Source organism: Zosterops lateralis (assembly GCF_965231275.1).
Source record: "Zosterops lateralis genome assembly, chromosome: Z".
Classification (NCBI taxonomy): Eukaryota; Metazoa; Chordata; class Aves; order Passeriformes; family Zosteropidae; genus Zosterops; species Zosterops lateralis.
This window is the reverse complement of record NC_139800.1, coordinates 43,030,607-43,102,695: the sequence shown is the minus strand read 5'-3', so window position 1 is coordinate 43,102,695 and position 72,089 is coordinate 43,030,607. Positions and strand designations below refer to the sequence as shown.

Sequence of the window (72,089 nt, the reverse complement as noted above, 5' to 3'; positions counted from 1 at the left end):
GGGTAATATTAAAACAAAAATTAATTAAATAAATATTTGAGTGGCTGAACTTGAGAGTATGTAATTCTGTTCAGATCTGATAATTCTAGTTAAATTTTCTATCAGTACCAGATCAATCTCCTTTAATATAACTTAAAATACAATTGAGGTACAATGGAAAATCATAAGAAAAAATATAACAAATTCTAAAAAACCCAAAGAAGCTAAGGTACTACTGGCATAAATGGTGAATGAGTTTAGCAGATTTGAATTTTGAAAGCTTGTAAAACAGGAATGTCAACTGCCAATGCACATGCAGGTTATTACTTGCCAGTAACATTTCTTCCTCTTCAGACTAGGAAGTAACCATAGAAACAGGAGATAACAATGTCATTAGATCATTTAAATAATTTCCTATTTACATCTTTCCTTGCAGACATTTCCAAGAGAGACTTCAAGAAAGACTGTGAATGCAAGTGAATTTAGAGCCTGCTCATTTCACTGTGAAGACTTTTGCACCTTCTTATTAGCTCCTGACCTCATGACTCTGTTTAGATTAGACTGGCTATCACAACCCTTTCCAGCTTGTCAGCTACTTCATTCTTCACTTTAGTAATTCCCACATAGATGTGCGCTTACTTATGAACACTGGTAGATTAAACTGCAGCAGAATAACTAAATTTTGCCACAACTTCCACAGGTCAATACTTGGCTGAAATAGATACATGGGTGAGAAATGAACTACTGGTTTCCAGTCCAGGCAGTAAAGGCTACCCAACAATGGCCATTTTAATACACAGAAATTCAGCAGCTAGGTGTGCATTTTTTACTGGAACAAAAAAAAAAAAAAAAAAAGGGTGATGACCAGCTCTGCCATAGTCTCCAAGATACCTGATATTTGAGAGCATATTGGCAGAATAAAATTGAGCATATTGGTAGAATAAAATTGAGTTTTATAAACAGTTAAGAGGATTTAAATGTCCTAAGAAATATCTGGAGTTTTCCTTATATCAATGAAGTTGTATGATGTTTGGTGGGTTTCTCAGATGTTCAGTAAAAGGAAAATAAAAAAGAGTGGGGGAAAAAAAGTAAGTAAAAAAATGAGGCTTCATAACAATCAGAGACTTCACAGAGCATGCTGACTTTCTTAATTGCCAGCCCTTACATTTGGGAAGATAAGGAAGACCAACAGTTTTTGGAAGTTCTCTTTTTAATCACTGAAGCAAAAGCAAAAAGTACCATCTGAAGTCCTGATTCTTGTTTTTCAAAAGAGAAACTAATTTCTCATTTATATATGTAATGTAAACAGATTTCTAACCTGTACACCTGTCTACCAAGAATAGCTATAAATAGCTGGTCCTTTAGCACTTTCCCCCTGATATATTTCATCAGTTCTTCAGTACAGCATTTTCAATATTTCATTATGGCACAAAAGTTCTTTGCTGCATACTCCTTATAATTTGATTAGAGAAGACCCCCCAAATAAAGCCAGCTGATCCCTGCCCCAAACAGATAGCAATTTAAGGTACCAATATGTCAACTGCTGAACATAATTACCAGGGTGAGTGGGACAGACAGACTGGTCTCTATAACCAAAGCCATCACAAAGCAGCAGTCTCCTAACTAACAAAAACATGCTATGCTGCCATGGTGTAGAAGATGCTCTCCCTGGAGACTTAGGGAGGGGCAATAAAATTGTTCCGTGTTTGCATAAATCTCCTTGTATTTTGCAGTACTTGCAGATTTCTGCTATGACAAATCTGCTGTACAAAGCTAATCAAAGGCCTGGGTGAAGTAGACACAGGCATTTCGGTTTGTGTAAAGATAAAACAGTAGCTGCGGCAAACTTGTTCCTGGGGAAGCAAGCTGTTCAACTGTGTAAGAACAGGACTTTTTGCTGTTCTGTTCCAGATATATCTTAGGTGGCCACTGCCCAAGCATCTGGTGCTATTTCCCACAATATTATATTACAGCATGAAAAAAACCCAAAACAGCAGCACTAAATTTAAATCTGTCCTGGCTTAAAGTCATACCATAATGTCAAAGGATATCAGTTAAATACAGAAATATTTACATCAGGATGGATTTTAAATTCAAATAGACAAAATTTTAATACAATTTGAGACTTGAAATTTTAAGAAAAATCTGGAGGTTATTTCCTATGGAATCACTGCTACAAAACAGTTCAGAAAAGTTACCTGAATTTTTCCACTGGACTACCCAGGACAGTTAAGTGATAAAGAAACACATGTATCTGCAGTTCCCTGGCTGATCTGTGTACATACACATGATAAGTGTACAAGTGTACAAACTTCATGCTCTGCTCTCATAAGGTGACAATGTAGCTCAAATCTGAGTTATACACATCACCTTTTGTAATTAACCAAGGATTTCCACTTCTACTCACACTCTCTGACAGTGGGATATTACCATTTTGTAATTTTCCTTTTTGTTTAAATGTACTTGCATAGCAATAAAAGATTTGCGTTAAGCATAAAAGACTGTTCTTTGCTAACCTGTCCAAAGTCACTGCTTTGCATATGTAGTATCCCATAACTGTAAGATAATGCTTTTAGGAAGCATTGGGTCAGACACACTTGCAGCATTTCTAAAAAACTTGGAAAAATAGAGTCACACCAGTGTTGCTCACAGCATAACTCAGTGCAGAAATTTCTCAAAACATTCTGAACAATTTCAGAACATTTTGCTGGAGGTCAAAGAGAAATAAGGTGGAAGACATACACATGTGCAAACTAAGATTTTCATGTGGGAGTCAAGCTGTAGTAAGACATTTGTATTAAACCTGAGAGAGTAAGTGGTGATCACAAAAAGTAGAAACATTGAATATTGAGCAGTGGAGAAGCGAGGGAAGACCTCATGGTTAAGACAACATTCTCCACAGCAGGATAGTCAGGAATGAATGACTAGCCACAGGAAGGATCTAGGACTGTGTATCAGATACAGGAAGGATATTTTTTCCAGTGTACTAGTGTAAGCATTTGAACCTCTCTGGCTTGATCTTTTTTCCATAAATTAGTTGGTTTTTATTTTTAAACTCTGATAGAAAAATTGCTGAACAGCATAATAAAATTGGAAGTTTGAGCAATAACAAGAGATAATCCTTTGGGGGATTTTCATTGCTTTAGGACTTTCATGTTTACTGACTTATAAGAAAATATAAAGCACAGTTCATAAGAATGGAAAATTGTCTTGACTGTCTAACTCTCCAAAACAGGGCCCAGAATTATAACCTGGTTTTTCTTCTGGTCTCCACTCAATGTTAAAAATGAAATTTGGGAACTGCAATCTTTTCCTCACCAACTTAAATATTTACTAATCCCTTGACTTGAACATAGATCAATAGTTCTAAAAGCAAAAACATCCAACCTCTCCTGCTACTGCAAAAACCACAAACTCCTCCCTCAAAAAGCCCAGCAATGAAACCAAGAAAAACCTTTCATTAATAGTAAATTTAGGTGCATTAAATAGCTAATAAATATTTGAGGGCCAACTGTCGTAACCTGAATAATAAAAAACAGGTAATGGATTATTCACCACATGTTAAGCTTCCCCTTCAACAGTCTATTTTCCTACAATCCCAGCAAAAATGTTTTCTGCAACATCAGTGTGTCTTTCCATTTCAGCACCTTGCAACACCCCTTAGAAATTACCTAAAGACCACTCTTCCACTGCTTACGCATTCTCACTCAGCACCTATTCCCATGCTGTCTGAGCTTCTGCTAGGGCTTAAAAGAGCATGGCTAACATCAACCATATGTTGTTTGTACTTTCATCCTTCCCCCAGGGAGGAAATGTACCGTAAAGAGTTCTGTTTTCAAAGCTGTTTGCTTTTACTGTTGAGGTGGGGTTTTTGTGGCCCAGGTGGAAAATTATCTTATCAAAGATTTGGTCCAAAAAGATAAATTTTTCAGGCTCATCCTGACAAACTGAGTCAGCAGTGTTCCCTCGGTGGGTGGCAGAGCACAACTCAAGAGTCTTCTAGGTGTAACTGAAGTATTACCTTGTGGGTGGGAGATGGTCTTATCCCATCCACAGGAGTGTCAGAATCAGAGATAATGCTCCAATAGCCAGAGTTTCAGGTGGAAACACACCAGTCAAGAGACACTATTACCTATGGACTTGGTCCAAGTCACCAAGCAGAGAAATGTTCAATTTCTGACCACTATTAAGGCTAAGATCTATGTATAGTGTGCATGGTAGCCTACATTTATGGTGTATCCATATTTTTTCTGACATTAATACACTAAATCATAGATGCAGTCTAGAAAATAGGTCATGCATGCTGTTCTGAGTCTCCTCCTATAACCTTTTGTGTTTTATGTTTTTTATTTGATTGGTTGGTTTGTTGGTTGGTTTTTGTTTTGTTGGATTTCTTTAAACAGAGCCGGCCCATATAGTTCAGAGCTCTGGTACGTTTTTCACTTTTTTTTTTTGATCCCTGTGACTATTATGATTTGCCTTCTCTGAAATTGCTTTAACTAGCTGAGCTTGAGCAGTTCCCGACTGCCACAATATTTTCATCAACAAAGCATGGGATGGTGTTTATAACTGTAATAGTGAACATACTAATGATGTGTTGCACTCAGAAGTAAAAAGATATTTGAAAAATCCTTATGAAAGATACGAGCAACACAATTATATTTAACATTTCAGTTTTGTCTTTACAGTACATTGTTTGTTTCTTGACTTTTAGGTTAAATGCTCCAAATTAATAGGGATACTCTTACTGATAAGAAAGGCATTTCCTTAGCCTCCTAAAGGATAAACACCATAAAAATAGAGAAATGTATATTTGAAAGAAGCTTCAGCAACTGTCTAACTAATGATAGACAGTGTGGTACAGATTTTCCAAATGGAAAACCAGCATAACAGTGTTTTATGAAAATTGCCCAACTAAAATTGGACATTATGTCAAGAATAAATAGTCCGCTTTTGTCCAGTGAAATATTACTATGCCCCAATCTAAAATTCCCCGGACAATCACTCTGACTCATTTTCCATATTGAGCATATTTTTAAGAAGTATGTTAGTATTACTCTTGCCTTTTATCCATGATGTATTTTCTAGGTACTGGATCAATTCTGCTAATCAATTCCACACAAGTTCCATTTAATCTAAAAATAATTTAGTTGCGATGGTTGATGACATCTGTAACTTTTGCTTTCCTTCAATCTTGTTGCATGAACTCAATGTTCAAATGCCTTCAGTGCACTGCCTCTTGCTGGTCTCCTTGTGACCAACACTTCGTATTTGTTAAGAAGGCTAGTTGTGAAATGGCATGAACAGTTTTCATCTGCTGAGCAGCATAATATTACTTCACTCATTTCCACAAAGGCCGGGGAATAGGCAAAATAGGTTGCTTCTATGTTTGTGTAAATGTAAAATTGAAGGATCAAGAGAAAAATATCAAAATTCTGTGAATCTCAATTCCGTTTTTACTTTATGCTTTCAAACAAATAAACAAACAAAGATAAAAGGAGGAGGATTATTCTAAGGTTACTTTTCCAATTTGTGACAAAAAAAATGAATCAATCTTCTCTGAGATTCCTTGATTGGTGTTGAAATATATTTCATCTCTAACACAGAACCTGAATTTTTGTAGTTGGTCGCCTAAATATCTGTTCTCACATTCTGGTTTTGGCAGATTAGGGATTCAAAACAGAAAGCAAGTACAATAATTGGAAAAGTTTAGATTTTATGTCTTTTACTTGACCCTGCATTTTTGACAGTAACTAAATTTCCACCTGTGAACTACTTAAGTAAGCATAAGTTTGCTACTATGGATACCAGGACACTGCAGCTCTTCTAACATAGTGGGAGCAAGAGTAATCCTCCTAAGGCAGTGATGGCAAGCAACCAATGTTAGCTGCTACAGCTACTTCAGTGAGCTTATAGAAGTCTACAGCACTCAATAATTGCTTTGTTGGTGAGATCTCAGGATCTACCCAACAATGATGCTTTTTCAAATCCTGCTATGTACTTTCGCAGTCTTAGGGACAAAAATCTGTTACAGAAATTTTGCAGAATTTCTCTATGAGTAAACATACATGTGGCTAAAGGCAGAGAAGGGGTGAAGTGACAAGCCTCATTTCTGTAGCTAGCCACATAAGTCTGATTTTGGTTAAAATATTTAACAGAAAAATCACTTGGGAAATGTACTGTAATTTTGCAAATGATTTTAAAGCATTTTTTTTCTCCATATGGAATAAAGAAATATGTCTGGGAATGCTGGTGCCACAATTCCACATTCTTATTGTCTCGCTCACTTCCTGATGAGATCCATATATGAAAAGCCTTGAAATAGGAAATGACTGTAAAAACTCCTATTGCAAAACCCACCCATTTCATGATAAGACTATTGACAATTAAACAATGTGCTACTCTCCTTTCATCAGCTGTGCTCAGAGCAGAAAGAAACACAGGTAATGTTACACCATCACAAAACTGAACACAGAATTTTCAGGCACTACTTAAATACCACAGAATTTAACAAGTGGCTTTCTTTTCTTTCTGCATAACTACAAACACATTCCAATGAATCATACCAAGACTTTTTACCTCCTAGGTACAGAGGAAACTAAGATTTGCTTAGAAGTACCTCTAAATGTTATAATTTTTTTTGTTTTCTGGTTTTGACGAAATGTAAATGTTTTAGAACTGGAAAAATGTGGCAAGCCTAGGAGGACAGAAAGTGAATGGATTACTTTACTTCCTGGTTTTGATAGCAACCAATAGAGCTGGTATTGTTGATCAGCTTCTTTGCATGGAAATTTAGCAAAAAGTATCTTTTCCAAGGGTGAATAATTTACCAGACTTTTCTCCAGTTTTTTTTCCTCCTCCAAAGTATCAACTATTGGATATAAGCATTTGGATCAGTTAGTGGTCTCTGTTATTGGTACTAGTTGAAGAAAGTAAGCTCTCATCTCACACTCTTTTCTACTTGTGAACTGCCCCAATAGTGAACATGTTTGTCCTTTCCTGTCTTCTGGTAAAATCAGTCCTTATATTTGGAGTTCTATTTACTGTAATTAAGCAAAGATCAACTGATTATAAGCTGCTTTTTCACCTCACACATTAATTAAGACTACAGTTGTCTTTAAAAATCATCTCAGAATCTAATTCCTAAGTGTTATAAATGAGACAGCCAGATTTGAAAAATAAAATAAAAACCCCAAAAATTATTTTTTGCGTAACAGTGAACACAGAAAGCCACGATAAAAGCACAGCCCCGACCCCGGGATCGAGAGTGGGTGAACGTATGGACAAGTCTCTATCGCACTTATCCTTCCCCGTTCACAAATCCAATCACCAAGAGCCCAGTTTTTATACCATTTATTTTCCTCCAGGCCGGGTTCCTTTGTCCACCTTTGCTCGGACCGTGTATTCATGAGTCCTCTTTTGAAACAGTTTTTCATCTGAAGAGATTTTCGAGCAGAGCCTGATGAATTGATGAATTTTCCAGGATGGCAGCATCGGGCCGCCCAGTCCTTGAGGCTTGTATACTTGATTAATCACCATTAATAGTCCTCTCCAAGGCCAGGACTCTCTTTTCAGGTGTTGATTTCTTTTGCCGGAGCCACCCATTCCTGAATGCAAACCTAGTTTTCCCGGAACCGGTATCTGCTTATTGCTTTTTATTTTTATTTTATTTCAGCACAAATTATTTAATACAGTATGTTCCCCATAATAATCAGTATAGAAATAAAAGCTGCAAAGAAGAATTAGGAACTGAAAGCTAGCTTGCTTGTTTTCAAAACCAAAAGGGCACAAGCTACATGAGTTCCAGCCCACTGCTTTTCTCAGAAGACCATGCTAACACATCAGCACTCCTATTTTTAATGTTAATTTTAAAGTGAAATAGTGGTATAAATGGGAATTTTTATTAAAAATATCCTACCATTGGAACAACAAAATTGCAGCCATTTTCTTCAAGAGAAGGGAAAGATGGGACAGGAAGGACTTACGGATATGATTGTCTGGTAAGAAATACTGGAGGTGTAAAACCTGTGAGTGAAATAGAAATGAAAGCCAGCTTTGAGATGCAGGCATGCTAGGCAGGAAGACAGTGATTAGCTGGAGATGGGTTGAAGGACAGGAAAACAAAAGGACTCAGGAATGTTGCCTTTCCACCCTGCCAAGGCATCAGGGAACAAGTACATAAGAAAGTAGTCTTTAGAGTTTAGAATATAAAATGATATGGTAATATAGTAGTTCTCATAGGCTGCATGGAAAGTTTGTAGGTCTTGTATTTTGTGCTGGTTGGTCACTGTAAATTAGAATATTCAACACAAAAAGAGATATAATGTATTGTAACAAGGTCCTCATTCTCTTTCCGCCCTTTTTTCCCCTACTCTCTTGCTTGCTCTCTTCCTCCTACTCTTACCCTGCTTCTACCTCTTAGCTCTCTTCTACCCTCTCTCTCTCCCCTCTTTCTTTTTTGGGGCTTCCCTTCAGCTGAGGCTGGTGGCTGAAGGCAGGCCCTCTTTACCCACGACCCTTGTAATAAAGGTTTCTAGAACATCTCAGGTCTGCAGAGTTCCTTGTCCCTGCCATCCACAGATGCTACTACAGGCGGGAAAATCTGTTCCAGTAATTCAGGAATAATTAGGAGAATATTCAGACAGAGCTCAAGTATGTTGTGACAATTTTTTCACTTGAAACTGCTTACTAGCTTCAGCTGCTGGCATAATTGCATATAGCAAATTGTTTTTCCAGCAAAAATATCTTACAGAAGTAAAGCTGTAAACCCACTGATTTGTGATGCACTGTGAAATCTTGAAAAGCTTCAAAAAACCAAGCTATTCTTCTTTGATTTCAACAGACCTAGATTTTCAGAGTTGTCAGAAAGCTAAGATTCTGTCTTATAAAGGCACCAATATGCACCCATTAACAAGGACCGCATTGTTGTTTGAATACCCTCTTCAGGTCTCTCTGAAAGGTATGTTTCAACAATTTCTCTATGTTTGGAAAGTGTGTGGAGGGGTTCTCAGTCACTTTATTCTTCAACATTATAATTTTACCTAGTTTATTTTTATCTTTTAGATACTAACAGCTTACAATTATTTAGTTTTGTGAAATACCTGGGGTGATTATGGAGAACAGAGATTGTATGCCACTAATTTGCTATGAAACAGCAGTTGAATGCAGAACTATGCTTTTACTCAGGCCTTGCTCAGGTAAAACCATATGGTTTAAAAGCCAGGTAAGAATTTCAGTGCTTGAAAGGGCATGAGTCTACCAATTAAAAAATGTTTTTAGCCACATCTGGTCTGAATTTGTAGAAGTTATGTGGTAACTCTCTGAGTAACAAATATATGCAAGGTGTTGTGTGTCAGACTAGACTACCTCTGCCAACACACGCACACACATTTTACCTATAACCACAAAGAATTTCAACTAGTGCTCTGGTATGCATTACATGGATCTGCAAACAAGATAGTGCTTTTCTGTGCTTCAGTAGATTGGCAAGAATGATGAGTTGGCAAAGGAATACTTTGTATTTTTCTGGATGAAATTTCGTTGCTTCTTACACAGGCACTTTTACATATGTAACTTCAGGGAAGCAAACTCCATGGCGAACCCTGTGCATTAAAAAGTTGAAGTTTCCATGACTTTTCAAACTTCTCTCTACTCTGATAACATCACCTGAATTATCTTATTTCTAAAATCAACTATGCTAGTAAGAGTTTTACAATCACACACTGCAGACAGCACTGTTACCATTAAAATGCTGAGCCACCTAAACAGCAAAGGAGCTTAACTGAAGAAAACACAAAGACAAAAAGTCTCACCATCTGTAGAAGGTGTCAGGGAATGCGCTAGTAATCAATGCTTGCTTTAGTCAGCACAGTGGTGTTACTGAAAGCACGTTATTCTGTCTTAACTCAGTGGTGAAACCCAGTCATTATGGAGAAAAAGATTGTGTTATCATAGACAGCTTAATCTACTCTCAAAGCTCCTGGAAACAGTTTGTGAAGATTTACAGCTTGCTTAAGTGCTTAACTTGAAACAAACATTTAGACTGAGGTGGTTAAGACAGAATGGGATTCTAAAATGCTTCAATGCCTCACAGTGTTACATGTATGTAAGAAGCCACTAGCTATTGAGCCGTGTGAGCCACCATGAAAAAAAAAGCTGATACGATCAAAAGCTGATTTTGCTTTCAGCAAAATTTGCAATTATCTGCCATCTTTCTATTCTTTTTTTCTAAGGCTGACAAAACAGCCACTGCACAGAGTACAATTTCATCCTGATCTTGATCTGAGTTCTGCAATACTGTAGGCCTCAAGAAGTTCAATAATTCTTTTCTATTTTTCATCATAAAGATTTGTTGTTAACTAACTGTGGTAGAATGAGAAGGCTAAATCTGTTGTTAATATTTAAATATGATCAGCTAACTGAATGAATTTAACATGCATCCAAATTTAGGCTAGGAACAGTCTGTGGTTTCTGAGCCAAACCAGTTCATTAAGACTGGTTCTGGAAGACAGGTATGTATTGCATTTCTGTGTATCAAGAGGACAAAGTTGCCACTTTAATCTTAAAAATTCAGCTTTAAATTCACACACTGTTCCCATGAGATTTGCTACATCTGAACCACACCCAAAACCTGATTTTGGGGAACACTTACAGAGTCCAGTACAGGAAACAGCTTGTCTCTGATATGGATAAGCACCTTTCACAGACTCTGTAAGATCTCTTGTAACTGTAGCAGGATGTAGCCACTACCTATAATACTATGATAGTGTAGTTGACTATTCATTTTCCTATTATTTGCAGGCAAATGAAATCTACAATACACAATGCAGAATTTTTGAAAAAAATTAATTATCTTGCTTCAAAAGATTCTTGTATCTGACAAGAACAACCAAATTCTTACTTAATCTCACTTTATTTCTAGTGTATCCTTCTCTGAGGCATCTAGTTGTGACTCTGTGAAGACTGCATACATCACATTTTCATGTTTCTTAGTACAGAAATTTCTACGGCTCTATGCCTCAGAAAAACCTTCAAGTAATGGAACCACTGTTTGTTGTTCCAGAAAAAGTCATTAGAGAGCCCAGTTTTATGCCAGACAAGAAGTGGATAGCAATACTGTAAAAGTAGAGGGGTTTGTACAAACTAGTGTGACCCTCATGTAACCACACAGAGGCTAAGGGTCTATTTGGGTTCCATTAGCACATGGCCTTTACCTAGTCAGAGCATCAGCAGATTAAATACTCTTTTGAAATTTCTCCATCAAAACAGTAAGTATGGAAAACACTGATCACAAGAGTGTTTCTAAGACACTTTGTATGAGACTGGAGTCCAATTCTTCAGATAAATAAATGTAATTTTTGACAGGAGTGATATCCCTTTGCTTCTTGTCTAGTTTCATTCTTAAGAGAGGAGGCCTGCAACACAATAGCTAAAGGAGATGTGGAATGTGAACCTTTGGAGACAAATCTCCTGAGCTTCTGTTGGACACCTTACTGACAGTTAGAATGTATGCCAATTGTGTTTTTATTTCTCATCTTGCAGGTCTCAAGGTCTGTCTTGTATACAGTGCATGTCATGTGTCACCTAAAATTTATATCAGATTAGTCCATTAGACCATTTCTTAGAAAGAGTATATGAAAATTACTTTTCAGCCTAGAAAAACTCAGTCTCATGCAGGCACATGATGTTATTACTTATCACTCTGCATATTGAATGAAGTCAGTTTGAACATTTTGTATGTGATGAGATGACAGCATTTCAAAACATGGTGCATTATTTATTTTGAATGAATTACTCTTGCTGTGGTGACTTCATTATGGTCAACCTGTTTTAACTCCATCAAAAGTATCTTGAGTACAAGTCTGCTCATAAAGTCTGCTGTGTTTCTAATTCAAATATACTAAGAGAAACAGCAATTAATCAATTCAATATAAGCAAAAAATGGGACAAGAAGAAGTGAAATTTGAAATGTTCTATTAATACAGTGCTTATGATTCTAAAATAAAAGAGATTAAACTGACACAATATGGAATAAATGATGTGCTGTTTGGACTAAGGTTTCGAAGTAGAGGGTGGACAGTGGTTCAGTTGCATATTGAGGTGAAGGAGTGAAACAAACCAGTCACATATCTACTTTGTTCTGCAACAGGGACAACCAACCCAGGTAGAAGCTCTAGGCTGAAAATCTCCAATCTGAATATGCCTGAAGTTTTGAATGAGAGATATCTGAGATTTAACCACACAGCATACAAAGCCTAATGCCGCAACAGAAATATTGCAACACCACATATGGTAACTGGTTCTTTGCAAGGCAAACATTTCATTTAAATAGTGTAGGTTCTGTCAGTGGTCCCCACAGCTCTCACAAGATTCTAATACAAATTTTCTTTAGTTATCACAGAACTAGGCCTATCTGGTGTCAATTCCATTTTAAGATGATTAGCTCAGCCATGTGTTGGAAATTAAAGTGCTTAGTCCAGTGCTGCCAAGCCCGCATGGGGAACAAGCAGTCAAAAGAGGTGTAGACAGGAGGCAGACTGTTATGCCTATATCCACCTCTCTGATAAACTAGCTTTTAATTCCAAAGGTCCATCTTTGGCAGAAAACACTTTAAAAAGAAGATTCTGGTCATTCTTACATGGTTGCACTAGCCATTAAGTGCAAACAATTGATGTTAAATTTGGTCCTCATGGTATGCCAGGAAAATACTACAGCAGTTCCACTTTATGCCACTTAGTCATTACAGCTGTTCAAGGTGCCATGTAAGAGCTAGGAATAGCTAGAATGCACCACACTTTGACCACTAGGTACTCTCATTCTTTCACAAATCCTGTGTCAAAGCTTGAGATCTCCAGATATTTCCCATGCAGACTTGAGACAGGTTTCTGCTGCCTAACTTAATAATTAATTCACAGCTAATTCACTATAGAACCTGGATTAAGCACATTTCTGAGATGCAATGGTGCACAGATTTAGATAATACTAACTTTATCCCACGCTCCGCTTGCCTTGTGCACAATTACTGCTCCACATATTGGGTAAACTACAGAACTTGATATTCTAGTTCTTCTTGGCACTTGTACAGTAGTTTTGCAATGTCTTTGGGCTTCCCACTAGAAGTTGAGACACAATTTCTGGCTTAACAGATAGTTTTCAACTGACTTTGAAAGTTTTCTGTGCATGCTGCCAGCATCATCTCAGTGGAGCATCAAGTTTCAAAGACAAGAAAACACTAACTAGTATTATCCTGCTATTCCTCTTGCCATTTTGGGATTGCTTTCCCAATACTTTATTTATTTTTTTTTTAATTTTTTTCAAGGTAGCCACAAAGCCAACATGTTACAACTACGCACACTAAACCCACAATAATCTAAACTAAGCTTTCATCACCTAGAATGTGTGAGAATAGCTGCAAACCCTCCCTTAACGCCCTTAATCTCCAACACCATCACCTCCCTTCTGTGTGTGTGGCTGGAGGAGGCAGGGGAGGAGTAAATGAACTTCAGGAACTTTTTCCACTAGTTCTTACATTTCTCTGCCTACCATACACATACCTTTAACACAGCAAAAGAACTAGGATGGCAGCAAGTACCACCATCCCTTCACAGTTATGTGCCACTTCTCAATGTCATTCTCCCCTTCTCAGCTGATACCAGGTCAATAGAAGTTCTGACTGCCTTATACTTGACAAAGCAAAAATAAAGAAGTCAAAGGAATAACCAATAGAGCAAAGAGAACAGAAATATAACCAGCACTGGCTACATCTATGACATTCAGGAAAAAATAATATTTTTAGCCATACCAAGTCCTATTTTTCAGTTTCTGAAGTGACCAGAGAACTATAGCAGATAGCTGGAATGCCAGTGTTGACCCAGGGGAACTGATCTGGGGATTCAAAGCAGGGTGTGAGAAATGAGTGGGTTTGTAAGGAAGATCCAGAGTAAGAGTGGTTTAGAAATACTGTGCAAATGGAGAATGTGGGGGGAATAGAGAATTTGAAACATACAGACCAGGAATTTCTATAGGGCACTATCTCAATAACTTTCATCAGGTCTTTAATTTCAGAGATATTTTTCCTCTCCTCTTTCTTTTCAGTCATAAACGGCCATTGAGAAGGACTTATCCCTTTACCTCCCCCGCTTTATTACTGTCAGAAGTAAAGCAGCCTTAAGCAATTAGCAGCAGTTGCCCTGTGTTGAAACAATGAAACTGCTGAGCAATAGGGATAGGCTCATTATTATGACAGACCCAGCACTTCAATAATTCAGACCAGGAACTCTGAATCCATTGCCAGAAGAATTACTGGTTAGTATGTTATTAACTTCACTGCATTTCATGTTGGAAACAATTCATTTAGTGTTTCACAAAATCTATTTCTTAGTCTCCCAATTGTACATATATATGTCAAATATTGAAAGTCACAATCTGATGAGAGCAGAGCTGAGACTCAATCTGCTGCCCACCAATACAACTCATGCGGCCTACTCTTCTGGGGGCAGGACTGCATACCAGACACATTCTTTGAGGCTGGTAATAGCAGCCATCTCCCAAGAGTCCAAGACTCCAGCACGATACAATGGCCACAGAAGTACTTAACAGTGAAGATAAGAGTCTTCATGCAGCTAAAAGCCAAAAGTGATATTTATTGTCTCTCTTGAGTTTTCAGAGAGCCTCAAACCACATATTCTCTTATTGTATTCTCTTATATTCTCAAATTCCAGAGACTGGAATTTGATAAGTATATCATTAAGTTCAGAAACTCAGGGAGATTAACTACTATGCATTTCAATTAGTGCGAAAGTGAAGTTCACTGATTTTAACTTTCCACTACTGTAAAATTGTAAGCTACTGTTTGTCTGTAGCTAGCAACAGCCACAAGGTTTTTGCTAGCCACTATTTCATCCACTGATGCCGTGGGTTTCTCTCACCCAGCCATGGTGAAGGCTAGTGAGTAAAACCCCAAAGAGTGTGCTTCCATTGTGTTGTCCAAGAAGACCATCAGAAACACTCCACAGTTGTGTAGCTCCAGGGAAACCATTCTCAAGCATTGCATTTAACAGCTACCTCACTTCCCAAGCAGTCTTCTTTCAAGTTTCCCCTCTTCTCCACTGACTTTTAGGAATGACTGACTTTTGCTCAGGTCCTGCACAGCTACGCACAGCAACTCAGTCACCTTCCCACACCCAGGTGCATCTGTGAGGAGAGGCTTTCAACACTACTCTTTTTCATCATGGCATTTATCTCTCTCCCCAACAATCTTTGGCTTTTAGGGCCACTCAGTTTGGCAAAACTCTTGAAGTAATAATTTCTGCTCTTATTTGAACTTACCCATTATTTCCACTATACTCAGGTTTTACTTTTGCTGCTCATTTCATTAGCCAAGTATCTGAGCAATTGTTCCTTCAAGCAACAAATTCACCAGTTACAGACATAGAGGTGTTAAGTGTAAGGTGTGGATGAGGCACAAAAGCACAGGATCTGCCATTTGCCCCATTCCACCTAGGGCAGCATGGGGCTGAGGAAGCCTGAGTGTGGAGGAAGCAACACCAAGCTAACTCCAGCAAGTTCAACAAATGGGACCAGGCTTGAAATGCAGTGAGGAAGTACACATTAACACATCCATGTTTATCTTCTAAGGCAAGTCCAGTTTGTGGCTAATTTCGTTTAGTCCACTCTGAAAGGTGCATCTGTGCACATAAGTGTTTAAAGAGGGTGACACGAAGAGAACAGAGCCAGGCTGTTCTCAGGGATGACGCGCAACAGAACAAGGGGCTATGCGTGGAAACTGAAGTGCAGAAATTCCACTTGGACATGAAAATTTTACTGTGCAGGTGACTGCACACTGGAACAGGTTACACAAAGAAGCTGTGGAGCCTCCCTTACTGGAGAGAGCCAAGAACTGTCTGGACACAACCCCTGCTCTGGAATGGCCCAGCTTGAACAGGGAGGTTGCACCAGATGACCTGCTGTGGTCCCTTCCAATCTGACTGATTCTGAGAGTCAGTGATTCTGTGACCTTGCTAGTCTATCCTCACTCCCTGGCCAAGCCCTGACACGACACAGCAGGCCGGACGATGACGGACGATGCCGGGCCGGGGGAAGGCCGCGCTGGGATCCGGAGGCGCCGCCCCCCGCCGGCTGCGGCCTGAGCGGGGCGGGGCGGCCCGCAGGGGGCGCTCTCTGCGGAGCCCGGCGCGGCCCGCCCGGCGCGCGGGGGCGGGGAGGCGGAAGCGGCGGCGCGGCCATGGCGGCGGCGGGCGTGGGGCAGCAGTGGGTGCTGGTGGAGATGGTCCAGGCCTTCTACGAGGTGCGGCCGGGCGGGCGCCTCCAGCGTGGCGGGGCGGCGTGAGGGCGGCTGGGGGCTCAGAGAGCGGGGAGGGATCGCCGGAGCTGCCCCGAGGCGGGCGGTGCTGGGTGAATCGGGGGCTGAGCTCGGGTCGGGGCTGCCGGGGTCGGGCTGCACTCGCTGAATCGTGAGTGTTACTGGAGTGCCCCACGGCTGGATAGTGAAAATATACACGCACGTCCTGTTTCGCCAGGTCTATAAAGAGACATTTAAGGCGTGTAGCAAGAGCATTAAGGCATAAGGTTCACGGTATTTTACTGGGGTCAAGGTTTGTAACTTACAAATGTCGTTTACAAAGGAAAAAACGGCGTTTAAATGTTTAGGCTTGAATTCCCTCCTGGTGGAGATCAGCTGTGCATGTTTGTACCCAGGCTTTGTTTGGTGATGTTAAAAAGGATGTCCTGATGATAGGCGGTGTTTTTGTGTCCCTTCCTTTGGCAAAGGGTAGTAACTTTTTAAGAATGTATGCAAGATTTGCAGTCCAAATGTAGAAGTGCTTAGCTAAGGAAGCAGGTAGCACTGAGGATAATTGTAGGCACTGAAAAGCACAGACCTCAGTGGGAGTATACTGTGTGTTCTTTAGATGTCATATCATACATATATATTGTGTATATATTATATATATACATACATATATATATGTATGTATATATATATTGTTGTGTATATATTCTTAATACGTTAGGTAAACTGAACAGTATTCTGCAATAGGTAACATTGGTTATTTGCAGTTTGATATGCCATAGGACTCTTTACTGATTTTAAAAGCTTGCATCCAATTTACTTTAGTTTCTGGATGCGTGGTAAGTTCCACTTTGTCAGCAGGTCAGATGCTGCCAAAAATGTTGATGTGTGGGAGCAATTCCCCTGACTTGAAGAGGGACTATGCTCATTTGTGTGCACTTTAAAAGACTAAAGTCTTTTAAAAATAGTAGGCAGGAGCCTTTCTGAAATGGAATAACTAAACTCAGCATTAATACTAAGTGTCTTGTGCTGATGCCATAACTCCACATCTTCCTCAAACTAGCTGTGCTGCCACAGCAAACTGATTTTTGTCCCTCAGACATTTAACTTTAACTTGGATCAACTCTGGTTTGCTTTGTGGACACACACACTTGGTGTCCGCACAAGAGAGTAAAGGACACAAGAACAAAACTGCTCGAGCTGACTCAGTTTATACCTGACCAAAGTGCCTGTAAAACTGACAGAAGCTGGCTGTAAGAACAGAATTGGCTTTCTTTGTAAATGGCTATCCCTGCTGGTGGAGTGTAAGTTACAAAAATGGCGAGTTGAAGTGACTTTGTATAGATGACACAGACCTTCAGACTCTCAGGATACTTCTGCTTGTTTTGAAAGCTGCCTGCCTTCATGGGTGCTGACTGGTGCAACCTGTATTACTTAACCACCTTTACTTTTAATTATGTGTGGAGCTGAAATCAATTATCAATTTAGAACATGCTTTGTTTATGAACAACAGACCAAATCCATTCAAACTCAAGTTACCAGCTACAAATAATAGCTTCAAAACATTCCACTTTAATATAATTAAAATTTTTACTGATTTAGAAATATGTCAGCTGGTGATCAGCTTTGAGTTTTTTTCTGAGTGTGCTAGTAGGGTCAGAATAGTTGTGTTGTGTCACAGTGTTTCAAATACAATTCTCTTTGGACTAATTTTTGTACTTTTGTTTACAGGCTCCTGCTTACCATCTCATTTTAGAAGGAATTCTAATACTATGGATAGTCAGACTTCTTTTCTCCAAGACATATAAGCTTCAAGAGCGATCTGATCTAACACTTAAGGTATGGTGAAAAAATATTTCTCTTTAGAGAAACAGGTCATAGCAATTGATGTATTTATTGGGTGTTGAACCTCTGCTGCATTATAAATGTTTCTGGTTTTTTTTTCTCTAGCTTCAAAGGGTGAGCTTACTTTGGACTCAGGAGCTGCTTATTGCTTAAACATGTCAGTGTGTGCTTTTAAAGTAGCATTGTGATTGAAAGTCTGAGAAATTAAAAAAACTGTTAAGGCAGTGATTGTTAAGCTATGAAAAGCTGTCATTAGTTCTACTCAATGGAGGGCTTTATTTTAAAGATGAAAGCTATGTTAAAAACGCCCATGAGGCAAAATGAACTGTAAGATTCTAGATAGGAGGAAAATGGTCAATCTGTATATATGGTGTCTATGAGTAATAACTCTGAGAGTTTACAGCGGGTTCCAGAAAAATTGTAGTTTAGCAGCAGTTTTCTTCTTTTGCAATGTCATCCCGAGAAAATAAAAAAGCCGTACTTGTGAAGACTGGAATTTCTTCCTGACTTCTGGCTGTAGACTATCAGAAATGAGTAAAGTTTGTTTTGAGGATGTCTCTGAACTAGTTTATTTGAGCTTTAGAGTAGTGATATCCCTTATAAATAGGATAAAATACTGAAATTTCTTCGTGATACTGAAGAAAGTTTCTATGTCATGTGTTTGTATGCTTTTTGATCTTATGAGAATAAGATCAAAGGATGCGTGCTTAGTGTAATTCATCATTGAGGTGGATGCAGGGACTGTAGTGTAGGCACAAGTCTACAGTTCTGAGCAAAACTGCAAGCAGTGTCCTCATTTGGGGAGCACTTACTAAGCGTGCTTAGAGTGTTCTAGAGAACACTTCAGCAAGTATTCATTGAGATGGCCAGCATGGCTTCACAAAGGGCAAGTCTTGCCTGATCAACCTAATAGCCTTCTGTGATGGAGTGGCTCCACTGTTGGACAAGGGAAGGGCTACAGGTGTCATTTACCTGGTTATGTAAAGCCTTTGACATGGTCCCCCTTAACATCCTTCTCTCTCTGCTGGAGAGAAATGGCAGTGATGGGTGGACTGCTAGGTAGGTAAGAAAGTGGTTGAATAGTCTCACTCAAAGGGTAGCAGCCATTGTTTCCGAGTCTCAATGGACATCAGTGACAAGTGATGTCCCTCAGGAATCTGCACTGGAATCACTATTATTTAATATCTCAATTAATATATTAACTAATTTTATAATTAATTGCTTAGATAATAGGATCAAGTGCACCCTTCAGCAGATTTGCACATGACGCCAAGCTGTCAGCTGTGGCTGACATACCTGAGGGAACAGGACAAAAAAGTCAGTCCATGGGAATCTCATGAGGTTTAACAAGGTGAAGTGCAAGATACTACACTTGAGTCAGAGCAACCTCTGATATCAGCACAGGCTGGGGGATGAACAGATGGAGAACAGCCCTGGGGAGAAGGACTTGGGGATGCTGGTGGGTGAGAGGCTGGACATGACCCAGCCATGGGCACTCCCAGCCCAGAAAGCCAAACGTGTCCTGGGCTGCATCCAGAGCAGCGTGGGCAGCAGGGGAGGGAGGGGATTCTGCCCCTCTGCTCTGCTCTGGTGAGACCCCAGCTGGAACCCTGCACCCAGCTCTGGGGTCCCAGCACAGGAAGGACATGGAACTGCTGGAGTGAGTCCAGCGGAGGACACAGAGATGATCAGAGTGATGGAGTACCTCTGCTATGAGAAAAGGCTGAGAGAATTACTTGGGGTTGATTAGCCTAGAAACCAGAAGGCTTAGGTGTGACCTGTGTGCATCCTTCCAGCACCTGAAGGGAGCCTACAAGAAAGATCAGGGGAGAATATTTACAAGAGTGTGTAGTGACATGACAAGGGAGAATGGCTTCAGAGTGGTGGGTTTGAATTAGATACTAGGAAGGAACTTTTTACTGGGCATGGTGAGGCAGTGGCAGAGATTGCCCAAAGAAGTTTTGGATGCCGTATCCCTGGAAGTGTTTAAAGCCAGATTACATGGGGCTCTGAGTAACCTGGGCTACTGGAAGTTGTCCCTGCCAATGCAGGAATGGAATCAAATGGACTTTAATGTCCCTTCCAACCCAAATGCTTCTATGACCGGAGGCAGGAAGTGAGGAGTCAGGAATGGCCGGTTCAGTTTTGCTTGGAAGAGTCTGAATTGATCCTGGATTACTCAAAGTTTGCCATCTTTGGTAGGAATACAGAGGAGGAATGAATGCAAAGGGAGCTCCAGTATAATGAAACACTGAGTGGTCATATCATCTAGGAAGACATGCTGCAGCCTTAAAGTAGGCTGATTGTCCATCCAGAAACTACTACAGTTCACCTACTAGAGTTTTCCTGAATCAGATAGTTCTCATCTCTAGTATTTTGGAGGATATGGATTTTTTTTGTTGTTTTAGAGAGTCATTCTCTCTGTAGTATAAGGCAGGAAAAGGCTCTCTGCAACTCTTGGAAAATTGGTGACCCGAAAAAGATGAAACCTTGTCTTTTCCTTACAAAGTAAGAAGTTCACGCATATCTCTATATGCATCTTGGGTTTTATCATGCAGTTGCAGCTCATCATCTTAATTTGTGACTGACCACTTTGCTGAAGCTGAGGAAAGTATTCAGACAAATCTCCAATAGTGCTATGTGGGGAAGAAAATTGTTCTGTGTCTGTTTAACTGAGGGCAATGAACAACTGGGAGATTGCACGTGTAGCCAGTCTGCTACATTTCAGTGGAAGCAAGGGTTTAGAAGGGTGTCAGGGGAAAAAACATGTGGAAATGGCTTAGGCTTAAATAACCTTACTTTTGCAGGATATCGCTGTCAGGACAGCAGTTAACAGGCTTTCTGAAAAATAGAAGCATGTTATTTGTGATACTTTTGTTGAGATTTATACAAACTTTTCTGAGGTTGAGGGGTGATACTAGCAAAATACTAGCAAAGATGAAACTAGGGATCAAGAATTCTTGGGTTGGTTTTCTTCACCTGAGATTTAGGTTGTTTAAAGTCCTTGGCCCTCTAAAAGCCCCGAGTTGCATTGGTATAAAAAAGCGGAGTCCTCAAGGCCTTGTTTTCAGGTTTCTCATGTTGTTTATTATTTGATATCTCAGAGTTTTTCTCCGCTCCCAGCCGAGGTCTGGACAGCGGCTGAGACATGAGGCGACTGCCCCCCGATGGGACGTCACCTTACATTGATACAGATAACTACGTGTAGGTTATTTACTATTTCACGCCAATGCCTAGTGCTTACACTAAAAGGGTCATTTTTACTTTGACCCAATCCACTCTACCTTTTGTCATCACCACCCCAGAAGATGGAGGGTGAGGGAGAAGGAGAGGAACAAGCGGTATCACCCAAATTCCACCATCTTGTCCCCCATTTACCTCTATTCTAAAAACCCTAAAACTACTGAATTTTGCATCTTCTACTGTACTAAACTACTATTTTCACTTCCTGGTGATTTGCAATTCCTCTCTGTGTTGGAAGCCTCACCCATGGGCTAAAATCAAACCCAGTGTTTTCCTGGGCTCTGTGCCAAGGTCTCCGACTGCCCTGAACCGGCTCCACACCCCCGTGTCCAGGGCTCAAATTCCCTTCCTCAGGTCCCAGGTCATCCAAGGGGATGTCCTGGACTCCAACGAAGAATTACCTTGTATATAGACTAGATACATTGATTCACATTGCAGATTACAAACCCAGAAAGTTACAGGGTGCTGTGAGCCCTATTGCAGCTAAGGGTTTGTTAAAGACACCACCAGCTTATTACCTTTATCTCAGTGATAAAAAAATAGCATGGGAGAATGCTCTTCGTTCTGATCCCATGTTCAAGTTGGCTAGCCATGAAGGTGATGCAAGTTAGAATAGCTGACTGTATCAGAAAAGCTGACTTTTGAAGGTGGAGATGAAATTATCTACACTTTCTACAGTGTAGATAATTCTTGTGAAGAGAGCTAATGTATTTTTGTAGGGGAATAGCTGCAAACACGGAGAGATGTGCCTTCTCCCTAAACTTCATGAAAAATCTACACCTAATTGGCACTAGTCTGTGTTGTGGATTAACCCCAGTTGACTTGAGCATTGCACAGCTGCTCACAAGGCAAAGGAAGAGTAAAAGTAAGAAAACTTATGAGTGAATATAAAATTATTTAATAAGCAAAGTGTAAGAAAACAGAAAACATTACAAGTGATGTCTCATTCGCCACCTCTCGTGGATGGAACAGTATCAGACAGTTCTCGAGCAAAAGGTGACTAAATTCCTTAAAACTAAATTCCTAAATTCCTCTTCTCCCTTTTATTGCCATGTGACATCATACCTTATGAAATCTATGTTTGGTTGGTTCAAGCCTGATTGTGTCCTTTCCCAATCTCTCAGGCATGCACTAGTCTGTTCACTGTGGGAAGAGAGTGTGAAACAGACATTGCTAGCACTGTGCAGAGACTGTTCAGCAAGAGATACAACTTCAGTGTTTTACCAACACTGTTTAGTCACAGCACTGTGTGAGCTGCTGTGAAGAAAATTCCCACCATTACAGCCAGACCCAGTACAGTCTTTTTCATACAATACGGGATCCCATACAGCCAGGGATCTGTGTCTGTGTTCATCTACATGTAGAAACATGCCAGCTGTTCAGCAAGAAGACTGCAGCTGATTTGCTTTCTGACTTGTTCTAGTTTGAGTCATCCTGTGGTGTCCAGTCTTTACCACACCAGAAAGAAATACTAGGTTGCTCAGGTACAGCCAATGGAGACAGGCCTGCTCAGGTCATAGAGCAGGCCTTTATGCCAGCCACTCATGTAATGGTACTTGAAGTTTCTTTGTGAATTATTGGGAATGCTGCCAGAGCAGACCTGGCTCCATGTAATAAATATTAATGAAGAATACAATTTCTGCACAGCTGTCTTAGTGATCTGTTAGGACAAGTCAGTCCTAGGGAACAAGAAGCAGACGATATATTGTGCAACCTAGTGAATTTAGAGTCATGCTTCTAAAACCGTGAAGAAATCCACCCTGAAGGTGGATTTTAGGTTCACTCAAATGTGTAGCAAGAATACTAGAAAAACCAGTGCAGAAATCACCTCTCAAGTGGTGAAATTACCTTTCAACTCTTATGCTTTGGTAATAGTGTTTGTAAGTATTCTACTGCTTCTTTTAGAAAATGGTATATCCCAAATCATTAACTAGAAAGATGGAGTGCTTTTCTGATACTGTAAGTTCCTGATAGTTCAATGTTTTAGGAGACACAGGTTTGTGACCAGACAGGGTGCTAGACATAGATTATTATGGGCTTTCACACAAAATAAAATCTGTAGAAAGTGAAAGTGACAGTGAGGACTGGAGTGGGCTGTGGAAGTTTGCATGGCAGCATTTAGCTACGTGTGAAAGGAAGGTGCTTTACAGGTCTGTTTGTCTTTTACTTGAAGTAAATGATGATGACACTGAGCTTTTCTCTCAAAATCTCTGGAGTAATATGAAGAGTCACATCTTCTCATTTTTTCTTTGGTTTTAGAATTTCCACTGCAGTAGTAGCATGAGATGCATTTTATTTGACTAATACTAGTCAGAAAGCTGGATAGTTCCTATTGGAGACAAATGTTTAATATGCAGCTGAGAAATGCATAGACCTCAAGAGCTCTGTTTTGCAAGAACTGCATTCACAGACTAATCAGATATTTTTCTATAGGAAGTAACAGAGGTAGTCTGTTCTTGTAAAGGTTTTCAGTAATTCTGAGCCAAGACTCCCTAGGTAAGTAAAATTTCTTATGTAGTAGCATACATACATACTTTGAAAGAGAGAAATTTCTAACTGCTCATTATTTGTGCCAGTTTATCCCATTATGTTACATGAGTCTGGAAATACTGTGAAATTAAAGACTTATTTGCGGACCAGTAAATAAAAAGGTTTTTTAATCTTTTGATATTGATGTAAGATATGCATGTATAACATTGTTTCAAGCACTAGTGCTAACTAAGAACTGTCTTCATTAACAAAATTGCTACCTTTTCTTAAGAACCTGGGTAAACAAGGTGACTTCTTAAATCATTTGGATTGAATGTGTTTGCACTCAAGTATTTTACTTACACAAGGTATATAGTGATTAAAAAGTGAAATCCACAACAGAATACAACCACCCAAAACCATTGTATATGTATGTGTGAGAATCTGTGTGTAATTAGATAAACAGATTTAAGATGTTTCTATGTATATATATGACAAACAAGATTCTATTACATGTAGGGTTAGGGTTCAGAGAGCCAGAAAGCCTAAAACTAAGGTATTTATTGTAATTTATAAAATATAGTTATAAGCACTTTATAGATTTTATTTTCATGCTTATTATGTATTAGTCATAAAATAATATATATACTTTATAATGTTTCTTATATTTTATTTATTGCTTATATAAATTAAATAGTCAAGGGATGAGTTCATGTACACTGCAGTCAAAGAAAGTGGAAACTGAAAGTTTTGAGTTCATTCTTTTCATCAAGTGGATGTTACAGTGTGTTACAGTGTGAATTAAAGTGATTATTTTTCTGTATGCTTGAAAATTAACTTTTTAAAATTTATATTGGTGTGAAGTTTTATCTGTTTAGGAGGTATAAGATAAAAGTACTCTGATGTTGGGTCACTGCATGTAAGTCTGCTTCTGCCCTGCCCTTTTGTTCAGAGGCAGATGGTGGTGTTTACCCTGAGCAGTTGGAAGGACAGGCCAGTGTACTGCAGTATTTGGTGAATGGAAGGAAGAAAGGGTTTATACTGCCTCGTCTGCAGTGGTGGGTGGCTGGTTTAGATTGAGGTTGGTGCTTATTTTAATCATCAATGTCTCCAATGCTGTCCTCTGCTAAGAACTCATGGAAAGAGTTGACATAAGATGTGAGTATGCAATACTTGTCTACGTCCACAAAAAAGCAAAATGTTGTGTAATGCATGAGGAGTATGAATGTGAGCTGGAATTAATGAAATGGTATTGTTTGAAAGGTACACTTCTCCTGTATATTCTGAGTTGTATTATGAGAAGAATTAAGATGTTGCCATGTCTCATCTGTGGCTTGTGACCTATGCTGTTAAGTTTGTGTGCAACAAAGATTTTTAAAGGGAAGGAGAGAAACTTCTTAGGAATTAGTGTGAGGGGGAATAGGAATAATAATTAGGAATTGCTCATTGTGTAATTGAAATGTGCTAATTTACTGTAGTTACAGTTTCCATCTATACATACCTTTTTCTTACTGCTAAACTCCTTGACAAAAGTATTTTGGGCTTGTGTCCTCAGTAGCTAACCCATTTGATGATATTTTGTGTACTTAGCTAAGAAATTTAGACTAATGAAAAAGCTAAGTACATGCTTCCACAGTTTTAATTCTGCTTTCTTTGAAGAAAATGAATTTTATGTTGCTTGCTCTGCCTTAAAGCTCTTCAAGTGTTCTGTGTTCAAGTCTCAAACAGAAAAAACACCATGAGTCTGAAGTCCTTACCTCTAAGGCATTGGATGTCAAATAAAGCTTTTCTTATTTATCCTTCCATAACTGGGAGGCTGCACTCACTTCTCACCTGATATATTCTGCTGCCTAATTAAAAAAAAAAAAAAACAAAAAAACAAAAAAAACCAATAACCCTCCTCTGGAAAAACCACAAACCGAACCAAAACACAACGCCAACCGACAACCCTGTGCTCCAGAATATAGATACACTATACATTGGGGATTTGGGACTTTTCAACAAGTGCTGTAGCAGCAGAGTGAAAGCTGCATGAGCATATGTCCTGCTTTATGATTGTCAGAACACCTTTTTGAACTCTTGTGGAACTGGGCACCTGCAACTGATGAGGGATGTGGTTTCCCAGTACCATCAGCCAGTTTAGACTGGGATTGGGACTCTTGTTGTGGGTTCTAGTTTAGATATATATCCCATCCTGCTTTTGCTGACTTAGTTTTCATCTGGATCTGAATAAGGCTTTTGTCTGGTTTTGTAACTGTTTCTGCCAGCACAAGGAGCAAGAATGTTTGGATAGGAGAGGACTGCACAGTAGCAGCTGCTGGCTTGCAGTGTGATTGATCACCACCCTTAATATAAAATTACGTGTTTGATTTTTTATTTTCCACCCAGATAGTAATATTAATTACTGGTATAGAGATACCCACTAATGTTATGAGACGAGGATGGAATTTTCTCTTGGGTTGTGGTTCCACTTTAAGATTAACCTAAATTTAGGTACAGGTTTATTAGTACATAATGTATTTTCTAGAGGAATTCCCTTCTCAAACAGTATTTCTTTTCTCCTGTTCAGGAAAAAGAAGAGTTGATTGAAGAATGGCAGCCAGAGCCTCTTGTACCTTCTGTGCCAAAAGATCACCCAGCTCTCAATTACAACATTGTTTCAGGGTAAATGTAACTAAAATAAATTCTGTTTACTTATTTTGACTCAAATACTTGATAGCCATATTTTAAAGCATATTGCTCATTAAGCATTTCCGTATCCTTAAAACCTTTTGTGAATGAATTGCATTGCATTTTTAGAGACCAGGATTGAATTTGCCTCTGAAAAGGTCTTGGTTTTGTAACGTTATCAAGACTATGTTACTAAGAAAATCTTTCTGACTTTAAATGTTGTCCTTAAATTTTTTTTTTAATATTGGGGGTGGGAGAAGGAGTTGTTGTCTCTTTGCCTTCATTGTGACTCTCTATTGTTTGGTATTAATTTGTTTCATATTTTCTGAAGACATGGACTTAGATCTCCAAAAGTGGATACCATCTTCTTACATCATCACTAATCACTTCAAAAGAAACTTATTTTGTCTGTAGCCACTTGGCACTTTGCTGTGGTTTAACCCCAGCCAGCAGTCAAGCCCCGCGCGGACACTCACTCCCCCATCAGTGGGACTGGGTAGAGCGTTTGAAGGGTCATGGGTTGAGATGAAGAGTTTTATAGGGAAAGCAAAAGCCATGCAAACAAGCAAAGCTACGTGAGGAATTCATTCAGTGCTTCCTATGGGCAGCCAAGTGTTCAGCCATCTCCAGGAGAGCAGGGCCCCATCACATAAAACAGTTACTTGGGAACACAAATAACAACACTCTAAACATGCTCTCCTTCCTCTTCCTTTCCCACACTTTATGTACTGAGCATGCCAGATGGTCTGGTCCCTTTGGTCAGTTTGGGTCACCTGTCCTGGCTGTATCTCCTCCCAGCCTCCCATGTACCTCTAACTTCCTTGCCAATGTGACAGTATGAAAAGTAGAAGAGGCCTTGGCTCTGTGTGAGCCCTGCTCAGCAAAAACAAAGTCATCTCTATGTTATCAACCTTGCATTCAGCACAAATCCAAAACAGCCCCATACCAGCCATTGTTAAGAAAATTGACTCTACCCCAAACCCAGCACATGCTTCATGAAAAGGTGTTTTCCTTTGGAGAATCAGAATTGGAAATGCTGGATGGTAAAGCTGTTTTGTGAGGATATCTGTGGCTCTGTGTTACAAGGCTTTTAAAATGTTTGATGACTTAGGCAAGAGTCACAATATTTCAGAAATTAATTTGAAGCTTCTTTTTACAATCTTCAGGTTTGCATGTCAGTAACTTTTACTTTGTAAGCATTTGTAATATCCTTCTATTGACACTAATAATTTGAAACAATTTAGTGGCAGTACTTTATTTACTGTCATAGTGAGGTCTTTTTTGATGGTTCCACTACTACAGAAAAGTCTGCTGTGTAAAGGTGATGCCTGTTCTAATCAACTATGATGTGAACAATTCTTATGTTATTCTTCAGAATTTTGAAGCAAGCAGTACTGTGGGGTTAAAGGAAGTGTTGGCTGTTTAAAAAAACCAGAACAAATATATGATTTAGAATGATTCAGAAACTGTTTAAATTATTAGAACTTTCCAGTGCTTACAGCTAGGAAATGTATTGTGACAGAATGTTGATGTGTTGTGGCCACTCAATAGTGTATGCTTCAATAGTGTAGCCACTCAATAGTGGCTGTGGGGAAAACTTGGCATTTGAGACCGACTACTTCCCCACAAGTTGCTCAACAGCTATAGACTGTAACTTTGACTGTAAAATTAAAACATGTTTCAGAATTAATACAGGAAGAAAAATGTCTATATCCTGATTTCAGCTCAAGACTATTTCCCCTTTTTAACCAGTATTTTAGGGAGACCCTATCTATTGAGGTAGTCTTTCAATTATTTTCTTGTCTTAATGTCTGTCATGCGTGGTGATTTACAAAAATCCTACTCATCAAATTTGGCTTTGATGGAACCTTTAAAGGTTATCTCATTTTTACTGTTGCCATTTGCACATCTTCCACTCGACCAGGTTGCTCCGAGCCCCATCCTGCCTGGTCTTGAACACTTTGAGGGATGGAACATCCACATCTTCTCTGGACAGCCTGTTCTAGTGCCTCACCACTGTCATGTATCTTTATAATACTGGGTGTTTATGGTATAATATGGGGATTATAAAAGTTCATAACCACTACAGAAAACTAAGTAAAATTTTTGACTTGCTGTGTTTGTGAGGCAGCTTTTCTCCTCCCTCAGTAGGCTGTGCTGTTTGTGCCCTGTGTTCATATTCTTCTTTCTGCATAGTCAAGTAACATTGCCAAATGATGAGGAAAGCCAAAAACTCAGACATGTCCTAATTAAAAAAAGTGATCTACCTTGAACCAATTCTGAAGAAGGTACCCACAAAGCTTTCACAGTTCAGAAATTAGTTACTTCTTGTGGTAGCATTTCTGAGAACTAATATATTCAAGATAGCTTAGTTGTACAAGATCTCATTCAGAAAATGTAAATCTATTTCCTAAAACAGTATTCTGAAAATTTTTCGTGCTAATTTTTGTTCTGTTTTCAAATAAAAGTCACATCATTAGTAATTTCTTAACTTTGTTTTCTTCTGTGAATGATTTTTTTCAATACATGAAACATTTAAGTGAGAGGCCCAAGAACAGTGGGCATGCTATCAATCTTTAAAAGACAATTTCTGAAGGATTTGCTTGCAAGTACTTTGAATATATCTTGAAATGATATTTTTATTTACTGTTGAAGCTGGATCACTTTGTATCTCATAACTGTTGTTCCTAACCATGATACCTCATGTGCTGTTATACTAGGGGAAGGGAGATACATGAAAAGATTAAAACCTCAAATGTTTCAGGGTTTATTTTTGCAAAGACTTACTGTTCTTGCAAGGCAGGGTTTACAATGGGGTCAATATCCATGTTTTGGTTATAATTATTGGCTGAAATAACCTTTTCCATTTATGTTTTTCTTATTGTTTCTATAGAAGTTTGGGTGAAATTCTGATAGCAAAAGGTGGCCAAGTTTTCATGAAGGCTACAGCTTTATAAAGGCCCAGTTGTTGGTGAACATTGGTGTGTTTTCTAGGTTGGAGAGGTGAAGCCGTGGGGCAAATTGTTGTAAATTTACCTGATTTGATAGTATGCTGGGAATATACTGAATCTCATGTTCGTGACAAAATGTGTGTATATATATATATATATGTATATATGTATACAGGACTGCTCTGGTGGATATCTGTGAAACTAAGTAATTATTTCACTTAGTAGGACATACAGACTTTGGTACAGCGCATTGATGAGCTAGACAGAGGAACAGATCCAGGTATATATTTAATGGCAGTCAGTTTCCCAGCACAGTGTGCTGCACATTTCTGTAGTGCTACTACTGCGCAGAATGCAGGACAGCTCCTTTGTGGGGACAGGTTCAGTATTCAAAAGATGCCCTTGCACTGTGTTAGTAGAAAACTTTCCAAAGTTTAGTAAAGCTTTCCAAAGTTTAGTAAACTTTTGCAATTGCTCAGTTAAATTAATGTATGCTCCATTTTCTCAAATGGACAGATACAACGTGAAATCATGGAGTTTTTTGAGTGAAGTTCAGGCAGTTCAGTGTTTTTCTTTATTTGCAGTGAATAGCTTGGACTTAAAAGTTGTTTGCTTTGCACACCAAATGTACCATTGAAATACTTTCAGCCACCAGATTTGGAACAGCCATGCACAGGCATTTGATGTTTGAGCAGCCCTGTTTAATTTTGGTCAAGAAAATTGCCCACTGCTAGTTTTCCACATGGGAAAAGCTTGTGGAAATTATTGTGTCTGAGGAATAGCACAGAATCTCAACTGTAGTATTTGATAGCAGGTACAGAAATGGGCAGACACAGGGTTTTGTTTTTGGCTTAGATTTGAGATTTCTTAACTCTCCAAGTGATTAATGGAAATTTTTGAACTTGTTGTATTGATGTGCATAATTGCCAAAACAGATCTGCTCATAGAACTCAGTATACAGACATGATGCTTGAATTTAAAGGGATAATATTGCCCTTTGCTTCATGTATATTATGCTCTTGTTAATTTGCTAGTAGTGTGTGTACCAGACTTTCTCTGTTTACTTACTGTAATTTTTGCATAAATTACTCAAACCATTACAGATTAAACTGAGTTGGAAACTTGAGATGATAGTAATCAGTAACTAATACAGTAGTTTTGTCCACTTACAGCCACTACCTATATTTCAACAGCCATATCAGTACAAGATAGGTATTTTGGGGTTGCTTTATGACAGAAACATTGAGTTTGGATTAGTTTTTCACTTGGAAGTAAGAGCAAAGAGGTATTATTTTCATTTTTAGTATTTCTTCTTGAAAATAGGTATCACTTTGCTTTTAAAGGAGAAGCTTCATTTATCTCTTCAGAGATCATCTTTCTATGAATTAAGTTTTCAACAAGGAATCATTAAATATCTCAAGAAACTACTTACAATTTCTTTATTAAATTACAGGAATGTAGGTTTGGTTGAGGATATTTGTGACTTGACACTGAACTTAAATACTGATTGGCAGCTGCAACAGAATAAGTTGAAAGAAGGAATCTTGAAAAACCTTAATGCCTTCTATTGTTGAAAAACAGAACTCTTATATTACATGTTTATGAAAATGATAACTGTTCATTCATAACAATAGGTCTGTAATTTTTTTTCAGTCCTCCCACCCATATAATCACTGTTAATGGCAAGGAATGTATAAACTTTGCATCATTTAATTTCCTTGGACTTTTGAATAATGAAAAAGTTAAGGTGAGTTTTCCCAGTTACTCTATTTGTGTGATTATTCCTCTTTTACTTTATATGTTATTTCAGGATAAAAAAATACAGAAAGCATAAACTTCATTAATAACACACTGCTAAAGCAGGAAGTAAGATTATAGATCTCATAAGGCTGTGCTATTGAAGTTTGTACTTTTACTGAATTCTAATCCAGTGCACTTACTGCACACCTAGTTGATTATCAAGTTAGATTAGTATTTTATGCCCTTAAATATTAGAATAAAATGGATGATGCTTAAACACTTGTCTAAAATAGTTTTGAGGTGAAATTAGTTATAGAATTCAGTACATTATTATACTTCTGTGAAGCAGGTCATGTTGCATGATAGAAAAAATCATCTCTGTATAGGGCTGTAAAATCGTCAATGTGAAGAGTATAGGAAAGCTAATAAAGGAATATTTCATGTGATTCTTTCCTATTAAAGAGTGCAGCCCAGGCTTCTCTGAAGAAATACGGTGTTGGCACTTGTGGACCCAGAGGATTCTATGGTACTTTTGGTGAGTAACTTTCTTTGATCTGACTTTGAAGGTGTTCAGAATAGTTTGGTAAGCCAGTCACAATATTCCAGTATATAAGCAAAAAGTTATTTCTGTTTCTCTGAAGAACAGTTAGCCTCTAATGCACATTTTACTGTAGTTGTTGGGGATTGGTAGCACTTATTCTTCCTGGCTTTGTTTCTTATTATTTTATCTATTTTCTTACTTTTTCTAATGTTAGTCTTTGAGGAGACTTGCAAAGTTTATATATAATCTCTTGTAGTTCTGGTAACCATAATAGAAAGAGAAAATAAACCTATTCGAATTTAATAATGCACGGTGACTGGAAGTGTAAATGTAAGTGTGAATTAAACTTTCCACGGGCACCACAAGGGGGCAGTCTGATTTCTGTGACTAATGTGACTTCTGTGACTACTAATGCTGTAGCCAGAATAAAGTTTTCCAGTACTGGTAACTTTAATGTTGTAATTGAGAGATTTTATGACCAGAGCAGGTCATAAAGGTAAGGGTAAGGGGTTTTTTTCATGCTTTTTTAAGAAGTAGTAAGTTGTTAAATATCGGGCTCTGGACATAGTTCTTGACAGGCATTTATATTTTGAAATATTGCATGTAAACCAAAGAGTTATGCATGAATAGGTGCACAGTTACAGGCTAAAACTATCAACTCATTTTGTGAACTTTCTAGTCTCTCCCCAGAGATGATGGAATTCTGAGAGAGTCTATACTCAAATTATTTCAGAGTCAGCTTCCTGCAGCCTTGACTTGAATTCAAGACAAACTTGAGCTTTTCTTGGTTAATCAAACTAGTCCTATAATGATCAACTCATTGCTATACCTAATTTGATTTGATAGAAGTCTATCAGAACAGGGTTGAGTCTTAATATCAGTCTTAGAAATTGTTCATTAACTTAGCACCATAATTTGTTTCTAAGGAATGTACTGGCGGCCCACTGATTAGTACAGAAGGAGCTTATAGGAAACTAAATTCCCTCAGTGATCACAGTTCAGCAATGGTCTGTTGGAATCCATATAGACTTTTCCCTTCCCTCCAAAACAGTGAAGTGTTCAAGAAACCTTGTGGAATAATAATAACCTTTTGAATCCAAGCTGATTTTAAATTTTGTGAAGTCTTTCGCTTGGTTTGTTTCTAGTAATTGTTTGAAACAGGTTGTTTGTTTTTTTTCTGGTAAGTGAGAGATTCTTCCAATTGTTTCCTGCCCTCTTTGGAGGACTAATGCTAAAATATAAACTATAGCTTTTGCTATTCATTGGCTCCTGAATTTTTTTGGTAAGCACTCCATTTCATAGAGCAAGGAATCTAATCTGTGGCATTGCTACTTGACATCAGTAGAGAAGAGGTGATATTATATTCACCGATTTGGGGTATCATCTCTTACACATAAAGTAATGAAGACTTCATTTTAAATGGAAGCCAGATTCCTGCTCTATTTGTTCAATCTGAAATTGTCTTCCCATTTTCACTTAACTTTAAACATTTTAGTGTGGCAGGATTATGAATCTATGAGAAGAAGCACTTTTTGCATCACTGTGTGCCTTAAACTTTGCACACAATTTTTCATGTACTGTGAAAAATTTTATACAGTAAATGGGTCATGTTCTGTGCAGAACTATACATGGGTTCCTCTTTCATTCCTATGTAGAATTTAACTGATGGTTGTTTGTTGTTTCCGCTCAGATTTATCCCCTCTTAGGAGCTGATATTTTATATCAGTATTAGAGATCTCTGTTTGAAATGCAGATATTGTGTCATAATTTATTTTGAATGGAGATTTGGTTCTTCATATCTATGCCACTTCAAAGGTAATTAATAGATTTAGTGAGTCCCTTTAAAGACATTTTTACTTTTGTTGTAACCCTGAAATATGTATCTGTCCCTTTATCCTATAAAGAGCATGAAATATTTGTATATTTACATATACTTTTATATGTGTGGGTATTTTCTCCATTTCTTCTGGTTTTGACTTCCATATGAACATATAGTAGGCACTAAACAGGCATTTCATAATGGTTATTAACAATATTAGTTTTATTAACATTTCATAATTGCATAGAAAGCTGTTCCAGTGTTGTCTTCCTCTGTGCAAATGTACTTCAGGTGGTGTTTACAGTTTTCAGTTAAGGTAGGCTAATCCAAGTGGAGTTACTAGACTAAAGCAAATGATTGCAATAAAGGAAAGTCATACAGTATTCGGATTTTATTGCAATGAAACCTTAATATTGCCTTAGCACTTTTCAACCTCATGATTAAACAAAGTATTCATACCCTTATGTAATGATATACCAGGTGTGTGTAATTTTGAACTTGTGTTCTTGTTCTTAGGCTTGCAAAACGTTTTTCCATAGCACAAATCTGAATATATTCCTTAGCTGCCTTAACAAGCTGAGAGTACTTGTTTTTGCCCACTGTTTTTTACGTAGACCTTGCTTAGTGTAATAGTGGTTGTTTCTTAATAAGACTCAGTGAGAAGAATGCAAGTTCTGATTTTGAACAGTGATGTCCTTGTCATCTTTTTCAATTAAATTGTGTAAGTGGTCACTCAAAACTTTTTTCCTCATTAGGTATCAATAGCTCACCACTCAAAAATAGCAGTTCAGTTCTTATTTCCCCTAATTTGTTATTCTCTGATAGGGCTTCAAAAAGAAGCATTTTGGATTGAATGTTGTTTATATTGTATATTTTAAATGCTGTGTGACCAGTCAGTTTTTTTAAATTATGTTATTGCTAATCATTGTTGGGCTTTTCAACAGTTCAATGAATCAAAGGTGATCCCACCTTTTGGAAGCCTAACTGAAGATTGTAAATAGTCCATTTCCACAATCTTTATGTCTTTCTTTCATGTCATTGCTACACGGATTTCAGGATCAATAAACAATCTCAATCGGAAAGTAGATGAGATAATTCCAGTCAGTATCCTTCCTCCTGAAGTCTTTGGAGAGGAAAGGCTATTCTAGATACCTCTGAACTTTGGTTTATGTGGTGTAACTGGATCAAAATAATAGGATGCAAAAGAAAACTTCCAGATCATGAGTGCTTAACTGTGTTTTCATTTAAAAGCAGTGGGAAAACCAGTTTCTTTCTGTTCTATTTTTTGATGCCCAGATAAATATCAGGAAAGGATTGTTGAAGGTTTCTATTTTGCATGCTATGGATAAAATTGCTCTTTACTGTGATTGGGAGGCAGTTTGAATAAATACCCTTTGCTTTTATTAATAAATACATCAGATGGCTGTGTTCTTTTCGGGAAGGATTATGGTAGATATGTTTAGTATGGCAAAGTTGGGATTTTTACACACTCTTTCTTTTGGTGTCTGGTCAGAAAGAGCAACACTGACATAACTATGTCCTACATTCTATTGGAAGAATCTGTATGTATAACTGATGTTGCTTTATTTGATTTTAGTTTCAGTGAACTTCTCGTAATTGCAAAAAGATAATGCTTGGCCAGAGATGGTCTTTCAAGTCGCATTTTAGTCTTATTTAATTATATAATTATATTAATTAATCTTATATGATTCCATTTTAATCTTATTTATTTCCAGTTGGTAAAAGACATAGTTATTTGTCTATTGCTAGCAGAAGGAGATAGTGGCAAGAGTTAGAGAATCAAAATAACAGTTTGCATGATACAGGTTATTTTGCTTAGGCAGAATACTTAATGCTGTGGTTACCTTTCTGCAGCAACAATCCACCCACCATGTGGTATTACAGTTTTTAATACTTCGATTTTTGACAATGGGTCACTTTGATCAAATTGGTTTGGGAAATGCTGTGTGTGTGATTGAGTCAATATATTTTAAGGGTGAATAATCTCTGGCTTGGAGGTGTGACCTTTTCAATGGGCTGAAGTGTGTTCAGGAGATTGTTTGTGACTTGTAGTCTGACAAGAGCAGTGTTCTGTTATATTAATAACATTCTTCTTCAGCTTGGAAGGACTGATGGTCTGCCAACAGGACCTCATTAATTGCTATAAATCACATAATTTGTTTTTTGACAGTAGTAACTGCTCTGTAGTCACAGTCCAAGAATGTGGCATCATTTGTGGTCTAATCTCAAGTAGATTATAGCAACTTGGGTGTAAGAACATTAGAGAAACATGTTACATAAATATTTTCAGATCTGTCAAAACTTATGATTAATAACTGGTTACTTGTCACTTTAAGTGAAGTTGGATTGGTTGCTACTGGGTTTTGGGAAGTAGCTTGTTTTAATACTCTTCCTACAAATAAATGTTCTTGTTTAGTTTAATTAGATGATTTCTGAAAGTCATGATTGACTTTTTGATATAAAAACAAGGTAGCTATCTAATATATTTTTGATTTTTCTCTCAAATAGATGTGCACTTAGAATTAGAAGAAAGGCTAGCAAAATTCATGAGGACAGAGGAAGCTATTATATACTCATATGGATTTGCAACAATTGCCAGTGCTATCCCTGCATATTCAAAGAGAGGGGACATTGTGTTTGTGTAAGTATTGTTTTCTAATTGTTTTCTTCCTATTTTTAATGATTGCTAAATCATATAAGTTGGACATAAATATATTGTTGAATAAAATAATATATTGTTGAACATTTAAAATATTGCTGGCTTTTGATCAAATATTATGTAGTACAAAATTCAAATATATTTTCTTTGCCAAATATTACAAATCAGTTACGCTTTCATCATGAAAGCTCAGAGGTGGGCACTCAGGTGCAAAAAAAGCAAAATAACTTGAGCATTCAAATACTAATGTAATGCTAACTAATTTTCTTCTTAAATGATACAGTTATACTTGTTTTTCTCCTGTCTACTGCTGGCTTTTCACCTTTCTTCAAGGAAAGTTGTTCCCCTCATGCCTATTTGCAATGGATTAGTTGGATAAATATTGCTGCATATTAAAGTAACAGAAGAATAGCTATGCAGAATCAAATGATTTGGCAGGCCCAGTATCTGGTACCTAGGAATAGCCAGGTATGATTTGTCAAGGGAGGATTCAAGAAATGAGAGAAAATGTAACAATACGCAATTTACTGCACCAAAAACAGGGCTTGGCTTTAGCAAGAGTTGATGGATTTTTCTTGTTTTCTAATTCTTTCAGTATTTTCAGTGTTTCAATCACATGCACATGGTTAATTTTATGATAAATATGATATGAATATAAAAAATACTTGCTCTAAATATAATACCTACCGGTTTCTACTGATGCATTTGATTTCTAGATAGGGATTTTCCCCTGGGATATGGAGTGAGTGTCAATGTGGGGCTCAGCTGCCTGCTGTGGTTCAGTTACAACACAATGGTACTTCTGATATTTGTCTGCCAAAATCTCTTTGGTGCTCTCTTTTCTAAGTGTAAAGCTTGCAGCCTATTTGACCTCTTTACAGAAGTCCTTTCAGAATCTAATCATGTTTTTGATTGTCTTTGATTATCTTCTGGATCAACATTTTTGAGACAAATGACCAGGGTTGTGCACACACTAGTCGAGGATGCCAGTGTACCCTGGATTTAGTTATCTCATACTGTTTTAGCTTCTCATTGCAAAAGATCTCCCTGTATTTGAAAGCAGTTTGTTTGAAATTACTGCATTTACCATATGCAGGTTTGCTTTAGTTGCAAACTAAATCACAAGATCAGTTGACCTAAGCAGCTGTGAAATGGCATACCCCATCATAGTTGGAAATTTGATGTTCCAACACTTAGAAATGGAGGATGGTTTTTTGGACATGGAAATATTATTTCTCAAAGGATATTAAAATGGAGTGTTTGAGTATTTGGAGGAGTCCAGTAAATGTTACAGACATATCTTTGCACTTTTCTTCTAAGACCCAGAGCAAATGAAGTGAGAGATTTCTGGGATGATTACTGTGGTATTCTACCGGGTCCATGGAATACTGTGCTCAAACTGCTGTCACATACAAACAAGAGCATGAGTGTAGATTAAAAAAAAAAAAAAAAAAAGACAAAAACCTGCTGGCTTGTTTTTAGTGTCTGTAATACATGTAAAATTGAGAAGATTTGAAATGAATTTTCAAAATGTAAATAAAATATACAATGCTTTAAAACATCTGGTTTTGTCTACACCTAAGTACAAATATCTGCTCAAAAGAAAGACAAGACCTAATAGCCAGCTTTCTTTGAATAATTGCTCTGTGTTTAACAGTTAAATTTAGCAGGGTTTGCTATATTTACAGAGATGAAGCTGCCTGCTTTGCTATTCAGAAGGGTTTACAAGCATCTCGTAGTAACATCAAGTTATTTAAGCATAACGATATGGCTGACCTTGAGCGATTGTTGAAAGAACAAGAGACTGAAGATCAAAAGGTACTATTCCTTTGAAGAAATTTTTGTAGTCTTTTGCGCCACTTCCCCCACATTTTTTTACTGAGTCGTGTAATTGAATGGGTGCAGTGCTTAAAGGCAGTTACTTGGTTCTCATAACTCTCTATTGAGCAGTCAATGTTGCTTATTTAATTAAGATTATTTTTTAAAAAAGTATTTATTTGCATTTGTCTTCTTAACCCTTAGAACTGAGCTCACAGGCGTTAGTAGCAGGGGAATATCTTTACAGGCAGCTGACTGACGTGAGATAATGTTTTTCTTTTCTTTTAAAACTATTACAGAGCTTTTTTTTTTGGATCTCTGAGAAATTTATATAACTGTATTTACCTAATACATCATACAAGTTAACTATCACTTTCAGTGCCACACTATAAAATTAGCACAAAAATGACTAGTCCTTTATAGAATCAATATGGTTGGTTTTTTTCTCAGTCTTCCCCTATCATGCATTCAACTCTTAAGATGTTCTCTCTCTTGAAAAATTTGAGTCAGTGTGATGGCTTGCTTCTCATTTGGACAGTAATATGAAAGGATGTCCAAAGGCAGTTATTAAGATCAAGATCAGAAAGTACAGATAACTTGATTAAATGAGTTTTAAAAGAATTACTGAGTAGCTATCATGATTGTATGGTTTGTTCACAGAAGGCTGGCAAGTTACAGACGGTTGAAAGAAAGCTGATTTTGTGATGAGTCTTAGAAAAAGTAAAATAGATAAACTGTCAATCAGCTTAACAGCAGTGTAAATCAGTAAAGGATCTGATTAATAGCAGATATATAGATGACATATTAGTTAATGTACCTTCATGGACAATACATTTTGTCAGATAATCTTTACATGAGTTTTTAGATGTGGTTTTCAGGCTAATTTGTGTAACACATTTGGTTTGTTGGAGCAGAGTGCTTTGAATTAGCTACATGGTTAAAGTTTCTTACTGTAATTAGCTGAATGTGAACATAAAATTGGTGGGCAAGAGCTTAATACAGACCATGTGTGTATTAAGACATACTGACTAGAAAAGGATTGGTCATATCATTAGAGTTGGAAAGGCCTCTAGAGCCTTACTGTGACTAATTTGGTACCTACCACATAGAAAAGTTAAATAGATGTTTCTAAATCTGAAAAATGAAAGAAATGTGACTAAATACCTTTGTTCAGAAAGTACCAATAAGATTCAAAGTAAATAACAGGAATGGCATTTTAAAACAGCAAAACTGAAATAATTCTAATTGAAATTTATCAGAAACAAGTGAAAGATATTTTAGTGATCTGTATGGTATCCAGAGATCAGACAAAGACTTTGTAACATGAGTGTTATGAATACTTTTGCATTATGTTTTACAAAGGCACTACTTGTAAGAAGTTTATGCTGCATTGTGAATCCTCGTGCTCAAAACGCTTGTTGAAAAGTCTTCTAAATGCTTAGACTAATGATGGGTATAATAGAGACCAAGATTTGTAGTATTTGTTCTGTTGGTTGTCTTTTATTCATAAAGTTCAAATGGATTTGGTATGATTTGTTGCAAACAAGGCCTCTTAAAACATGTGTAGAAGTCAAAAGCTTTGGAATTATTACAAAATAAATAAAATAAAACACAAAAGTACTCCAGTGAGGCATTTAAGCTTTTGTTACAGATGAAAAATACGAAGTTTAAACTTAAGTAACAGCTTATTTGAAAAAGAATCTATTCTCTTCAGAAAAATCTTCCCTATCAAAAGAATTCTTAGAGCTTTACTTGTTTAGTGACAATTGATATAAACTAAAACCCTATCTTTCTCTGAAGAATCCTCGCAAGGCCCGTGTAACTCGAAGGTTTATAGTAGTGGAAGGATTGTATATGAACACAGGAGACATTTGCCCTCTTCCAGAGCTGGTAAGTGGTTTTAGTTTGCCTTTTGAACACATCTGGCTAATGAAATAATAGTATTGTGTAAATTACCCTACATAGAAAAACTCTGCATGCAGTTTTTTTGTTTACTTTCCTGCTTTCTCACATGTTCATGACATGGTGATTCCAAACCTTAACCTTGTTTTGAAACTTCTGATTAGGATTCTGAAGCTATTGAGGCTTAGAAATAATGCCCAGCTGTGGTCTTAATTTTTATCCTGTAAAATATACTGTAAAATATTCAGCTATGTGATATGATACTAGATAGTTAAACCAGGTTATATCTCAAAAAAAGAAAAAAGTTTCAAAGAAACCTTCACAGTAATGTCACAAATAGTGACTCCAAGGACAATATTTGCCATTCTGCATAAAACGTTTTTTAGGCAGACTGTGTTCTTGTAGACGATGGAAGAAATTTTGTGAAAATGCATTGTCTTGAAAGTACTTGAGAACCTGTTAAAAAAGAGAGGGTTTTTAATATATGAACATTTATGAAATTTGTTTCAATATTATATGGTGGAATAATTTTGAAGGTTTTAAAAATGTGTTGATGACAGAACAGAACTATAGAACTCACTTTTATGCAGTGTTGAGAATGCAGTCCTTGTCTTTCTTTACCTTATCTTCCCCATCCATGCATTTTGTCACCAAATTCTGACTTGTATTTTATAAATTTTTCTTTGTTTTAGATTAAATTGAAGTATAAATACAAAGTTAGAATATTTTTGGAGGAGAGCCTTTCCTTTGGAGTCCTTGGAGAACACGGAAGAGGAATTACTGAACACTTTGGAATAAACGTATTTCACTTTTTTGTTGTGAATGAGCAATTTGTACAGAAGCAAGTTGTGCAATTGTTTTGTGATACCTTTGGCATTAACAGATAGTTTTTTAGTGTACAGTAGACATTTAAATATAGAGGGTTTTAAAATATATATGTATTTCTAAATATTTTCTTAGCAGTCCTAGAGTTTCAGGTCTTGGCAGTCTTTCATGTGCTGACTTGAAATAGTTTTACTTAACTTTAATGGCAAAGATAAAAGAAGAATTTTTACAATGCATAATTATATCCTTTCTTTGGACACTCAGTGTGATAATGAATGCTGTCTTTTGTGGCTACATACAGTTAAAAGTGTCATTCTGACACAAAGATATTTGAGGTCTTGGAGTAAATAAGAAAAATCTTTGCAGTATACAGCCATCCTATTTTGCTTTATTGTCTTTTACTCCAGTGTGGAAAAATAAGATAAAACTTCATGATGGTTCTTTCAAAGGTGTTATTGTAGTACTTTACCAGCAGATTAAGCCAAACTATTTTTCCAAAGGTCTACTTTTCGTGGTGTTTATGCAGCTGAGGAGTACTTTGGAAATCTAAAATGGTATCCCTGCAGCTGCTTACTACCACAGTCCCCTGGGGTTGAGGGGACGGAAGAAGTGCTTTTTGTTGGCTAGTATTCTAGTGTGCAGCATCTCTCACTGCATTCTGACAATGTCTGAATTCAGCTTGGAAGTGAAATAACAAATTCAGAGAATTCATTCTGTCTTCCCCTTTGTCTTGTTGTTTTCGCTTAATGCCAAATGTAGAAAAGAGAAAATTAATTTAGAAAAGGTCACAGGGTTACTGTTGTATATTCCAATTGCTATCTGATTAGTTGACTTCTATGTTAAATTCTTAAATTCAATTAATTGATTTTTACATTGAATTAATTTACAGACAAAATCTTTTGAAGCTTCCCAAAAGAAAATATTTGCAACTGACAAGTGAAATAAGACAATTGTGTCTTGAATGTTCAGACTATTTTAATTAGGTTTATGCTTAATTTTAATCACATTCTACCTCCTACTGACTGCAGTGGGGCTACTTACACTCTTAAAGGGCACTGCTACACTGAGTGCATTATGGAATTGTCACCAGGATCTAAATAATTTTTTTTTTATATTGCAATGCTATTGCTTTCATATTGCAATGCCTGGAAGAGAGAGATCATATGCAATTTATTTACAGATGCATAAATCTCAATTCCTCAAAAGTCCTTTCTGTGTTGCTTAAAATTATTATTTCAGTTGTACTTTCATTTTATTATGTCATAGTTTGGTGAATCTTCTGTAGTATGAAACAAGGTGTATCTTTAAAGGATTAACTTATAGTTTTTAATGCAATCCAAAGCGTATTTTAATAATTTGTTAATTTAACTGACAGATTGATGATATAGATCTTATTAGTGCAAACATGGAAAATTCACTCGCTTCTATTGGTGGATTTTGCTGTGGAAGATCTTTTATTATTGACCATCAGGTAAGAGAGATCTCTTTTTAAATAATCTGGCACTATTAGTTACTTATATGTGAGAATTAATTATTAATATCAATTTGCAAATATTATATAGTTGATTATGCCATATTTGATTCTACACAGAAACTGTCTGGTTCCTGTGAAAGATTGTAGATGAATCAGAGACCTACTTTTAGATCCTTAGATGTAACTGTAGGTGTAGAGGAGAGGCTTTAATATATACATGAATTGACTTTTAAAACATTGTCTACATTACTATAGAATTTTTTTTTTCTTTTTCTCCCATAGCGATTGTCTGGTCAAGGCTATTGCTTTTCTGCCTCCCTACCTCCTTTGTTAGCCGCTGCTGCTATTGAGGCTCTGAATATTATGGAAGATAATCCAGGTACTTAATTCAGGAAAATGTTATCCTTCAGTCTTTCTTCATCCTAAACTAATAACTAGGGCTTCTCCCTACTTTGATTCCTCACCTTTTTACTCTGATGTCATCTTTATTTGCTAGTTAATGTTACATGCAGGTTTTTTTTCAAGGTACCTCCCACTCTGCTTTTCTTCAGTGTCTCCATCCCTGTCCATCTTCCAGCTGAAAATAAGCAAGTTATTTGAGGCTAAGAGGGACACAGATAGTTTTTAAAAAGCAAATAAGAAATTTTTATTCTGCTGTTTAGATCTATGATATGCCCTTCCTTAAAACCATATTCCTTCAGCACAAATGAAGGAAGAGAAAGGTAAGTAGAAACAAATGATAATAGATTTCCTCAGGACAGAGCAACCCTCTCCTTTCCACTTGCACTATGTAATTAGGGTTTTTTTTTTCCTTCTCTAGCTAAGCATTCAGATAAGAATCTCAGGAATGATCAGGGAGCAAACAGCCTGCAATTTGCAGGGCCAGATACAGGACATTTGTATAAAGTTGGCAGACAGAAGTTTCTGCTCTAGGAGTCAACTAGAAAAGCCCTTAAAGATCACCTAGTTCCGATACCCTTGCTATTGGCAGGGACACCTAGGGCAGGATCTCCATCCAACCTGGCCTTGAAAAATCTTTTTGCTGACTGGACGTTAAGTCCAGGCCACAGCAGTGCAAAATCCCAGCTACTAAAACACCTGGAATTTTTTTTTTTTTTTTTCTTTAAGTGGAGGGGCTGAGAGGCACATGAGGACAAAATTGTTGAAATGTTAATCTTCACTTGCATGAACAGATTGGAGGACATCTGGAAAGATGTGGTATTTAATTTGTGACAAATAAATAAAAATTACTGAGTAGCCCATGCCCAGTTGTCTGAAGCCATATAGAATCAAGAAAAAATTAAGAATAAGTTACAGGACTGTTAGGTGTAATGGAGGGTTAGCCTTCACCAAGGAAAAGAGACATGGTTTGCAAATTGAGGAGTCAGTTTTGTCTTTAAGAATCTGCACTGAGCTGGGGAAATGATCAATGAGCAGAGTCTGCGTGGCAATAGATATTTATGGATATTTATAAATTGGACCTGCCATTTCAGTCCCATTACAAAGTGTTTATGTCATCCCTTCCATATGGTCATGAACAGCAGCACTCCATATGCAGCTGGAGTAATGAGATAAAGGGAAGTAGTGCATTTGTCAAGACTTAAAAGCTTGTCATTTCCTGGCAGAAATACGAATTGGAAACATTAAGAAGAGTAGTAAAGAGACTTACTAGTTCAATGGATATACATACCTTAGTTTGATTTCAAATGCTGTATTTGAAATATTAGAGAAATGTAAAGTAGAAGGAGGAAATCTAAGCATTTTCTTTTTCTATTTTTTTTTGGTGTGTTTTTCTTTGTTGTTTTTGTTTGTTTGTTTGTTTGTTTTGTTGTTGTTTTTTGTGTGTAGACATCTTTCAGACTCTCCGGACTAAATGTGAACGGATTCACAAAGCTTTACAGGGGTAAGTGGTGTGGGGTTTGGGGCTTTTTGGCTTTTATTTGGCTATGCCTTTATAATGCCAACTTTAGAGGAATTCTTCCCAAATCTGTTTCTGATTTTACAGTTGCTTAGACTGGGATATGTACATTCAATTATGTATATATTAAAGGAGAAAACTTACTCTTTCCCAACTGTCTCTGTTATACTACTAAAAAGAGTTGAAGTTTTTTAAGTCCTTTACAGGTTTTGAAATGAGATTATATCCTAAGGCTATTGAGGAAGTCTGCAATCTCTTACATATTAAAATCTTTAGGAGAGTGTGATAGCTCTCAATGACACAAAGTGTTGATGAGTGTTTTGAAAATTATCTAAATAAAAAAATGTGGTATGAAGCTTAGTAAATACTTTTTCAGAGAACTCATCGCACCTTTCAATCACCTTGAATACAATATTCCTATGTATTTGATTGAATGTTAAAATAGTAATAAAGTACCTGTTGTTCTGGAGGTACAGAGAAAATTGCTAGAATTTATCTGAAAAATAAGGTTCAAAATTTCCTAACACTATGCTGTTTTAAAAGATGGTAATATTGACTAACTGCTTTTTTGTCTGTCAGGTTTTGATATTAAAAAGATACAGAAATTGATGTGATATTTAACAGCCATTTAATGTGCAGTAATTGTGCAGTAATTGTATTTTACAATTCTTCTCCCTCAATTTTGTGTTCCATTATACAGAAGTTAATAACTTTTAAAAACACTGATACAAATCTCAATGCATGATTGATACAGTTTCAGTATGAGCCTGATCTTCTTAAAATGTGTATTAGGCAAGCTTATCAAAGTCTAGAAATCAAAATTACAGCTGATAGTTGATATGCATTTATGTGACCTGTTAATTTTGGGGACCAGAGATCTTGCTTTGATATTGAATGCAGATTTTTGGATGGGAATAACTGACTCCTAAGTGTGTGTGATGTCTCAGGACAGTGACAACCAGAATGTCTGTCATTCTGTCAAATTCTAGCCAGTTAAAGCCCGTTAACAACTGTTTCTATGTACAGATGAGGGAACCATTATAGTCATATAACTAATTTTAGAGGAGCTTCTGACTAAGTGACAGATGATGCTGTAAAGTGTTTCTAAAGGAAATATTTTAAAATCGTAAATCCTGCCAAATCTTATGAATCCCCCCAGCAAAACTGTTGTTCTTTCTTATACCTTAAGGATAAAAAGGTGACTTGACCTAGCTAGCTGGCTTTTTATAAGCAACTTACAGGCCCAACACAGACATTTCTCTTATGTCTTCATAAGGATTCTTTAAAAATTTCTGAACTATAAATCCTTTTTGCAAAAGGATGAGTAACTGTTGTTGTACAAACTTACTGAAACTCCTTAGAAAAGGCTTGATAACTTCATTTTCTTAATGTAATGCAAGCTGAAATGCACATATGTTTTGTCTGCATTAGTCTCAGTAAAATGAAATATCCATCTTTTCTCACTCACCACTTAGAAAGGAGAAACACTTGTTATCTAGAATTTCAACACATGTCTTCAAGTAGGATGTATACATCAAAGATTTTTTATTTGTTTTAGGATTTCAGGTTTAAAAGTAGTGGGAGAATCTTTTTCTCCAGCATTGCACTTACAGTTGGAGGAGAGCTGTGGATCTCGAGAAAATGATGTGAAGTTACTCAAAAGAGTTGTGGATTATGTGAGTGTGCCCATAGTCATTAAAATATTGCCTTTGAATGTTAATAATGAAGGAAGGGTAGGGAGGCTTGTTGGGTAACTTGTTGAAATATCTTGCAGGAATACTGCAAGAAATTTAATTTCTTTGCTAATTATGCATCTCTACTAAAGATCATCTTTTAACCCTTTCTTACTGCCTATAGTTAGGTCTGTAGCTCTGGATTAAAAAATAGACTATTTACTTCAGGAAATATTTATTTCCTATTATCTATTTTAATGCTCAAATCTGCATATAAAGCAAGTGCTTAGACAACTTTTATAATGTTAATAAGGAGAGTATTCTGGAGGTGCACTTCAACCATTTAAGGTCAACCCTTGCTTCTTTGAGTCCATGAATTTGCTTATTTTGTGTGTGAACATTTTTATATTCTATTTGTAGTATTTTTTCCTTCTTCATTATGCATTGGTTCTTTTTGTCTCACATGAAGATGTGAGGGTTGATGGAAAGCTTTATATATCAGGTGGCAGGTAAACAAGACAACACAACGAAAAGAAATTCTGAAGTTAATTTCCTTGAAAATATGATTTAATTGCCTGATAAAATATGGTTGGTTTGTCTGATTACATGGAGGTGAAAACTAATGACACTGCACCCTAAGCTGTTTTATGTGATAAAGCTGTATTGAAATTAGAGATGACTTTGCACAACCTTTACAGCCTCCATTTGGAAGAAAACTTGTATTTATCTTGACACTAGATTAATAAAAGTTAGTTATATGTATTTGGTGATCAAAAGGGTATGCAATCAGAAATTTCCAGGTTGACTGCTGTATTTTCTTTATTTGTAGTGCATGAATAGTGGTATTGCGTTAACACAGGCTCGCTATCTGGAGAAAGAAGAAAAATGTCTTCCTCCACCCAGGTTAGCAGAAAGTTAATGTATTACTTCATTTTTTTTGGATATGGCTCTCCATCTCTTTTCCATATAATGATGGAAACTTGTCAACAAATACAATTTGTTCAGTAGACTGGATTGAATAGTTGGTTCTTGAAAAAATGGGAGTGGCTCCATTTTTGAGGTATACTTTCAGTGACTGTTCCTGGTTGCTAGTATCATGAAATAACTGTATCAAAATCACCTGTATCTTGGGGATCAGCATGTAGCCTGTTAGCAGGCACATTTCCATGAGCTACACCTCTACAGGTAAAAAAGATAACGTATTTCTGGAGTGTATGTGGTGGTGTGGCAGAGGAGGGGCAAAAAGTAGTTTGACCACATCTGTTTAGTCATTTGTCTTGTTTCTGGTTGAATTTGAATTTGTAATAATTTCCCTACAGATAGTGATCTTAAAGTGTTGAAACTAGTATGAAACAATTCTAAAGCTGAAGGCTAGGAGTAGAGTTTACTGTGTATGTTCTGGTTTTCTTTTTCTAGTATTCGAGTAGTGATAACAGTGGAACAAACAGAACAAGAACTGGACAAAGCTGCATCACTTCTGAAGGAAGCTGCACAGTCGGTGTTGAATTAGACTACTGTTTTTGGATTCCTCTTTCCCACATTATCAGGATAAGTGTTTTACATTGTATAGTGACTTCCAGATTCTTCCACATTGAAACCTGACCAACAAAATTGTTCTAGAGTGCTACAAATGCAGTGAGGGAAAGAATGCTGAATTTTTGAGTTGGTGAATGGCAGAGTGTTGTTTCAATTCAAACTCTACCATTTACTAGCATTACTTAAAATGGGGATATCACTATTGCATTCATGACTCTCTCGTAAGTTAGTATAAAAAGTTTCAAATTTATTTTTTCAAACCCTTAAAAATTCTCAGAAATATGTATAAACATTCAGTTTCACCCCAAACCATGTGAAATGTTTTCTCTCCATTTTCTCAGAACACGGGAACTTCAAATAAATTTCAAGGAACCGTTCCTAATACTGCCAAAAGGATAACACATTAAGATATAATTTTGTGCTATATTATGTCATTTATTATTGGATTATAGGAGGGGGAACCTTCAATTCTTTTTGCTTTATATATCTTTCTCTAACCATTTTTGGCAGCCAGGTTTTAAGAAAGCCTGGCCAGACAGTAAATTCATATCAAATACTAATTGCTTTTTGCATTCCATATGTAATTATATGCATGTTTGATATTATGGGTGAGGTTTTTCCTATTATTAACTTTAAAATATCTAGATTCCAACCTCTGAATTGTGGAACTGATGTAATTCCAGTGTAGTATGTTCAGATACGGGACCTTTGTACCAGTCTTGAAGAAGAATAATAGGCAATATGGAAAATGAACCAAGGTTTTGAAACAGCAACTAAATACTAGCTTAGTCGAACTACTTTTAAGCACAAAAAAAATGTGTGCTTAGTTTTATCTGTAAACATCTATACCTTAGAAGGGAAACACACAGGTAGCTACTAAGAGTTTAGATGGTACAAATACTACTGAAACACAACTCCATCTGTGCACATAAAATTCTCAAGTAACTTGAATGTAATATTTGGAGGTTGTGCTGTCAGGATTTTAAGTAAGCACAGATGGACATTACATATACAGACACTTTACTTCAATCAGGAAACTGGTGAGGAACTATGTACTTTTTTATAAAACAAAAAGTACAGCTTTTTATTTCACAATTTTGCTTTAAGAATGCCTGTCTAAAAATTTTGTATTCTGCCTAGTATGTGTTGAGTTGTTTTGTACTTATGTGCCTTTTTAGTTGCTACTACAAGGATTACAGGACTATTTTTGAGAAACATAATTGTTTAATATAAAGTTAATCATGTTTGATTCAGATTTTTACTTACACAATTGGATTTTGTAGCATGGTCGACCATATATTGTTAAATACATTAACTGAGCATAGTCTATGTTGCCTCCAGTTCATAGAGACTGTTTCTATGCTGGCTTTCAAAACTTTTCATCTGTGTACATTCAGACAGAAATCTAAAGTTGTGTTGGGGCACTTCCGTGATTGTTGCTTAACATTTTGAAATAGCCAAATCATTATCTCTGCAATGTAGTAAAACCTTCTTCCCAATGTGAAAGAATATCCCTATTACACTGACATTTATGTTTTCTCTGTTAACTGTGAGTAAAAGCCAGTGGGAAGCCAACAATTTAAAAGAGAAAAAAATATGCAGAATGAAACGGACTCCCATTTTACAGACTAGAACTGAAGTGCAGAATAGTCATTTTGAAGACCCTCACAGGCTGCAAGAAATGGAAATTAAATGTTACCGCTCTACTTGGAGCTTTTGAGCCATTTTTGGCTGGATAATTGAAACCTGCAAATTTGAGTGAAGTCAAGCCTTTGATGTATAAACTTGGAACAAATGAGGTACTTTGATTCCAGTGCAGCGTATTAAATGGTTTTGGAGTTAAGATAAACCTGGGAAGGTAAGCAAATAACCATTGGCATTGAAATCCTAGGTTGCAGAATCTATATTTAATTCTCTCGTTTTATTTTAGGTTATCTGCAAATGGGGTGTAATTTTTGTTGTGCTTAGAGAGCTAGCAATAATTTTTAGATACATGGACTTGTGTTGTTTTTTTTGTTCTTGGTTTGTTGGGTATTTCTGCTTTTAAGTGAAGTGATAACAACTAAGGTAGCAAGAAACAGAGTGGAATTTCTAGCAATTTCAAAGCTAAGTGAAATGAAAATAATGAAATAAAAGTTCAAAAACATTGCTAAAAGATGCCGTAATCTGATTCATTTGCCGAACACATACCCACCATTAAAATATTGGTAAAACTGCCTTTGTCCTTTGTTACTGTTCACCAGTAAATAGGAAAGAAGTATTTAGATCGCAGTAAAGTGAATACCTTGGTTGACAGGAGCTGAAGTGCTCTTGTAATATGTGTTTTACTGACAGGTTATATGCATGCTGTCTGTGAGAAATTAAGACACTTATGAGATGTAACTGGTGGAGAGGGATATCCGTGGTCAGTTCAAGCATGTCTGGCTCATCTTCATTTTGACTTTTTTGATAAATGTCTCTGTCATGGTAAGCAGATGAAGAAATGGGTGGCTCTGGGGAAAAATATTGATTGGGGGTAGGGAGACAGCAGGTGATTCTGATTAAGCTTCTGACATTTGAAAAATCAGAAGCCTGTTAAGGTGCTTAACTGCCCAGTGCTCATGGCTGATAAATATACAAACAAATCTGTATTAGTTGCTTTGTAGTTACATTTGGATGAATTGTTATTTTTCCATCCATTTCTTCAGATGTAGGCATGAGACTGGAGTTTAGTGTAAAGCTGTTAAAAGTAGGATACTGTGACATGAATCAAACCCAAGGACCTTATCCCAGATTTCAAAGTATCTTTTGAAAATAAACTTTGTTTCAATTAATTTATGTAGTTCGCTTTGCCACATACTTGGAATAGAGTTTCAGCAAAGTGGATAATAAATCCAGTATTTTAAATAGTGATCAGAAATAGTTATTTTTAAAAAATTTACTATTACTATCTGGGAGTTGAGAGGAGGGCATTTTAACTGTAAGAAGTTGGCCATTTGTTGAAACTGTCTTGATGAAACCAATTTTTTACAATATATGAGGACTAGGATGGAATGGAAAGAATTTATACTTTTAAAATATTTTATCTTAAAGAAACATGTCTACATGATATATATATTCCTGTTTTAAACAAAGAGATTTATTTTCCTTGAATATTTAAAAATAATTGATTGCTATTTGTGTAGTTTCATGGTTTTTATACAAAAAACTACAGATGCTTTTTCTGTTTATTATAGTAATCAATACTTTTGGATAGGAGGTGAAGTGCATAAGGAGGGTATTAAGAAAGAAAGAGACGTATGGCTGAAAAACTGATTTTATTTTTTTTCACTTTTGAAATATGAACCCAGTCAATGCACAGAATGGTGTACTGTCTCCTTTCTGTCACTCCATCTGGACTTCATTATTTTGAACAGGGTTGTGGAGTGTTGGCATTCACTGATCTATGAAGTTGCTACTGCAAAAGTGTCTTGCATCTTAAGATGACTAGAGAAGTGCACATGTAAATGTACAGAGCTGTAAATGCTTCCTAAACAGAGGAAATATTTACAACTAACACAAAGCATTTGTACGTTAAACTGTTTCAGTGTCCTAATAAAAGGAAATGTCTGGATAACATTTCTTGTGTTTTTATGTTCTTTGGCAGTTTTCATGGTAATAAGGTAATGGACTTACTCTGTCTTGCTGTTAATAGATTTTCCAGGTTTTGGTTTCCTGTCCATTGTGTGCTAGGTAATTGCAAGATATATGTAGAAGTCACAGAAGCTACTAAATCTGCTGAAGAGTACCTATCAGGGCAGGACAGTTTTTAAATGTCTGATTTCTGATACTTTGGTACCACACACTTGCTGAAAACCACTGTTATAGGAAGCTAGACAGTAGGCGAGATACAGTTTTGTTGTGACTCAGAATAATTTCTGGTGTATCAACAAACTTGAGTCTGGATGACATGTGCCCCAGCTTTGAGACATCTTTACAGAATAAAATACTGCAATTTTGCCTACCATATTTTATGAATAAGATTTCTCTATCTTCCCTTTCTATTAGAGGTATTACCACTTAGTTCAGTATGCTGTTTGTATAGCCAAGTTGGATTTTGCAGCAGTGGACTCAGAGCTGGCAAAAACCAGTGAGGATTGGAGTCAAAGGAGTAGCTTAAGTAGAATTGGAAATATCTATCTATTTAATCCACTGTTTAACTTACATTTTATGTAGGCCAAAAATAAGTGATTGTCTCACTCTAATTAGCATTTGTCAGACTGTGCTTCTGTTCTGGTATCCACAATTCAAGGAGGACAGGGACAGATTGGAGGAGGTTCAAAGGAGGACTTTTTGAAGATGACTAAAGGGCTGGAGAACATGTCCTGTGAAGAAAGAAAAGCTGAAGGACAATTTTCCAGTACTTACATGGTGTCTACAAAGATAGCAGAAGCTCTCTTCATTAATAAACCACATGAAGAATAGAAAGGGCAATAGAATCATAAAATGCATTGGGTTGAAAGGGACCTTGAAGATAAATTAGTACCAACTGCCTTGAGCAAGGATACCTTCCACTAGACCAGGTTGATCCAGCCCCTGTTCATACTGGCCTTGAACATTGCCAGAGAAGGAGCATCCACAGATTACATGTGCAGTGTAATAGAACAGAATCGTTGGAAGGCTGGAAAAGGACCTCTGAGATCAAGTACGTCCTTGACCAAACACCACCATGTCAACTAGACTATGGCATTAAGAGCCATGTCCAGTCATTTCTTGAATGCCTCCAGGGGTGGTGACTCCATCCCTGAGCAATCTTTCAATGTTTGGCAACCCTTTTCATGAAGAAATTCTTATTGATACCCAACCTCAGCCTCCCTTGGCACAGCTCTACCAGCTTGGCAAGCTAATGAGCAAAGATGCTCTTCTCCTTTTCTGACAGATGGACCCCATCAACCCCCAGTAGACCTGGTTTCTCAAGGTGAGTCACATGGAAACTGATACATACAAGTTGCATGGGGAAAGGTTTCATCTTGACATAGTTTTTTTATGATGAGGAGAATGGTCAATCACTAGAAAACAACCTCCTCGTGGATTATGGGAGATTTTCAAGATGTAGGTGGGTAGGGTGCTGAGTAATTTCATCAAGACTCTCTTTCTCACAAAGAGTTACACCAGATGACCTTTTGAGTCCCCGTCAAGCTTGGCCTTGACAAGTTCTGTGACTGTACCTCAGAATAGGAAGTGGAAATAATTTTTCACATTTGATCTAATTTAAATTGGATTTTGTTGTGAACAAGCTCATTGTTAATTACCAATGTCACAATACGTGTTGAGAGAGTGCATGAGCAAGAATTTAAACTCTCTGCATTAGTGTAAGTGCAAGTTAGGCTGATGACTAAGAGAATAGAAGGTCACACCAAGCACTTCATGATAACCTGAGTGGTGATTTTGAATTCCTCTCTTTATTTTTAGTGGTTTGGACTTTTTCTGTTCTTTCCCATAATGAGGTAAAGAAATGGCTGTTCTCAACAGTTAAGGGATGAAAGATCAAATACAGGTTTTTTTTTTTGTTTTAACCTTCTCCAGCATGATACTTTTTAAAAAACTAGCCTCAGTTCTGTGTATCATGTTTGTACAGAGTAAATATTTTGCCTTAATGTCAAGAGTGAATGTGAACTTTAGTTACAGAATCTAAACAGGCAGCAATACTCCTTTACCTTTGTATGCAACCTTTAGGCTTAAGATGTGGGAGTGTTATGGAGCCTTTAAAGTAGCTGAGAGTAAGGAATATTCAGTGATAATAAAATTCCTATCTATGACAGTTCTGAAAGAATATTTTATTGGTGAAATACTATAGTTTTGTGCATCTTTAGATTTTCAAAGGCTACATAAAATAATCACTACTGAACAGTAATCTGCATTTGCAAGAATAAATTTCTTGACTTCCTTATGGATAAAAGAACTAGGCATGATGGTTTTACTAAAATTTGCTTATTAAAAATTTTTAATAAATTTTAAATATGTTAACTGCTCAACTTTAAAAACTGCTTAACCTTGATTGCTTGATTGTTTTTAGAATAAGATTTTAAAAATGTTTAAGGATTTTAAAATAATAGAACTTTTGAATAGGTTGCTTTCTTGTTTCTTGAAGCTTTTGCTATTTCCTGTATTTTTGTTTTCCTGTCATCTTCCTGCTTTTTTTCCTCCGTTTTTCAGGACAGACACCAGCATTAAATGCATTGCTAGATGCTTGAACATTACACAAGTAATGAGTGTTTCCTTTAATATGATGTTACAAAATAATTTGACTTATTCAATAAAGCCAATGAAAATATAATGACCTGTTTCCATGGTGCTTAGTGCTGGTAAATGCTAAGTGTAAGCTGAGGTCTGTGGAAACAAATACTCAAGGTGTCAATGATCTTCTCTAGGTACAGAAGGCCAGCTTTTCCATTTTAATATTTTTTCCAATTTGAAACAACAGAGTTTAAGTGTGGGTAAAATATCACAGCTGCATTGTCAGATATGCTGGAGTTACAGGTCAAAAATGGAAACATTTTTTGAATACTGTGAGGTGAAGTTGATGGAAGATGGTGTTTTTTACAAAGGTGGAATTCAGTAGTATTTGAGGAGCCTTCAATTTGAACACAAAACACAAGTGCTCATTAGATGCTGGTTAAGAATAGTAAGTTGATTGCAAGGTGCTGCAGTAGAGCTGCAGTGACGAAAGTAGCAGGATCCTTGTTATCATTAGTAATGAGACTAATCAATTGTTACAAGTTAAAAGTTTTGTCTCCGTAATTCTTGCTCACCCATTGCTGATCTCTTCAAAGTCTAGATAGTAACAGTGTACATTGGAGAATGGTGAGCTTGTACTGCAAATTCTCGCATAATCAGAAACTGTTTGCAGGATAAAATAGTGTCTTACCTCACAGCAAAATTAGATGCAACTGCATCACAAAGAAACTAGCAAATGAGTGAAGTTACATGTATGTTTTACAACCTGAGGGAACAGTTTGGTGTGTGATATCAAGGGGAATTTATTAAGTATTCATATATCTTTCTATAAATACATTTTTTATGCTGGGCTAATAAAAGAGATCACAGAATTGCAGAATATTCTGAGTTGGACAAGACCAACAAACATCATCTAAGTCCAACTCCTTGCCCTGCACAGGACAGCCCCAAGAATCATACCATATGCCTGAGAGCATTGCCCAAATACTTTTTGAACTCTTGTCAGGCTAGTACTGTGACCGCTTCCCTGGGGAGCCTGTTCCCCAGCCACCCATTCAGGGAAGAACCTTTTCCTAACACCCAGCCTAAACTTCCCCTGACATAACTTCAGGCCATTCCCTTGCATCCTGCCACTGTCACTACAGAGGAGAGATCAGTGCCTGCTCCTGCTCTTCCACTTACAAGGAAGTTGAACTGCAATGGGGTTTCCCCTCAGTCTCCTCCAGGCTGAACAGACCAAGTGACCTCAGCTGCTCTTTGTATGGCTTCTGCTTTAGACTCTTCAGCTTCTCCATTACTCTCCTATGGACACACTCTAATAGCTTTGTATTCTTTTTATACTGTGACACCCAAAACTGCCCCCAGCACTCAAGGTGAGGCCGAGCAGAACAGATCAGAGCAGGACAATCCCCTCCCTTGCCTGGTCAATGCTGTGCCTGATGCTCCCCAGGATATAGCTGGCCCTCCTGGCTGCCAGGGCACTGCTGACTTACATTCAACTTGCCCTCAGCAAGGACCCCCAGATCTCTTTCTGTGGCACTATTTTCTAGCATCCTGTTCCTCAGTTTGTACATCCAGGGTTGACCTGTCCCTGGAGCAGAATCCAGCACCTTCCCTTGTTAAATGCTATACAGTTGCTGGTTGCCCAGACCTCTGATTTGTTTAGGTCTCTGCTGGGCCTCTCTGCCTTTGATGGAGTTGACAGCTCCTCCGCCTGGCAGACTTAGTGTCTTTGAGGCCTGAGTGCAAATCCTTCATGGAGATACTGAAGAGAGCTGGGCCTAAGGTGGAACCTCGAGGAACCCCAGTAGCAACCAGTCATCAGCCTGGCATAATCCCACAGGAGCTGTTGAAAACATCTAGACAAAAACCCTCTCCTTAACCTCCTTATAGTTTTGACCAGATATAAAGGTTTATCAAATGGCAGGCTTTGAACAAGTATTGGCCACTTCAAGCCTTAAAATGGAAAAACACTAGAAGTTCAGTTTCAGCTAAAGAGATTCCTTGTGCAGTCAGCAGGACAGAAGAAATATTTAGTGACCTAACTGATGGATTAAGGAGTTTTTGTTGTAATGGGTAATAAAATGGCAGCAAAGCATTTGTCTTTGGTGCAGTTTACTGTGGGACTGTTCTTGAGCAGCATGAAACTTGCACAATGCCCAAACCTGTTTAACATTTGAATAACTTAGTTGATGACTGAAGGGGCTGACTGACACAGCCCATTACTTTCAGTGAGCAAGAGTAGTTTCAGAAGAATCTTTGACTGCTAGTACACAATGTTGTGTGTTTGTCTGTCATCCCTTATAGTGAGTATTGATGGATTTGAGGAGGTAAGTGGAAGAAGAGGACATAATAGACCCATGAGGACAGCTACGTGAATTCACATAGAAGTATTTAAATTAACAGCTTGGGTTTTTGGCTGCTGAATGATTATGTTCATGATGTTTCCCACTTGTCCGCACTCAAATGTCTAAGCAAACGTTCAGTAGCAACTATAGGTATTTTGGTCAGTTAAATTTACTCATTTTTATAAATCCTGCCTCTGCTTGAAATGTCTCAGCAACATAAAGGTGACTGGAATGGAGATATATATTATTACTTTGAAGTGGTACTTATTTTCTTTCCCATAGCATAGTCTATTAGGAAGAGTGCTTTGCAGCAGAAAGAATATGTTTTTTTGTGTTAAAGGAAAAATATTTCACTGCTTGTGGTAAGTAAAAATAAGTAGAAATGCATATTTTTTTGTGATATGAGTGAGAAAATACACCTTTTTTCCCCCTCTTACAGCATCTCCAATTTTTCTTATACCAGCAAAGATGTATCATGTGAATGACACCCCATGCGAATATATGTTTAGCATTGAAGAAAATACAGTTAAATTTCACTTGTAACTGTTTTTTTGAAGACACATTATATGTAAATTTCAGCTGTTGATAATATGCAAGATTATGTGCTTCTTTTTGCAAAAAGAAGCGTATAATCTTGCATATTATCAACAGCTGAAATTTGTGATATTGAAGCTCGACCTCAGGGATGTAGGTTTGCCAGACAAGTCTTTATTAAATGATTACAGTGATGTAGCAGGCTTTCAGTTCAGTCATATAAGGGAAGAGAAATTTTAACGCTTGTAATAAGATCACATGTTATTTTCTTTGTATTTACAATCAGTTAAAATAATAGGCATTGTGTTTAAATTTTGTAAATGTACTTGTCTATTTAATATTAGTTTTTAATTTATTTTAAAGCTTATTTTAAAGTACCAGTATGGACCAAGTTTATCATTAGTATGAGAGAATCCTTAACACAGAATATAAGGGAATGTTTTGCATTCTGAAAGAGTTTAACTTTACTGTTCTTTTATTTGTAAACACGTGAAATGTGATAAATGAAATCATTTTACTCAGCTTGTGTCATTATCTTTAAAATTTTGATCCTGGATAGGTTTCTGTCTAGCACAGGAGCACTGTTATCCAGAGTTTGTGAAGAGTCATAGGATTCTTTGTGGCAAAACTTCATGAAGCTAGTAATTTGCAAGGTGATTTTTAATTAGATGGAAGTATTCTGCTTGTTTCCAGTATTAGCCAGGTTGGCACTAGTTCTGCAGAGAGCAGCTAAATCATTAAATAATTCCAAGTATGCAGAATCCCTGCTTCATAGAAGTGACAGTACTTGTTTCTAGTGAAGCAGTTTCACTGGTTTTGTGCATTTATTACTGCTGATACTCACCCCATGAGAGAAGTAAACTGATGATCTCATTGTGTGCATAAATTACTGTGTTTGATCTGTCTGTACACCCTTTTGCCAGGTAAACCATATACAAACTTAATACTGTAGGATTAAAGCATTTTTTAGTATTCTGATCCTAATCTGTAAAATGTAGCTAAGACTAAATGTGCTGAGCATTGATGTTGCATTTTACCATCAGAGTACAAGTGTGTCTAATTCTGACTGGGAGGTGTGAGCCCTCTTGGCCAACTGTGCAATGTTGAATCTCTCAAGGCTTATCCAGACTACCTGTTTCCTTTTGTGTTGGTCTTTTGCAATTACTTATCATCCTGAGTTAGACTAGCTTTTCACTCATGTAAGCAAGAAAATACTTACTTTTATGAGATTTGTCAAAAGATCCTGAGAAACCTGAAGGATAGGAACAAATTGGTGATGAATATTTTGTGCAGTCCTGTTGTTATTAACTGCTCCAGTGTTTGGCTTGAAAAGTAGTATGGGAGGCAACTGTACAGCTAGATGAAGAAAGCAATTCTTTTACCCTCAGGCAGGTGGTTGTGTCTTTGACCCAATATAGCTTCTTTAATCATTGAGCTACACATCAGATCTGAGAAGGCTCCAGATGGAGACTGAACCTATGACCCCCTGACATAAAAACATCTATGATACCAATTACACCATCTGTTGGTCATAAAAGCACATTCTCTATCTTTTCTTGGCTCTTGTGTTATACAAAAGCTGAAGGGTGATATTTGGAGCTGTTTGAGTTTATCCATGCAATTTAATGCAGAACACATTTTTTCAGAGAGGGAGAACAAAGCACAATAGCACTAAAGTTCAATTTACATTCTCAGTCAGTGAAAACAAAAATGAAAATAAAAACCAGTTGTCTGAATCATTATTTTTACCCAAACTATGGCTTCAATTGTAGTCTTTTCACAGTTCTTGTGATTTTAAAAACCTAAAAAACAACTTCTACCACCATTGTCCCAGCTTCTGAGGGCCCTGATTTGAAACAAGATCTGTAATTGTAAATACAAAATTATGAAAGGATTGAAGAATATGCAGATCACATTATTAGCCAATATGTGCCCAATACTATACTTAGGGATTTGTGTTGGATGGTAATGTTTAGAAATGTGTATTATCTGAGTGTAGAGTACTGGAAAGCTGGAAATTTAACCAGTACCCACATACCATGCTGCATACCCTCAGAATCCCACTGGATGTGTTTCCTGCCTGAACTTTCTGCTCAGGCTCATCAAACTATTATTCTGAAATACTTAACGGACTTTGAAATGGCATCTCAAATATCAGTAAAGTAGTTAGCTCTAGGTGATTTATTCTGGCCATCAGAATAAGAAGTGAAGTACTGAAATACAAGGTGTCGAGTATTAGGGATAAAACTGAAATAGGTCCATCAAAGCAAGGAAATATTATGAATATTGTGTTCATGTAGTAAAAATTTTAATTGTTTGTAGAATTTGACTGGATTGTAATTCTAGATAATAATCACTGCTTATGGAGACTATATCATCAAATCACCTGACTGCTTTTGCACATAATGTCTTACAGCAAGAAGAATTTGGATATCTTTCTTACCATATGGTGGTGTGTTGATAGGTAGTCAAAAAGAATAGAAAGCTAATGCCAGAAATACACAACCTATTGCATTCTGGTACCATGTCTGACAGATGGTTCTGTTCTTTGTGGTCAGTGAAGTCCCTACAACATTGCTCTTGAAGGGTTTGTGCTCTAATACCATCATTTATCTGTCTAACACAAAAATAAATGTTTGCCATGTTACATCAGTAGTCTAGATACACAGTAGGCAGGGAAAAATTCTTAAAAGAAACCCCAAATTTCCCACACCTGGCCAGTCCTTTTATGTTATAGAAGCTGGCTTCCTATGACGAGAGTGGAGCAGTGAATAGAGCACAGTTGACTTTACTGTTACTACATTGTTGTTTTCTTATTATTGCACTATCTTTTCTTTTTATAAACCATCTTTTTCTTTAAGAAATAATAAATAATCCATATAAATGGAAGCAAAAGACTTGAGACCTGAAACGGAAAAGTTTCAGGTAGTAGAGACAGACCCGAAACCTGAAAGTTTCTGTAGAATCTTTGCCATTGGTTAAACTGAGGAAAATATTTGAGTTTTCTGTTTTGAGGTATTCCTTTTGTGGATGTGTCCATAGGGATATGTCACCATCTTGGCAAACAGAATTGGCTGTGTTGAAGCCAAAAAGAGGAAGTGAAAAAGTGACAAAAGCACAAATTAGATACATTTTTCTTCTGCCATCAGAATATTTGGGCTAACATGTCCCTTAAAAGTTATTTTCATGATTTGGAATAGAATCTATACTTGATAGTGGCATGTATGATGATTGTTGTCAGTTCAGATTCAACTTCCTTGTATTCATTTTCATAAACAAACTTTGATTCTTCAGTGTTTATGTCAATGAAAACACTTTTCTAGTGGTAGAATTTAGCATTTGAATGTGGTCACAGAATGATTTTTTATTTTTTTATGTATTAACAATAAAACCCACCTTGTTGTTTTTATAAAAATTATCTTGGAAAGGATCTCAAAAGGCCCTGCAATCTGTTTCAAAACAGAATCAAATACATATCAGTAGTTGGCTGTAAAGTCTAGTCTTAATCTGATACTAGAATACTTCTGAACACAGTTAATTAAAGACTAATCATACTGGATCCAGGTCTGTCTGCCTAGGAACTTATCAGATTGCTGTCTACAGCAGACTAAGGAACACCTATAAGAAGGATGACTTTATTTCAGTTAAGGGTATCCTTTCTGCTTCCTAAGATACAGATAATCTTAAATGTGTGAGACAACATTTTTATTAGTCAAATCCTGCAGTGCTGATCTCATTTCCTTTACTTAATATCATATAAACAATGTAAAATATATTTTACTATCTCAAATATCCTTCTTGGAGCTCTTTCCATGTTTGGGAACATTGCATACTATATATTTAGGTGTTCCCTTATGCTTCCACATTACTTTTTAACCCTGAATACGTTAAAATTAGTGCAACTGAAGCTTGGAAGAGAAGACTTCACTACTTGAGTGGAAAAATAAGGATTTTTTTCTTATTTGGAGTGTTTAGATGAAGACCAGTCTTCTGAAGCACAGATTGAATGTCAAAGTGGTAAAAGTTTTAATATCCTGATCAGAGACAGAAGTTTTATTTCTATTATTGTCACAATTTCTGTAAAATGTTGATCACTGTCCCCATGAATTTTTCATCTCTAAAAAGTTGTTAACACAATTTATTTAACTTTTTCTTGCATATATTAATGTTTTCATAAGACTTTGAAATCCTCTGGACCAATAAGTTTTGCAGTATAAAATATTTGTTATGACACAGATCTCTGTTTTAAAGTCTTGTGTCTGCTGTGTAATTTATAGTACACCTTTAGATCTCTTTTGGAAAGGACTGTTTAATCTGAACTCCTTCATAATTTCTGACAGACCTGTCTAAATATCAAATTAGAGCAATATTGATAGTAAAACTTTAAATAAATTTAAATATGGCAGGTTTTGGTGGTTACGGTTATCAGTGTATGTGTTTTGGAAAGAAGAGTCTCTCATAAGGTTTAAGAAGACCCAATAAAGGTAGATGGAATAAAACTGTTAGAACTACATTGTGTGAATGTCAATGTAAATACAGATTTCACAGTGAAAAATAGTGAAAAATGACCAGATAAACAGATATGTATTGGAAACTATTTTGCTAATTGGCTCTGCATTTTTCCCTAAGTTTAGTGCCATAAGATTGCACCAAGTATTCCTATATATGGTAGTTCTAAAAAATGTAAACTGCAATGTTTAATCCCTTTGTTGGAAGGTATGCATATTTTTGTTTATATAGAAGTTGGTTGTATTACTTTTGTTAGACATGTCTGATTAAAATTTGCAAAGAAGGTTGTAGAATAGCTCCCATGTGGATACTAAGTTTCTTTTTATAACATTTCAGTTTTTATTGTTTCCATAAGTTTTCAACTTCATTCAAACCTTTGTTTCAAGTCTTCCCAACAAATTTTAGTTACGATTGTTCAAATCTTCTTTGTAATATATTTCATCAGATTTTAAAGCAAATGCTGACAGCAGCAGTATTTATGCCCTGCATACCAAGCAGATACCACATGGTTTGAATAATGGGCACCCCTGCTGAGTGTGGATGAAATCAAAATCTTTCATAGTCATGTACAATGCAGATAGAAATCTGTCTTTAAATGTGCCTTCTAATTTAAAAATTAATTCTTTTAGTTTTTCTTGACACTGATGCATTTATGTGATGCCCATAAACACTAAAGAAATCTGAAAAAGTTGTAGGCTTCAAGTTGTCCAGAAGTCACCCCAACCTTATATACCACTAAATAAGCAAAATAAATGCCATGGAGTTTACTGTAGGTAATAGGAAGGCTAACTTTAAAGCCTTAAACATCACAATTCTTTGGCTGTTATCAATGCTAAAAACAGGAGTTTTTCAATTAGGCTTTGCCCTGGAATTCTTAACACCAGTAGCTTCTGTTGTTTTATTTAAAATATTGAAGTTGTAACTAAAAGTAAACAGAAAAAGTTAAATTTCCAAGAGTAGCAATATCTCAGTCATATTGTATATGAGAAAAATATTTATGTTTTGGCTAATTTTTTTTGTGGGAATTTTATTGCCTGGGAATACAATAACAGAATTTTATAAAATTCCAAATGTAAACAGAAACTGATTGTAGAATGAATATATAGAATGAATTTCTTTACTGCACTGTTAATGGCACAAATGCCTTTTGATTTAATTGCATTGTTTCCAAAGAATTAAAACAAAAGGGAAAAAAAATTGTGGGTTTAGGATACTGGTGGTTAGTTGCATTAGAAGATCTTGTAAGATTCTTTATTTCAACAACATACACATTGGTATAAAACCAAATCTCTGGTACATCATTAATAAAATACCCAGTACATGGTCGGTATGTCCAAGGAACTCAAGCTCTTGTCCACAGAGAAAATTCCTCGATGAGGTTAATATCTGGGGAAAGCTGTCATTCTCCACTAGCTGCCATTCTACTAAAAAATATTGACACTACAGACACACACATACACATTTTACAGTGGAAAAAAATGATTCCTCATTATTCTTTCCACCCAGATATATTTATTTAATTGTTTTTATTTCTATTCTATGGGTGGCTCAGAAGCCCTCTGCTCCATTGAGGTTCTTTTCAGTATGAGCAGCTCTGTAAGTCACAAAAGAACAAAATCTTCCGCTTCCTCTCCTACCCTTTTAAAAGTACATATAAATATATATGTGTGTGTGTATGAGTGTCCTGGATTTGGGAGATAAGAATGTATTCTATTTGCCATCTGTTGGAGGTGGGGGGCAGTTATCTTATCTCTTCCAAGAACAATGTCTCCCTCCGGGGAGATGTCTCCTGCTAATGGGCCATTAAGTGACTCACTGCATGACTGATAAGGTACATCATCCCATTGTGAGATGCTCCACCCAGAAGGAGGAACCAAGCATTCCTACCTGCATAAAATAAGCTTGGTCTAAGCCATCGGTCAGTTTCTCTTCACTAGATTCCCAGAGGAGCAGCCATCTTCGCTGGATTCCCAGAGAAGCAGCTTCTTCCCCGCCGGATTCCCAGAGGAGGACCAGGCCCATCTACTCTATCACCAGACCTTCACAGAGTTCTACAGGATCTCTGCTTCAGCAGCATTTCATCTGCCACTGCAGGAGGCACAGCCACCATCCAACTGGACTTTTACCAACACCCTGACTCCTCAGGGTGTCAGGTTTTCTGACTGTATCAGTAGTTTTGTTTGTACTAATTACATTTGTTGTTCTTTTTTTTTATTTTAGTTTTTTCTAGTAAATAACTATTATTCCCATTCCCATACCTTTGCCTGAGAGCTGTTTGTTTATTTTTTTATTTTGAAATTGTGGTAATTCGGAGGGAGGGAGGGGGTTTACCTTTTCCACTTCACAGGAGGCTTTTGCCTTCCTTTACAGACTCCTGTCTTTTCAAACTAAGACAGATCTTGGCGCCCAACGTGGGGCTCGAGGGCATTGAAAGGAAAAAGGGAATAATAGTTCTTAAGTAATCTAATTGTGTGTACTGATATAGAAACATCTTTGAGTGTCACCATGTGGTCTAGCTTACCTTGGTTTGGGTGGCACGTGATCGTGGCTGTATTTCTCCCATTTGCAGGCCCTTATCTAGATATGGGTCCTATAACTAAGGCTACTGTGGCTGTTATCCAGTTTGGCTTATGGGTTAATAAGGTGAGGAATTCATGGATCTTTAACTTCCTCTGGAAGGCAGGTACATGGATTCAAAGCTATCATACACTAACTGTGTGTTTTTGGGGTTACCTTAATAATGGTACCTATTGTGAAGAAATGACACCAGGAGAGATTTTCTCCCAACCTTTTAACCATCTTTTTGGGTCTGCTCCACCAGTTTTTGAAGGGTTAAGATCCACTCTGAATGCTAATGATGTCATACAATGGGTGGTGTTGTTGATATGCCTGTTATATTTAGCACTCAGAGATAAGGGAAGATTAACATGGAGAACTACCCTGACACCTGCCCCAGAGACTAGAGATGCTGCTGTTCCAGAGCCTGACCCTGCCCCACAGTCTGTCTCAGAAATGAACCACCCAGATTGGGTGGGGGTTCTGGTTAAGAAGATACGTGAGATGCTGAAGGAGTGCATTTCCCCAGCTATTGAGAAACCCTCACTTTGCCTTCAAGAGGGACAGCCAAATAGTACAGCAGTGGAACCCACAGGTGTTACAACTGTCCAGGGTCCAGCCGAACCACAAAGGCAGTCACAGCCAGCAGCAGTTGCCCCGGTAGAAACAAGGAGGTCTAAGATGAAAGCTGAGCACCCAGATAAAGATAGGAATGGAGGAACCTCACAACCCACAGGGGAGCCAGAGGTTGCAATCATCACCGAGTCCCTGAGGTACGAAAGTCTCCGTAACCTGCACAAAGACATTGTGCGACGGGGACGTGAGGCTTATACTACCTGGTTACTCCGGGTCTGGGATCTTATGGGTACAGGCGTGCAGCTGGATGGTGGTGAGGCAAGGAACTTGGGACCCTTGACCCAGGACTCAGGTATGAATCAGATTTTTGTAAGGGAGCCAGGGTCTCTTTCTCTCTGGGAGCGGCTTTTAATGAGTGTCAGAGAGAGGTTTGTCCACAGGGAAAGAATGCAAGAGCACCACCATAGGATGCGCTGGAAGACCCTTGAGGAAGGGATCCAACAGCTGAGGGAAGTAGCAATATTGGAGGTACTCTTCGAGAGGGATGGACAGCATGACAATGACCCCGACAAAGTCAGGTGCACAGGGCAAATGCTGTGGAGCCTAGCAAACCTTGGGCCATCTCAATACACCACTTTTATTGCAACAATTGATGCAGATACTAACCGAGAGACCGTGGGTTCTGTTGCCAACAAGCTGAGGAATTATGAGAGCATGATCAATGGCCCAATGCAGGCTCATATCTCAGCTGTGATTAAGGAGTTCAAAGAGAAGATGAGGGAGATGAGGGAGGAGATGAAGAAAGTTAATGCAGCCCCTGTGCGAGTTACAGGCCCCAAATTCAGTGCCCAACATTCCCCAGCTAGAGACAGAGGGTACACCCCAAGGGCCAATTTGTGGTTCTTCCTGCGTGACCATAGGGAAGACATGGGTAGGTAGGATGGGAAACCCACTTCTGTCCTGGCAGCACGGGTGCGTCAGCTCAAAGAGGGAAACTCTAACCGAGGAACTTCCACCAAGGTGAAGGTAGCCTCGACCTCCCATGACCGAGCTGCCGGGTATGATGTGTCAGATCCCCTTGAAAGAACCTCTAGTATGTATGCCCAGAAAGGGAATAATAACCAGTGTTAGAGGTGCCCTGTCTCTAGCCAGGGAGAGGCACGGGAAAACCGGATCTTCTGGACAGTGTAGATCCGATGGCCTGGCACATCAGAGCCACAAAAATATGATGCTCTAGTTGATACTGGTGCGCAGTGTACTTTAATACCATCGGGACAGGTGGGGGCAGAGGCTGTTTCCATTGCTGGTGTGACAGGGGGATCTCAGCAACTGACCCTGGTGGAGGCCGAGGTGAGCCTGACTGGGAAGGAGTGGAAGAAACATTCTATTGTGACCGGCCCAGACGCTCCATGTATTCTAGGCATAGACTTTCTCCGAAACGGCTATTACAAAGACCCAAAGGGACTCAGGTGGGCTTTTGGAATAGCTGCTGTAGAGGCAAAGAACATTAAGCAGTTGAACACCTTGCCTGGATTATCAGAGAACCCGTCTGCAGTAGGACTCCTGAGGGTAGAAGAGCAACGTGTGCCAATTGCGACCTCGACAGTGCACCGCCGGCAATATCGGACAGATCGAGATGCTGTGATCCCCATCCACCGGATGATTCGTGAGCTAGAAAGCCAAGGGGTGGTCAGCAAAACTCACTCACCCTTCAACAGCCCCATCTGGCCTGTGCGCAAATCCGACAGAGAATGGAGATTGACTGTAGACTACCGTGGCTTGAATGAAGTGACTCCACCGCTGAGCGCTGCCGTGCCGGACATGCTGGAACTCCAGTACGAGCTAGAGTCCAAAGCAGCAAAGTGGTATGCCACTATTGACATTGCTAACGCGTTTTTCTCCATTCCTCTGGCAGCAGAATGCAGGCCTCAGTTTGCTTTCACGTAGAGAAGTGTGCAGTACACCTGGAACCGACTGCCCCAGGGGTGGAAACACAGCCCCACCATCTGCCATGGACTGATCCAGACTGCACTAGAAAAGGGTGAGGCTCCAAAACACCTGCAATACATCGATGACATCATTGTGTGGGAGAGCACAGTGGCAGAAGTGTTTGAGAAAGGAGAAAAAATCATCCAGATTCTCCTGAAAGCCAGTTTCGCCATTAAGAAGAGCAAAGTCAAAGGACCTGCCCGAGAAATCCAGTTCCTTGGAGTGAAATGGCAAGATAGACGCCGCCAGATTCCCACTGAGGTCATCAACAAAATCACGGCGATGTCTCCACCGACCAGCAAAAAGGAAACACAAGCTTTCCTAGGTGCCATAGGATTTTGGAGAATGCACATTCCCGAGTATAGCCAGATTGTGAGCCCTCTCTACCTGGTTACCCGCAAGAAGAACGATTTCCACTGGGGCCCTGAACAGCAGCAAGCCTTCACCCAGATCAAGCAGGAGATTGCTCATGCGGTAGCCCTTGGCCCAGTCAGGACGGGACCAGAGGTGAAGAACGTGCTCTACTCTGCAGCCGGGAACAATGGCTTGTCCTGGAGCCTTTGGCAGAAGGTGCCTGGTGAGACTCGAGGCCGACCCTTGGGATTCTGGAGCCGAGGTTACAGAGGGTCCGAAGCCAACTACACCCCAACAGAGAAAGAAATCTTGGCTGCCTATGAAGGAGTTCAAGCCGCCTCGGAGGTGATTGGCACGGAAGCACAACTCCTCCTGGCACCCCGACTCCCCGTGCTGGGCTGGATGTTCAAAGGAAAGGTTCCCACTACCCACCATGCCACTGATGCTACATGGAGCAAATGGATTGCCCTTATCACCCAGCGTGCCCGTATTGGAAATCCGAATCGCCCTGGGATTTTGGAGATAATTACGAACTAGCCGGAAGGTGAAAACTTCGGTCTCACTGATGATGAGGAACAGGAACAAGTGACAAGGGCTGAAGAAGCGCCACCATATAACCAACTACCAGCAGAGGAAACATGCTACGCTCTTTTCACTGACGGTTCTTGTCGCATCGTAGGGATAAACCGAAAGTGGAAAGCAGCCGTATGGAGCCCCACACGACAGGTTGCACAGGCTACCGAAAGAGAAGGTGGATCGAGCCAACTCGCTGAGCTCAAGGCTGTTCAGCTGGCCCTAGACATTGCTGAAAGGGAGAAGTGGCCAAGGCTCTACCTTTACACCGATTCGTGGATGGTAGCCAATGCTCTGTGAGGGTGGCTGAGAAGGTGGAGAAAGGCCAACTGGCAGCGCAGAGGAAAACCCATCTGGGCTGCTGATATATGGAAAGACATTGCCTCTCGAGTGGAGAAACTAACAGTGAAAGTCCGTCATGTAGATGCCCATGTCCCCAAAAGTCGGGCTAATGAGGAGCACCAAAACAACGAGCAAGTAGATCTGGCAGCAAGAATAGAGGTGTCAAAAATAGACCTAGATTGGCACCATAAGGGGGAGTTGTTCCTGGCTCGATGGGCCCATGATGCGTCAGGTCATCAGGGCAGAGATGCCACCTACAAGTGGGCACGAGACCGAGGGGTGGACCTAACCATGGACAGCATTTCTCAGGTTATCCATGACTGTGAGACGTGTGCTGCCATCAAACAGGCCAAGCAAGTGAAGCCCCTATGGTATGGTAGACGGTGGTCCAAGTACAAGTATGGGGAGGCCTGGCAGATAGACTACATCACACTGCCCCAGACACGCCAAGGCAAGCGCTACGTGCTGACCATGGTGGAAGCCACCACTGGATGGCTGGAGACCTACCCTGTGCCTCATGCCACCGCCCGGAACACCATCTTAGGCCTAGAACAGCAAGTCCTGTGGAGACATGGCACCCCTGAGAGAATAGAGTCGAACAACAGAACCCATTTCAAGAACAGCCTTATCAACGCCTGGGCCAGAGAACATGGTATCAAATGGATATATCATATTCCCTATCATGCTCCAGCTGCCGGCAAAGTTGAACGGTGCAACAGACTCCTTAAGACCACCCTGAAGGCACTTGGTGGTGGAACTTTTAGAAACTAGAAAATGAACCTGGCAAAAGCAACCTGAATAGTCAACACCCGAGAGTCCATCAATCGAGCTAGTCCTGCCCAGTCTGAACCCGTGCACACAGTAGATGGAGATAAAGTCCCTGTGGTACATATGAAAGGTATTTTAAGAAAAACTGTTTGGATTAATCCCACCTCAGGCAAAGACAAACCCATCCGTGGAATTGTTTTTGCTCAAGAACCTAGTTATACTTGGTGGGTAATGCAGAAAGATGGAGAAACCCGTTGTGTACCACAAGGAAACCTAGTCTTAAGTGAGAAATAAGTGTAAGATTTCATTGTGAAGCAGATGGAAATAGAATAAGGGGTGGATAATGTCCTGGATTTGGGAAATAAGAATGTATTCTATTTGCCATCTGTTGGAGGTGGGGGGCAGTTATCTTATCTCTTCCAAGAACAATGTCTCCCTCCGGGGAGATGTCTCCTGCTAATGGGCCATTAAGTGACTCACTGCATGACTGATAAGGTACATCATCCCATTGTGAGATGCTCCACCCAGAAGGAGGAACCAAGCATTCCTACCTGCATAAAATAAGCTTGGTCTAAGCCATCGGTCAGTTTCTCTTCACTAGATTCCCAAAGGAGCAGCCATCTTCGCTGGATTCCCAAAAAAGCAGCTTCTTCCCCGCCGGATTCCCAGAGGAGGACCAGGCCCATCTACTCTATCACCAGACCTTCACAGAGTTCTACAGGATCTCTGCTTCAGCAGCATTTCATCTGCCACTGCAGGAGGCACAGCCACCATCCAACTGGACTTTTACCAACACCCTGACTCCTCAGGGTGTCAAGTTTTCTGACTGTATCAGTAGTTTTGTTTGTACTAATTACATTTGTTGTTCTTTTTTTTTATTTTAGTTTTTTCTAGTAAATAACTATTATTCCCATTCCCATACCTTTGCCTGAGAGCTGTTTGTTTATTTTTTTATTTTGAAATTGTGGTAATTCGGAAGGAGGGAGGGGGTTTACCTTTTCCACTTCACAGAAGGCTTTTGCCTTCCTTTACAGACTCCTGTCTTTTCAAACTAAGACAATGAGCTATCTTTCCCCACTTCCTGTTGAATTGAAAGCTGTGCGAAGGTAGAAATGCAGAGGTTAAATTGATCACCTTCATATGTTTTATGTTACATATTAGAGCAATCTTTCTGCCAAATCAGTCTACTCCTTGTCTGACTTAGCTAATATTAAATAGCAAGTACTTCAGAACAAACCACACAGAGAACTAATATCACCATCCATTTTCTTTCGTTTTTCCTATTATCCACAACTTGCAGGCAACATAAAATGTGCTGTTTAGATTCTTCATATTTATCTTTGATATTCTCAGAGGGCTTCAGTTAAGAGTTGGAAATGAGCTGTCCTGTTTCTCCACTTGGTATTTTTCTTAGAGGGCTTGATTCCCACACTGCTTGATAGAGCAGTTGCTGAGAATCTGACAGAAGACAGTGGTGCACAGTGTCTAATTTTCACTGGGCCAGCATTGCCTAGTGTTGGCTGTTGCACAAGGCAGAGCCTGGCACATGTTGGGGACTTTTATATGAACTCTTCTCCACAAAAATTACACTGCTATCTTGGAAATATCATTAAGTCTATGCAATAGTTCAGAGCATCTGAGTCTAATTTAACTGTGCTATTTAATATAATTACAGATTTGTTGCGATGTGTTGGCTGCTGCTGCTACGGTTGGTTGGGAAAGAAAGATATCAAGAAGTGTTCATTTGAGAGGCTTTCTGATAAGGCAGATACACACTTGTGTAGCACAGCTGCTGATGTGGGGCAAGTAAGATAAGTTTCTATCAAAATCTATGATTCAGAAATTTCTAAACAACACAGAAACCAAAGTTAGTTTTCTCTCCTGCTTATCTTGGTAAAATTACAGCTGTTGGGGACAACAGTAACTGATAATCCATCCTTGCCTGTTTGCTTGAAGTGGGAATGTTGACTGATGCCAGATGAGGGGTACTGATCCCTGTAAGCAGAGCCTCAGATCAGGCAGAAATTCAGTTTCATAACTGGGACTCGGACCCCAAAATGTATTCTCACAAGTTCTGAAGTGACACAGAACATGGTGTCATCAAAATAGCAGACCAGCTACAAAAATATTGACTTCCTAAAAAAAGGTGAAAAAACCTACTGACTGAAATCCCTTTTCCTCTGCCTCTTGTGTATGGAGAAAAGACCTTTGCACTCAGGAGAGTTATCTAATCTGCCCTTAGGTTGAGGCAATTGCCTATCTCCCTTGGTAGGTCAGACTGAGTTTGCAATTAAACCTAAGACAAAATGATTAATTTTTCTATTACTTGTCTCCAATCTTGTTGTGTCTCTTCTGTGAAGGAAAGATACAGAACATAAAAGAGATGATGATAAGATCATGAAGGCAAGATATATTTAGATAAAGTTTCTCTGCTTGTACACAAAAGAGATGGGACAATTAGATATTAAAAATTCACTTTAAGAAAACAAAACAGTTCTAAAATAGGTACAGAAAAGGTACAAACTACTTTTTGTAGTTATGCAGATTGCTCCAATGCCAGTAAAAGGAATGAGAGGAGGTATAAAGCCTCTTTAAATAAACAGAAATACCTCACTTTACTGTTGTGTTTTGGTAAACAGACAAAAAGAAGGAAAAACGTTATATGGAAGGTAGCAACACTGCAAAATCAAACTGATTTGGGAGACAACTAGGACACAATTTAACCTTGCAATTGGATATAATGAAAAAATGTATTTTAAAATAATTTTACTTTTTAGCATTATAAATGCTAACTCCTTTAAATAGAAATAAAGCTCAACAATTCATGTGGGAGCTCAGAACACAATTTTTGGTTTTGTTCCAGGTGATTGGCTTTGTAAATCTCTCTGAGGAAAAAAGTTGTATTTGAAATGTTTCAAAAGTACAATCCAATATAATCACATATGCTTTATGTGCAAATTCTTTATTTTCTATGTTGTTAACTAATTGTGTGTGTGAAGCAGTTTTATTCAAACTTGTAAATCTGTTTGAGCCCATCACTCTCACAGGTTCCTATTCTTTAAGCATAATGTTCTGTGAATGCTGTAAAATACATTATTACCTTATGGTGTCCCAAATATTTTAATATTCATCAGTATACTGAATGTTCTTTCCACATGTTTTGGAGTCCAGACTGTAGGTAAGAGAAGGTAAAAATGTGACAGACTGCCCTCCTCATGTTTGCAGAACAAAGGGAAAAACCTGGGGAATGTGTACTGAGAGCCAGCAGCACCCACTTGCTCCATACCGCAGAACACAGCAGCACAGAAGGGACTGTAGATGTATTCATGTTCCCATTACTGTTGGTATGTTGTCTTTGAAGTTCTTCCTGTGGCTGCTCTTGCTCCATTATGTGTGCATGCAATATGAACCCCCAAGTCTGGGGGAGAAGAGGGAATGTCTTTGTTTTACTGCATGGCTGATCCCTACTACAGGATTGTACTGTGTTTAGCTTGCCTCTCCTAGACTGTTTGCTGTCTATTTGGGGGCTTTATGGGACTCCAAAGGCAGAGTTGCAAGAAACTTCATGTCTATAACATAAGAAAAAAAAAAAAAAATTGTGATGACTGCTTCTGGTTTCCTTACAAATTTTACCTCTTTCTCAAGTAAATCCATCTGTCTCTGGACTTGAACATCCATGTTCTCTAATCCTGAAGACTGCTTGTTCTCTAGCTAAGGCTACCTTTAAAAGCCAAAACAATAACAAAAAACTCAACAAAATACCCCCAGACTGCAGTGAATTAGAAAAAAAAATCCTCATCTTTTATTATTTTCCCTCTCCTAATATCTCTCATAAATGTCTTTTAGAAACTGACAGGCACATCCAGGCTCTCAAAAGAACATTCTCCATAGTCAGTACCCCTTGAGTGCTGACTTAAATTCTTGGTTCAGTTCAGGGTTTGACACCTTCACAT

The 72,089-nt window shown here is 38.0% G+C and overlaps 1 protein-coding gene across 1 annotated transcript; it reads left to right on the top strand.

The window, feature by feature from the left end:
* Nucleotides 1-16,039: 16,039 nt before the first annotated feature.
* SPTLC1 (serine palmitoyltransferase long chain base subunit 1) lies at nucleotides 16,040-50,978 on the top strand. Its single transcript, XM_083882979.1, has 15 exons — nucleotides 16,040-16,285; nucleotides 18,020-18,127; nucleotides 26,415-26,509; nucleotides 31,120-31,213; nucleotides 31,669-31,741; nucleotides 36,096-36,228; nucleotides 37,935-38,064; nucleotides 39,865-39,954; nucleotides 40,659-40,766; nucleotides 42,167-42,262; nucleotides 42,548-42,644; nucleotides 44,114-44,168; nucleotides 45,742-45,859; nucleotides 46,686-46,759; nucleotides 47,273-50,978. The coding sequence occupies exons 1-15, from the start codon at nucleotides 16,223-16,225 to the stop codon at nucleotides 47,364-47,366; spliced, it is 1,428 nt and encodes a 475-aa protein (XP_083739105.1). The 5' UTR covers nucleotides 16,040-16,222; the 3' UTR covers nucleotides 47,367-50,978.
* Nucleotides 50,979-72,089: the final 21,111 nt, after the last annotated feature.

Bases quoted from the DNA above. Each gene is read 5' to 3' on its own strand.
- SPTLC1 (XM_083882979.1), top strand. From the start codon at position 16,223: ATGGCGGCGGCGGGCGTGGGGCAGCAGTGGGTGCTGGTGGAGATGGTC. The intron at 38,065-39,864 runs GTACTATTCCTT...CTTTCTCTGAAG, and splicing joins AAGAGACTGAAGATCAAAAG to AATCCTCGCAAGGCCCGTGT. The intron at 39,955-40,658 runs GTAAGTGGTTTT...TCTTTGTTTTAG, and splicing joins TTTGCCCTCTTCCAGAGCTG to ATTAAATTGAAGTATAAATA.